This window comes from Procambarus clarkii, chromosome 26 (assembly GCF_040958095.1).
Source record: "Procambarus clarkii isolate CNS0578487 chromosome 26, FALCON_Pclarkii_2.0, whole genome shotgun sequence".
Taxonomy (NCBI): Eukaryota; Metazoa; Arthropoda; class Malacostraca; order Decapoda; family Cambaridae; genus Procambarus; species Procambarus clarkii.
In genome coordinates, this window is record NC_091175.1 from 21,590,010 (window position 1) to 21,662,098 (window position 72,089).

General features: G+C 40.3%; 2 protein-coding genes across 6 annotated transcripts in view; one reads left to right on the forward strand and one right to left on the reverse strand.

Moving 5' to 3' along the window:
- The first annotated feature begins 8,931 nt into the window (after positions 1 to 8,931).
- Positions 8,932 to 54,398, forward strand: LOC123756859 (protein regulator of cytokinesis 1). Of its 3 annotated transcripts, XM_045740243.2 has the most exons (15): positions 8,932 to 9,200; positions 10,938 to 11,080; positions 12,071 to 12,169; positions 12,468 to 12,611; positions 16,137 to 16,250; positions 17,462 to 17,644; positions 18,062 to 18,199; positions 19,506 to 19,653; positions 20,276 to 20,385; positions 25,012 to 25,125; positions 25,449 to 25,607; positions 28,759 to 28,905; positions 30,261 to 30,398; positions 46,087 to 46,204; positions 51,905 to 52,044. In XM_045740243.2, the coding sequence occupies exons 1-14, from the start codon at positions 9,152 to 9,154 to the stop codon at positions 46,177 to 46,179; spliced, it is 1,779 nt and encodes a 592-aa protein (XP_045596199.2). In that variant the 5' UTR covers positions 8,932 to 9,151; the 3' UTR covers positions 46,180 to 46,204; positions 51,905 to 52,044. The 3 variants fall into 3 exon arrangements, with proteins under 3 accessions (XP_045596199.2, XP_045596197.2, XP_069188074.1); XM_045740241.2 differs by lacking the exon at positions 46,087 to 46,204 and having other exon boundaries at positions 51,905 to 54,398; XM_069331973.1 differs by lacking the exons at positions 30,261 to 30,398; positions 46,087 to 46,204 and having other exon boundaries at positions 51,905 to 52,361.
- A 15,555-nt stretch (positions 54,399 to 69,953) lies between these two features.
- LOC123756858 (spectrin alpha chain) overlaps positions 69,954 to 72,089 on the reverse strand; it is a 6,752-nt gene continuing 4,616 nt past the window's right edge. For all 3 annotated transcript variants that reach the window (XM_069331974.1, XM_069331975.1, XM_069331976.1), the window contains exons 3-4: positions 71,315 to 71,546; positions 69,954 to 70,763 (exon numbers count right to left, since the gene is read on the reverse strand). In XM_069331974.1, the coding sequence (XP_069188075.1) occupies positions 70,402 to 70,763; positions 71,315 to 71,546 (594 nt within the window). In that variant the 3' untranslated portion in view covers positions 69,954 to 70,401. The remainder of the gene's footprint in view (positions 70,764 to 71,314; positions 71,547 to 72,089) is intronic.

Sequence of the window (72,089 nt, forward strand, 5' to 3'; positions counted from 1 at the left end):
AAGAGTTTTTCTAGCTCTTCCTCACATGAAAAGAAGAGCACGATATCATCACCTTCCTGACTAATGTCAGTGGGTGTGATGCCAGTCACGTCCTTCAGGACTTTCAGAATATCGCTTTTCCCGAAAGCATGACAGGGGGATGGGGGAAGGGGGGTAGCTCTAACCTTTAGACATTTGGGTTGCACTGTGTCTACACACTAAACGGGTCGCAGTATGTTAATCTGGTAATGATGGTAGATAAATAGGAAGTAGTTTATGATGGTAGGAAGCTGGTAAACTTAGTTCATTGCCGCTATAACATGAAAGTCATTAGATTCTTGGAAAGATCTAAGAAGACTATTTACAGCAGGCAACAGTGGTGATGTCACTTGCTCAGGCATTACCAGAGATGATGACCAGACCACACACTAGAATGTGAAGGGACGACGACGTTTCGGTCCGTCCTGGACCATTCTCAAGTCGACTTGTCGACTTGTCGATTAAAGTTTGGAAATCTACCTGGTTACCTGGTTGATACCTGGTTGATGGGGTTCTGGGAGTTCTTCTACTCCCCAAGCCCGGCCCGAGGCCAGGCTCGACTTGTGAGAGTTTGGTCCACCAGGCTGTTGCTTGGAGCGGCCCGCAGGCCCACATACCCACCACAGCCCTGTTGGTCCGGCACTCCTTGGAGGAATAAATCTAGTTTCCTCTTGAAAATGTCCACGGTTGTTCCGGCAATATTTCTTATGCTTGCTGGGAGGACGTTGAACAACCGCGGACCTCTGATGTTTATACAGTGTTCTCTGATTGTGCCTATGGCACCTCTGCTCTTCATTGGTTCTATTCTACATTACCGCCCCTGGGGAGGATGCAGTAACTTATGAAATACTTAATGAACTTGCCATTATGGAGAAAAACACACTGTTAGACCTCTTTAACATTGTTATAAAGAGGACAAGTATTCCTAGTAAATAGAAAAAAAAATATGATCATCCCCATCCCTAAAGCCAATGGAGACTACAGACCGTGTCTTAACCTCGTGTTTTTGTAAAATGGTGAAAATCGAGAGATTGATAGAGGAAGATTAAGCCACCCAAGAGGTGGCACGGGCATGACTCGCCCATAAATGGTAGATTTTTTGAAGTGAAATGATCACCACTTGGTCCGGGAGACATCTCCCGTCACGCAGGGTGCAGTTGCGCCTCCACAGATCTCCAGTATCATCTTTTGATACTGGTAATGGCTCGAAAGGACCACCACTTATGGGCTATTCATGCCCGTGCCACCTCTTGGGTGGCTTAATCTTCATCAATCAATCAATCGTTAGCAGTCCACCATTTGGTCCGGGAGACATCTCCCGTCACGCAGGGTGCAGTCGCACCTCCACAGATCTCCAGTATCATCTATTGATACTGGTGATGGCTCAAAAGGGCCACCACTTACGAGCTATTCATGCCTGTGCCACCTTTTGGGTGGCTTCATCTTCATCTTAACACATTCACAAGGGAGACCGTCATGCAGGGTGCATTCGCACCTCCACAGATCTCCAGTATCAGCTCCTGATACTGGTAATGGCTTAAAATGGCCACCACTTACGGGCTATTTATGCCCGTGCCACCTTTTGGGTGGCTTCATCTTCATCTTAACACATTCACAAGGGAGACATCTCCCGTCATGCAGGGTGCATTCGCACCTCCACAGATCTCCAGTATCAGCTCTTGATACTGGTAATGGCTTAAAATGGCCACCACTTACGGGTTATTTATGCCCGTGCCACCTTTTGGGTGGCTTCATCTTCATCTTAACACATTCATAAGGGAGACATCTCCCGTCATGCAGGGTGCATTCGCACCTCCACAGATCTCCAGTATCAGCTCTTGATACTGGTAATGGCTTAAAAGGGCCACCACTTACGGGCTATTCATGCCCGTGCCACCTTTTGGGTGGCTTAATCTTCATCAATCAATCAATTAGATTTTCCACCATTTGGTCACCACTTGGTCCGGGAGACATCTCCCGTCACGCAGGGTGCAGTTGCGCCTCCACAGATCTCCAGTATCATCTTTTGATACTGGTAATGGCTCGAATGGGCCACGACTTACGGGCTATTCATGCCCGTGCCACCTCTTGGGTGGCTTAATCTTCATCAATCAATCAAGTGAAATGATCTTTGATCGCGAAACGACGACTGATGATGGAGAGGATAATTTTAAATAGACTTTTATATATGATAGGTGATCAGCTGCCTAGTAATTTGTTCGTGTTCATAGAATTTGAAGAACCTTATAGGTAAAAAGAGAGCTTGGTACAAAAGGATTAAAAATGGGGAGGTCACTTTAGAACAGGAATTCGTACAACTGGTTAGAAATGTTAAAAAAGAGATAAGGAAAGCAAAAAGAAACTATGAAGTTCGCATAGCAGGGCAAGCAAAGACAAATCCTAAAGGGTTTTTTCAGTTATATCGTACTAAGACTAGGGAAAGGATAGGTCCATTAAAAACTGAGACAGGTCAAATAACAGATAGTGATGAAGAGATGAGTAGTATTTTTAATAAATATTTTGTATCTGTATTTACTAAAGAGGAACTTAACAATATGCCTTCAGCCGAACAAGTCTATGTGGGTGGGGACGAGGACAGGTTGACGAGTTTAGCAGTTACCAGGGAGGATGTTCTTAAACAAATAGTAAAACTCAAACCAAACAAATCCCCAGGGCCGGATGAAGTGTTTGCTAGGGTGCTTAAAGAATGCAAAGAGGAGCTTTGTGACCCACTGTCAACCATATTTAATAAATCAATAGAGTCAGGCAGAGTGCCAGAGTTTTGGAAAGTTGCTAATGTGATACCAGTTTTTAAGAAAGGAGATAGATCACTTGCGTCTAACTATCGACCAATTAGCCTAACGTCTATTGTGGGAAAGTTACTCGAATCTATAATAGCAAATAAAATTCGTCTTCATCTTGAAAAACATAAATTAATAATTGAGTCGCAACATGGTTTTATAAATGGCCGTTCATGTTTAACAAATTTGTTATCTTTTTATTCTAGCATTGTTGAGGCAGTTGATAGTGGTAAGAATTGCGATGTTGTATACCTTGACTTTAGCAAAGCTTTTGATACAGTGCCACATGAAAGACTGATTAAAAAAATAGAGTCTCATGGTATTGGGGGTGCTATATTAAGCTGGATTAGGGCATGGCTATACCAAAGGAAACAGAGAGTTAGTATAAATGGAATCAAGTCAGAGTGGGAAAATGTTGTAAGTGGAGTGCCTCAAGGCTCTGTCCTGGGACCTCTGTTGTTTATAATATATATAAATGATTTAGATTCAGGTTTGAGTAGCAACATTTGCAAATTTGCCGATGATACGAAAATCGGTAGGGAAATTAATTCGGAGGAGGACTCACTATCACTTCAAGTTGATCTAGATAGGGTTTTGAAATGGTCAAAGGATTGGCAGATGCAGTTTAATGCTGATAAATGTAAAGTTCTGAGGTTAGGTAATGATGATAGAGTTACAAGATACGAGCTAGATGGTGTTGTGATTGCGAAGTCGGATTGCGAAAGGGATCTGGGAGTTATGATTATAAATTTAGTAAGAATGTTAGATTAGTTTTAGTTAGATTAGTAAGAATTTAAAACAAAAGGATCAATGCATAAATGTTCGTAATAAGGCAAATCGGACACTTGGATTTATTAATCGCAGCGTTAGTAACAAGACACCTGGTGTGGTTCTCAAGCTATATCTTGCTCTAGTTAGGCCCCATTTAGATTATGCAGTTCAGTTTTGGTCGCCATATTATAGAATGGATATAAATTCACTTGAACGTGTCCAGCGTAGGATGACTAAGTTAATTCCCCAAATTAGAAATCTTTCATATGAAGAAAGATTAACAAAGCTTAAGTTGCATTCACTGGAAAGGCGAAGAGTTAGGGGTGACATGATAGAGGTTTACAAGTGGATGAATGGACATAACCGGGGGGATATTAATAGGGTATTAAAAGTATCAACACAGGACAGAACACGAAACAATGGATATAAATTGGATAAGTTTAGATTTAGGAAAGACTTGGGTAAATACTGGTTCAGTAACAGGGTTGTTGATTTGTGGAACCAATTGCCGCGTAACATTGTGGAGGTGGGGTCCCTCGATTGTTTCAAGCACGGGTTGGACAAGTATATGAGTGGGATTGGGTGGTTATAGAATAGGAGCTGCCTCGTATGGGCCAATAGGCCTTCTGCAGTTACCTTTGTTCTTATGTTCTTATGTTCTTATGTTCCTCAGAGGCAAAAGTACCTCTGACTGTATCTCTAAATGTCTGTCTAATGATAATGATTACTATATCATTTGTATTGATTTACAAGGAACCTTTGATAAAGCTAACAAAGAAGTTATCTTTATAAACTAGCTGGTCTTGGAGTTAAAGGTACTATAGATTATTGCGCTGGACAGGGGATTATCTTCACGAAAGGAAGGCTCAGGTGTGGTATTAAGGTTGTATGTCAGGTGTGAGATCTTTTAAACTCGGCACACCTCAGGGAGGACTGTTGAGTCCCACCCTGTTTGATATACTAATGAAATTGAAATTGAAATAAGTTTATTGAGGTAAAATACACACAAAGGGATGAGGTAGCTCAATCTATTCTCACCCCGTTCAGTACATCGTGTTCATACATACATAGACACACATCACAAACAATAAACATATTACCGAACATTCTGAGAGATAAACATATACATTTCCTCCTTTACACTCCTTTTGAGTGTAAAGAGGTAAATTTGAGTGTAAATGTCCTCCTCCTTTTGAACTGTGAACACCTGAGGGAGGAGGGTTGAGTCCCACCCTGTTTAATGTACTAATGAATAAGGTAGCGTCTGAGAGATACTCAAATGAAGTAACTGATCATATATGCCGATGTTATTTTGTTTCAGTGCAAAGATATTTCAAAGGTTGAAAAGGTGTTGGATAATTTCGGAAACCTGTGTCACCATATGAGACTGGTGGTTAATGAAGACAAAATTAAGTTTGAATGTACAAGTCGGAGGCCTATTATATTGAAAATAGACAGTAAAAATATTGAGAGTTAATATATATAAATATTTAGGTACATATGTTGGATATACCCATGAGGGTATACAGGTACTCTGAGAGAGAACTCTGTCAACATCAGAGGCCCGAGACTGTTCAACACGCTTCCACTACACATAAGGGGCATAACTGGCCGACCCCTCACAGTGTTCAAGAGAGAACTAGATAAGCACCTCCAAAGGATACCTGATCAACCAGGTTGTGACTCATACGTCAGGCTGCGAGCAGCCGCGTCTAACAGCCTGGTTGATCAGTCCAGCAACCAGGAGGCCTGGTCGACGACCGGGCCGCGGGGACACTAAGCCCCGGAAGCACCTCAAGGTAACCTCAAGGTAAAGGAGGGTTTGGAAGCCGAGATGAACAGACTGTTGGGTCAATGTGGGAAGAGATTACAACCTCTGAAGGCCTTGGCATGCTGTGGAAAGGGAGTGGGAGTCCCTGTGCTACGAATGATATACTTGAGTACCGTAAGATCCCTCATTGATTATGCTGTACTTGTCATTTCGTGTTTTGGTAAAGGTAGGATGGGCAAGTTGGAGAAAATTTGGTACAAAATGAAGCCATGAGAATGATCTCAGGATGCCCAAGAAATGCTATGATTAAGATGATTGATGAAGATTAAGCCACCCAAAAGGTGGCACGGGCATGAATAGCCCGTAAGTGGTGGCCCTTTGGAGCCATTACCAGTATCATTAGCTGATACTGGAGATCTGTGGAGGTGCGACCGCACCCTGCGGTGAGGTCGTGACCTCTCCTATGATTGAGATAATGAGGATGGAATTGAATCTAAAGTGTATTGGGGGATTGAATTTCAGAGATAAATGTAGCCTCTGCCATTAGATTAATAAAAGGTGGAGGAGATTAAGAATTAATCCTATTAGGTCAAAAATGGGAAGTAATGAACAATGTATGATAAAGTATAATAAGAGAACATGTATGAGTATTGTCTTGTCGTTCTAATGTTATAAAGTATAATGTTATTCCAGAATGTATTCAGTTACAGCCCGCCGTGCTACTTGGAACGTTTTGTTCCCAGTAGCTGAATCTTAACCAACAGAATGTATTACTTTGTTTAAGAAACAGTTCACGCCACCATGGGAAGATTGTAACGTAGATGTAATAATTATTTCCCTGCAAAAGAAAAAAGTATGTATGAGATAACAGAGCTGAGGGCAACATATGATTGTATAATTAGCAAATTACCTACAGAAAATACTCTACATGTAGACACAGAAATCACAATAGCGTGATATATCAAATGAACAAATACACAAGAAAATCCTAGCGAGGGCAGTAGCACTCCAGGTAGTAATTCTTTTAACCATGTCGTGGCTCAGTTGACTAAGGTGCAGCTGGGAACATCCCGTGCGTAGGTTCGAATACTCATCTCGGCCCTTGTGGATTTGTTTACTCTACATGTATATTGTGATGTCGTCAGTAGCTAGGGACGGAAAGGCAGGGTGTGGAGTCTTGATTAGAGAATACACTGACATCGGCACTGTAGATACTGTTATTGGACGCCGCTTAACTGACAATGTCTCTACAACGCAGGCTTCTTCACCCTGTATTAGCAGGATTACAGGACGTAGTCAAATGTGGTAAAAATACCTGTTTCTTTATTGACAGTAGAGGAGCGTTCCAGTCTTTAAAGAGCAGAGCAGACTTAGGATCCCCAAGAAATGCTATGAATGAGGTAATGAGGATGGAATTCAAATTACAGAGAATTGGGGATAGAATACCAGAGATAAATGTAGGTTCGGCGGTTAGACTTAAGAGAGGTGCAGGAGCTAACGAATTAATCCTCATTATCCTCTCAGATCAAAAGGCGGGAAGAAACGAACCATGCAAAAAAAGCACCGCTCCTGTGCCAGGTAAGTCCACCACGGGGTCACCATAGCCCATGCTACTTGCCCCGCTCCTGTGCCAGGTAAGTTACGGGCTCACCACAGCCCGTGCTACTAGGAACTTGTTCCCAGTAGCTGAATCTATAACAACAACAACGAACAATGCAGGGAGAGGTTACGACCTCTCCGTCGGGTGCAATCGCACCTCTACTATTGATACTGGTAATGGCTCTAAAGGGCCACCACTTACGGGCTATTCATGCCCGTGCCACCTTTTGGGTGGCTTAATCTTCATCAATCAGTCAATCGAATAATACAGTTTAAAGTACAAGAGAGGATATATGAGAACCTTATGCTCTAATGATTATTAAAGAACACATTAGAAAATTGGAGAAACGACGACGTTTCAGCCATTTGGTTAATATTACCACACAACTTGATTATGATCCAGGACGGACCGAAACGTCGTCGTTTTTCCAATTTGTGATGTGTGATTTGGTCATCATATACCTTCAGCCACGTTATTGTGACTCATCGTCTGCATCCTCCCATCTTCCACATTCTTCTACCCCCTCTCCCCTCCTTCCCTCTCTCCCTGTCTCCTTCCTTCCCTCTCTCCCTGTCTCCTTCCTTCCCTCTCTCCCTGTCTCCTTCCTTCCTCCCCTCTCTCTCTTTCTCTCTCTCTCTCTCTCTCTCTCTCTCTCTCTCTCTCTCTCTCTCTCTCTCTCTCTCTCTCTCTCTCTCTCTCTCTCTCTCTCTCTCTCTCTCGCTCTCTCTCTCTCTCTCTCTCTCTCTCTCTCTCTCTTTCTCTCTCTCTCTCTCTCTCTCTCTCTCTCTCTCTCTCTCTCTCTCTCTCTCTCTCTCTCTCTCTCTCTCTCTCTCTCTCTCTCTCTCTCTCTCTCTCTCTCTCGCTCTCTCTCTCTCTCTCGCTCTCTCTCTCTCTCTCTCTCTCTCTCTCTCTCTCTCTCTCTCTCTCTCTCTCTCTCTCTCTCTCTCTCTCTCTCTCTCTCTCTCTCTCTCTCTCTCTCTCTCTCCCTCTCTCTCTGGGAAAATTTAATATTATGAAGTGTTAAATCACTGCAACAAAACTCTCCAAATAATAAATCCCTGGCAAATGGGGGGATCTTTGACAAGCCGCCGGCTTCCTGTCCTTTTCCCTTTTTGAGGGCACTAGTATTAGCCCTCAAGTAAATTCAGGTAAATAATTTGACAAACGTCATACACTGGTCGGTTAACGTACCACCCCATATAGGCATACAATTATGACGTCATAGTGACGTCATATACTGGTCGGTTAACGTATAATGAACCCATATTTGTACATAACACAACTATGACGTCTAGTGAAGCCACACATTGGACGTTTACAATATAATTCACAATATAATCAACTAATGTACAATTAAATTAAATGAATTATTATTATTATTAAATATACTTATGACGTCATAGTGACGTCACGTACCTTGTGTTTACCATATATATAAAATAACACATAATCTCTTATTTTGGTTAGGTTAGGACAGGATGGGTTAGATTGGGGATGGTTTTGTTTAGTTTACTTAAATAGCAATGGCGTATATTGGCGAAAATTTGATGAGGTCTTAGAACCGATTCCTTTCCCAAACTTTTTTATTTATTAATTTAAGATTTGGCTGAAATAATGTGTGCAGGCCTAATAGTTTTATAAAAAAAATTATTCACTAAAACCTTTCGGGATGAAGTCGTTAAATTATGAAATATGCGTATGTAATATTATATATAAAATGTAATTGTTCTTGCAGTTCGCTTTTCTATTGTCACTTGACACCATATTTACGCCCTGTTCATACACCTTTTAAAAATATTAATTCTTATTAGTTTAATGTATAAATAATGTAATTGCTTCCAAATTATATAACATAAATGTAATATTAATTAAAATACAGAAATCGTTGTTAAGCATTAGTTTTCGTGAGAAAATAATAGGTTGGGAAAGAGATGTGATAGGTGTAGTGGCGGCGGCTGGACCAATGGGGTGCCGGGAGGCTCTGGGGATTGGTTTTAAAAACAAGAGAAAGAGCGTCAGAGGATTAGCATCTGAGAAGTCTCTGTGTGGCCTCACATGGTCGCCTGTTGTCTTAGTTCTCGTCTGGTAGGCACCAAGGGTCGACCTCCTCCCTGCTCTGGATAAATCATAGGTGTCAAACAGCCAGTTTGATGACAAGGGTAGTGGAAGGCCTATGAGTGCTGGCTACGAATGAGTGAATTATTCTCAAAGGATTGCTTCTCTCCGTCATACACAGAAGGTAAGCTGGCTGGTCCTTACAGCCAAGCTGGCATATGTTCTCTGTTTATAATTACTTTATCAGGATTGTGGGTTTATTATGGTAATCAGCTAACTAGCCTGGGCCTACAAGTCAATATTTCAGTGCAACAATAGCCTGGGCCTGTATCTAGATTCTATAGTGCAATATATAGCAAGTGTTTGAATGATCCCTGAATTTAAATATGTAAAAGCTACACAGCTAGCTCTAGCACTCTTAGGTTGGGTTATCTGGCATTAATGACTATATCATCTTGCACACAAGGTTGTACTGTACGTATAATTATTGATAAATGTGCACAGTATTACTATTTACTATTGTTTACTATTTTGTACTGTACAAAAATGCAGTACAGTGCTATATATATTACTGTACTGTGACATTACCCTTTATAGGGCACATTTATCCCCATAGGGCACACTGCAGTGCCCAGTGGGTTTGTATCAAATGTATTTGTATTGCTTAAAGATTGTTACTTTACCATTATTTGTTTAAATTGGTAGAAATAGAATCTCATGGAGTCATACAAGAAAAATGTAAAAAAAATACCACAGTTTAAATGGTTTTCTTTAATATACAATATTTGGATTTAAAGGCAGTTTTGTTAATGCATGCAGATTAGGTGTTACTGTACTCGTAGTAATGAGGACCATCGTAAGTATATTGATGTAAAAGTCAATTAGAAGTAGAAATTGGTACTATTGAATATGGACAAACTGGAAAAGTTTGTATTAATGCTGAAAAGAAAAATGTTAAATGACACTTTTACATGTCACTAAAAAAAAAAATTGTAAAAGAATACTTTGCAAAAAGTAAGGGGAGGGGGGGAGGGAGGAATGCAAGAACTTGCAAGTATGTCTTTTTGTGTTGTGTTCACATTGGGAGATTACTGGGTGAAGGGGTTGTTGGGTCCATGGAGAGTGGTGAAGTAAATTTGCTAACGAACAAAACTAAGTAACTATTTGCGATCATGTTATTGTGTTAAGAGGGTTTACAGTACAATACTGTATATGGTTTGTTGGTTCACTTTAGTTTACACAATGTGTTGAATAACTATATTTACATAATTTACAAAAAATGGAGTACTGTATAAAGGCATATGATGTAATATGACTGCTATATTGCAAGTAAATTATTCCTGACATAGCTCAAAGAAAGTGCTTTGCAACCCACTCCTTTGTTGCTATTATTTCTGGTAATGTCTAGAAATAAATCAAACACCAGCGCCAAATGCCAAATCATGATTTGACGATACAGTAATTGCCTTGCTGGTGGTACGAGATAACCTCATTTGTAGTAAGCAATTACAAAATGTGGATTTTTTTTCATTGGGGTCCAAGTTAGCTCTATTACCCCCATACTGATGTACAGTATTATAGCAAAATTTACATCATTTGTATAAAAACTGAGTGGTAACTAAAACATATGATACAGAGGACCACTTGGTTTGCATACCCCTCGGGGATGAGACCCGCCGGTTACCGTGTAAGTTCGTAAATGATAACTGCACTTTAGTGGTTGACTGCACATTTGTTGACTAAACCACAAGTTTAAATTTGCTGTTGAAGACATCTTCTGGTGTGTGGTTTAGTCTTCATATCTTCAGCCACGTTATTGTGACTCATCGTCTGTACATGTGCTGTTATTTCATTGTATATTGATTATGCAGTTGATACATATCTTTCATAGACTAATACTTACTGTCTGCTTTTATTATAGGTTCTATAATGGAGGAATTTGAAAATGAAATTATAGATGAGCTGCGGCATATAAGTGCCGAGCTCAAAGAGATATGGAATGAAATTGGATTCGATGCCAAAAATTGCTCGGTGCGGCAGAATCGTACTAGAGAACTTGTTACGGTAAGTAGGGCAAACTATTCCAATGCATTGCAGTGTCCGAGTATATACAATTTCCATTCATCACTAGCCCTAGCCCTGTGTGAGGATTAAAAAAATATACAGTACCATATTCAAATTTTAATGGGGATTTTTGAATATTGATTGCTGGTTAAGAATAGCCTTCACTTTGCTGAGAAATAGACAAATATTAGAAATTAATACATAACATTATATGGAAGATTGATGATGATTTTGGAAAAAAATTGGTGTTAGCAGTAGGGATTTATTGAGCATGCAATGATTGAAATGTGAAAGGTAGTGAGTACGTGAGGATTAGGGGGGAGAGAGAGAGATGTACTGTATATACGAATAGAACGTTCATCGACTTGCTACAGTATATGAGATAATAATTTGTAATGGGTGGAATGAGTAATTTTTTGCAAGTTATAATAAACTGTAGTTGACCCCCAAGACTACATTGTATTTAGCAGTGTGTATCATTTTAGAAATCAATTTGATATAAGGGCTCATTACAGTACCATAAAGGCTTTATTACATGGCAAAGGAATGTAGAAATGAGTGAAGCTGTGGAGATTGGGTGTTAATTTGCCCATGTGCACAGTGTCTACTTGTAATTTGCTTTGATATTACTACAGTACTATACATTTACTTAGTTTTATAGTAGTGTATACTCTTGCAAACTGCAGTTAGACATAAAATTAAAAGAGGAGTTTGTGTGTACATTCACATAAATTAGCAATCCCTCTAAATGTATATGAAGAATAGAATGCAGTGCAGTACTCAAAATCTATCGATTTAATTTGTACGTCTAGACTTGTTTTTGATAAAGATGTATATAATTGACAAAATAAGGAATGGAGGGGCAGGGGCAGAAATGGCAATAGGACTAGGATATGATAGTAATTTGTTAAAGAAATGCAGTATTGATTGATAGTGAATGGTAATGTTGATAATCAATGTCGGAAATAATTCCTGGCTTATGATTTTCAGAATCTTCTGAAGGATGTGTTGGTCGGTGAAACTTCATTAAGGAATCAACTTGCCAAAAGTATTGAAGACAATGGCAAAGAATTCTATCACCTAAACAAGGTAATGTATAAATAATTTATTCTTTAGTTGTGGATTTATGAATGGTTTCCCTACCAAAAATTTACTTTGTATTGTCTTTAGTGATATGTTTGCTTTTTGAATGAGAACTTTAAATTGTTTTATAAAATAGCTTAGTTGACATTAAATTACATTTACCTCTTGTTAATTTTTCATACATGTCACATATTCTGTTTAAACATAATTGTTTGTAAATTACATAATGTAAATTAATACATGTAAATTATGTATGTGTAAATTACAGGCTTAAGATTATTTCTATTTCTTTTCTTATGAACAGGAGTTGGGCATTTGTCTTCCTGACCCAGATGATACATTGAAGCTATATGATCTAGAACGCTGCCTTCGACATAAAGTAGCCGAGCTACGCACAGAAGTCAACAAGCGACGTGACACACTCAGAGACCTACGGGACAAAGAGAAGGTAGGAATAGTTACTTTCTGCACAGACATTCTTTTCAGGCATTTGTACATAGTAATGCAAGAACAAGCACTGATGTGTATTTAAATATTCTTGCCTTGTGTTTACCTTGTATAGGTTCTGAGGATCTGTCTCCTGGTTGGTGGTCTTATCAACCAGGTTGTTAGATGCAGCTGCTTGCAGTCTGACATGCAGAACAAAGCCCAGTTGATCGGGTATCCTTTGGAGATGTCTTGCGTTCTCTTGAGCACCGTGAGAGAGATCGGCTAGTTGTGCCCGTTATGTTTAGAGGAAGTGTTGGAAGTCTTGGTACCTTAATATTGTCAGAATTTTCTGTGTACCTGTACCTGTTACATCCCTGCTTTTCAATGGGGCTATTTTGCACTTTCTGCCAGACCTGGTTTCATAAGGAGTCATTTCAATTTGCAGATTTGAAGTCAGTCCCGTAAAAAACAATTTCCATTTTGGCAATATTAATCTTGTCTGCACTCTTGATAATACAAATGGGAAATTTCTCGAAGGAATAATTTAAAATTTTCACTAAATTGCTTTCCTTTTTACAAAAAGACAGATTTCTGATCCCCAGGCTACATTTTGCCTCTTTAAGAGTGGCAGATTCTGGTCTTGGTCCTTGGCAAATGCTCATGATTTGCAAAGACCTTGTTTGCTTCCAGGGTTGTATTTTAGGGGGCTACGAAGTGACTACCGAATTTCATTTTATTTAATACTTAATTTCCTGCCTTACTTTGAACCTTGTTGTTTTAATCAGTTTGATGTTTTAATGCAAGTTCTGTATTTGTGTGTGCATTTTAAAAACAGGCCAGCTAAATCAGTTAGTGACCTTACTGCTAAGGCCTGTATTTCACTCAGATTAACCGATGCTCTAAATTATTTGTTAGAGGGCCTAATTAGATACACATCCACATTTTGAGTGTACTGTACAGTAAGAACTTGTGCTTAGTTTGCCACGTAACTTATGGGTATAACACAGAAAAGGCTGTCCAGCCTGTGTGTTCCTGAATGTAAACGTTCTGAGCTTCCCCGGGCTCAGCAATGCAAAAAATGTTTACAATCATTTAATGTTTTCCAAGTTATTTGTTAGATTATAACTGGTGTGAAAATATTTGCAAATGAATTCTCTAGAGAATAGATGCAAGAACAAAAGCATATAATATTTATAATTGATTATGCATAAGGAGATGAATATACGTATGTTAATGAAGAGCAATTTGAGGACACATTTTAACCCTTAAACTGCGCAACGCGCCTGCAGGCTCACGTCTGGTTTGCGCAACGCGCCTCCGGGTATTTGTATTTTTCACGTTCCATTCAAAACTCCCGCGGCTACATGGGGTTCACATCAGCTTCCTCAGGGCTCTTGTAAACAGACGCCATCTTAAAAAAAAATCGTGGTCCACATTCCCGGGTGTGGGAGCCTCAGTAGTGTGTGAGCAACCAAGGCTGGCACTCGCAGCATGAGCGCACAGCACTGCTGTTCAGCATGTGACCACAGCATCGCCTAATAATGTCAAAATATATATATAACTTGTATTATTTAGCTATGATAGTGTTATATTAGAGCCTGAGTGTGATAATGACTGGGTACAATGTTCAAATATCAGTGATTCAATGCTGTTCACGATGTTCACAGCGCTAGCCACAGCACCACAGCATTATTTCGTTCATCTAGGAATCTTCAAATGATTTCTTAGGTTCCTTTTCAAAATAAACGTGTGGTCAATTATTCATTTACAGGAATTAGTGACCAGGATTGTGATAATAGCAGGAATGTGGTTATAATTAGCGTTGTGCGTAGTATTGTGGAAGGAGGAATTTTGATGAGGGAGGGAGGGCGAGAATTGAGGAAGCCTCATTGTGTGTGTGGCTGCCACTCTTGTTTTGCTCACCATACTAGCTTAGTGGTTCGCTATGGGCAACACATATGTACATGGGTATATATAGTGTGTGTATATAGTGTAAGAACAGCAACAGGAGAATGTTGAGAGGAGCTATTTTGGTGAGGGAGGTGACGTAATCGTAGCGTCGTCTGCTGTGTGATTTTTCATGCAGTGTATGGTGGCCACTGTACTGTTTGGACACAATACCGGCTTACTTACATAGTTCTGGTAAATAAAACATGTAGATAGGTATATAGAACATGTGTAATAAGAACTATAACAATATGGTGGGAGGAGCAATGTTGGCGAGTAAGATGTTGGAGTGAGGGAGACAGGCTGGGTGTGGCTGCTCTCACTCGAGGTGTTCTGAATGTGTTGATGGCCAAATGCTCTTGTTGGCCCATACGAGGCAGCTGCTATTGGCCCATACGAGGCAGCTGCTGTTGGCCCATACGAGGCAGCTGCTGTTGGCCCATACGAGGCAGCTGCTGTTGGCCCATACGAGGCAGCTGCTGTTGGCCGATACGAGGCAGCTGCTGTTGGCCCATACGCGGCAGCTGCTATTGGCCCATACGCGGCAGCTGCTATTGGCCCATACGCGGCAGCTGCTATTGGCCCATACGCGGCAGCTGCTATTGGCCCATATGCGGCAGCTGCTATTGGCCCATACGGGGCAGCTGCTATTGGCCCATACGGGGCAGCTGCTCTTGGCCCATACGGGGCAGCTGCTCTTGGCCCATACGGGGCAGCTGCTCTTGGCCCATACGGGGCAGCTGCTATTGGCCCATACGGGGCAGCTGCTGTTGGCCCATACGAGGCAGCTGCTGTTGGCCCATACGAGGCAGCTGCTGTTGGCCCATACGAGGCAGCTGCTGTTGGCCCATACGAGGCAGCTGCTGTTGGCCCATACAAGGCAGCTGCTGTTGGCCCATACGAGGCAGCTGCTGTTGGCCCATACGAGGCAGCTGCTGTTGGCCCATACGAGGCAGCTGCTGTTGGCCCATACGAAGCAGCTGCTACGCGGTGTTCTGAATGTGTTGATGGTGAATGTATATAGTGTGTAAGTAGATTGTATATATACACAAATTAGCATGATACATAGTAAATATGTGCTGCATATGTGTACACAAGTTTCATGCACGTAACACAGTGTCTACGGACAGTACGGATGTTGTACTGCGATATTATTGTGTATGTGTTCATTATACATTGGATTGGCACATAAAAACAATGAAAATGTATTTGGAAAGGTGCGCAAAAAATGAACGAAAATATATTCGCGGCAACTCGCGCGCCCCACCGCCCCTGAGAGCTTATGGCACGGGCGCACGGGGAATGATGACGTCACGCCCCAACTTCCGGACCCCATAGCAGCCAAAGTAAGTACAATTTCGCCTTTTTTTTTACATACCCATACTGAGGGAAGGGTTTTTGACACTTTAAAAAGAAAAAAGAATTTTTTCCAGAGAATTTATTTCCTGCGCACTGCGGGGGTGTCACATTTGGAGGCAACGCAGTTAAGGGGTTAATGTCATCAGAATGTGAAAGTGTTTATTAATAAACTGTGTTGTTCTGCAGATATCACTTGTGGTAGGAGTGAACTTGGTTTAATTTTATACTTTTGTTTTAGGAACTGTGTGACCGTCTCTCAGAAGAACCTTGCATTATTCCCAAGAAACCCATACCATCCAAGGAGGATATGGAGGAAGTGGAAAGGAGAATTCGTACTCTAGAGCAGGAGAAGGTATGTTTTCAACTTTGATGAAGTTAATATGTGCATTATTATGAGGCTATAATTGTAAACACTATTGCAATAAAAGGTGGTTTGATACTTGGTATCTAGCAGCCCTTTTGGCAATATCCCCAGCTTTGGGCAAAATAATGGCAATCAGTTTTGGGATAGTCTTATGAAGAAGCAATGAGAATTCATTTATTTAGTAGGGTTCTTCCAGTTAAACCAGCTATTAGCCTTTACCATCTCCTTCAGGGTGTTTTTGGGGAGAATTTGATATTGGAGAAAAGTAGGTTTTTAAATTAATAATTTATAACTTTCAAACAAATTTTGAATCTGTTGCTACTTTCTTATGCCAACGTTTTCTCATAATTTAATTATTCAAATCTGATATTTTTTGCTGGCAACTACAGTAGTGTATTGTAAGGATCTTTTGGCAACCAGGGACATTTGATTCCTGGAATTGCTAAAAGGTAGGGTGTTGTAATTTTTTTTCCAAAACTTCACTTAAAACAAATTGGGTTTGATGTGATATTCCAGTTTGTGATATTTATTTTTATTAATGGTTTTAACGAGTACATATTTGCTCTTTAACAGTATTTGTTAAACAGAGCACAAAGACTGATAGCAAAGTAGAGAAGCGCCAAGAGGAGACTTTGACCAAATAAAGCCTACAGGACTCGTCTTGGTGTTTCCCTACGTAGTATATTTGTGATGGATGTGGTAAATGCTCATTTCTAAACACTTTCATTGTTTAATTTATAAAGTATAAATGTGCCTGGAAAGTGGCTGAAGAAATAATTAGAAAGCATTTTATTGAGTGAATTAAATGGGTGGGACTTTGGCAGGTCTCCCTTTTTTCTATTACATTTTATTTGACATTAATGTATGCATGTGCCAAAATTTTCCTCTTCACGTATATTTATTACATAAAACCTTAAATGGCTCCAGTTGCTATTTGATATTACTTCTGTGCTTGAATCGGCATTGGTTTTTTTAATTTTTATGTAGTGTTTGTCAGGTGTAGCTTGATGTAGGACTTTCAATTAAGAGCTTTTTTAAAGGTTAACAATGCTGTATACAGTCTGAAATATGAGCATCACGCATGAGTGATGCTCATTTACGTGTTGTATACATAATGCACAGGATACATAGTGATATCTTGGCCTTCATGTTTCATGCATCATTTACAAAGACTAGTTATTTTATTTTAAATTTTTCAGACTAATCGGGAAAAGACCTTTAAACGTCTTAAGCGCAACTTGTCGAGTCTTTTGGAACAGCTTGAACTAAAACCCAGTTATCCTTTTGAGCACAGCATCCTCTCTGACATAGAAGGTTTATTCATTCTTTCTTGTGAAAATCTTCAAAAGCTGAAACAACTGAATGAAGATTATGACCAAAAGGTGAGATAAATGTTAACTATAATATACAGTACATCTTGATGTATAGTTTGATAGTGCAAGAATCTCTCGTGCTAGATGTAAGATCTGTCACTTGGTTCTACAAATGCCCAACAATGAGTATGCAGACACCTTTCAAGCTGAAGTTTTTGTTCATATGCTTCATATTTAGGTATTCTCAGTATATATAACTTAGAGGGTATATCACATTTATTTTAATTCCTTTACTTTGTGTGATTAGTTGCAATAATAAAATGGCACACTTTTTGCTATTCATTAATTGTATAGACTATATAATTATATATATAGTAGTAATAGTTGGTGATAACTACCCAACAGAAATTAGCTAGTTTGTTTAAATGATTATAAGTTTTTCTTAGTCTGATTATTTTAAGATTATAATGACTGATATTTTATTAGGTGAAGGAAAATGAGTGTGCGTGTCTGCAGCTTCATGAACAGATAAGACTCCTATATGACCGCCTAGAAGTTGACCCGGTTGAGCGAGATAACTTCTTTGCTTCCATAAACAGCCCCACTCCTTCAGTATTGACAACGGTAATTGATGCTTAGTAAAGTCTTTGGAAATGGTATATGGAATAGTTGGGTATTTTTCAATCATTATACAGTATAATTTACAAATCTAAAAATGTTTTATGTGGGTATTCAATACATATATGTTGGGTTTTGTGTAAATTTTATAATGTTCTCTCCCTCAATAGTGCCTTTTCACTGCCATTTCATACTTGGTGGTGAATTTAAATGTTTGATAAAAATTGCACTGAAATACTGCATAGAGATATCAGAAAGGGACCTATAAATGGCTTTGATAATTTTGATAGGGCGAAAGTATGATGTTAAATATAGGATCGAGCTTTTATAAAAGTAGAAGAGCGTGTGCAAGAATTGGGAACTAGTAGCCTAGTTTGAGGCAAATGAGTTGTTGTAAATTTAGCACATAATGGTAAATAGTAATAAAATAAGTGCAATACAGTATATCAAACTTGGTGCAAGTAGATGATGGTCCTTTTGGCAGAGTAGCAAGAAATTTGTTTAGAATTGATGAAACATTGTTGTGTGTAGAGTTGAATGCAAATGTTTGAAAAGTGACTTACTAATCGTAGAGGAGGGAGAAATTTGTGTGAAATCTGCTTCTATGGAAAAGTGTTGGTATCTGTCTAGTTGTAATAACCTTGATTTATGAAGGAAGAATTTGTACATATGAAAGAGCTGAAAGAGTCTGATGATAGTCTTGAAGGGGGAAAATAAGATATGGCTCCAGGAATCTAGTGTTTATAACTATGGGGGCTGTCCAGAAGTGGACAAGACGTGTTATCCCACAGCCACCAAAAACGCATTATGCAGTACAATACTGTATTTAAAATACACTAACTTCTTGGATATTTTTTTTTTTTTTCTGTAGTACATTACAATTCGGGTTAAAAATAATTTAAACCATAGACAACATTATAGTAAAGCACAGTACAGAATGACTATTTTATAAAGGGTAATTACCACGGGTTCAGGTGGTCACCCTCGTACAATCTTGGAATGATTAGGCGAGTGATGGTTTTAATTCAGTAAAGTTGGGGCTTCAGCAGCCGAGTAATATTGAGACACTGGGGCTCCAGGATTTACTAGGCTTATGCTTCTTTCGCCCATCACTATTTTGTTGGGTAGCTGCTGACCTTGTCATTGCGTACCTGTTGGGACGCCTCGTCGTCTGCTCGGTTATCACTTGTACTGATTTGGGTTGATCTTGCTTGTACTGCATTCGTTACTCTCAAATGATATACTTGATATATATTGCCCTAGGGATTCATTTCTTGATGGCCCTATGTTTACTAAACTTTTTTCTTTGCAGCTTCAGCGAGAACTGGAGCGTCTGGAGGAGCTTAAACGCCAAAATATGTCTAGATTCATTAACCAATTAAGACGTGAATTGGAAATTTTGTGGGAGAAATGCCACATTTGTGAAAGGGAGAGAAATTCATTTCTACCATACTTTACAGGTAAATTTGTATTGTACTGTACTATCTTTTATAAAGGAAAAAAAAAGGACAGAAATTTATGAAAATATTGCACAATAATAGAAAGCATCTAGTATGTCAAATACCCTGCTGCTATGTTAGTCCAGTGAAACTGCATTTGTAGACCTCTCTGTGCATAGATGTTCCAGGTCATATTGCTTAGATAAGTAATGGCATTCTGAGCATTAGGCATTTGACTGAAGAAGATGGGTATAATAAAGGCCCCAGTAATTGACATCTTTTTCACATTAATGCAAAGTTTGTTTATATGAATGTTACACTATCATAATAGTTGTAAATGCATAATTTTTTAGCAGACATTACTGTAGTCAAATTAAAAAAAAATGAAATTAAACTGAATGTAGTGTAGGTGATGTTATTAGTTTTACAATGACACTATATGTTGGATGATTGGACAACTTTTGTTTTTTTCTATATTACAATACAGTAATTTGACAATGCTTAACCCTTGAAATGTGCAGAAGGATAAATCAGCATTATCTATGGGAAACCCCCCCCCCCCCCTTCCCCCAAGAAAGTTTAAAAAGTAAAAAAAATATTTAGGTATTTGTTTATATGTACAATAATCATTATTTTTCAACAGAGGGATACACGGAGGAAATTCTTGAGGCTCATGACAATGAGGTTATGAGGCTTAATGCATATTTCAATGACCACAAGCAAATCTTTATGAAAATAAAACAGAGACATGAGGTATGTATGCTATAAAGTGGATACATTTCTATTAGTATTTTATCAGGTATACGTATTGTATCGATATATTGTATCGCTCATCTCTGACTCTGAACTTATGGGGATTGATTTTCAGGTCTTTGGCCCTGCCTCTTGACACATGTTTTATGTATGTAGGATACCTTAAATGTGTATAAATAACACCTTAAATAACACTTTGAATTCAATAACAGTTTGCATTTTGTTACCAAAGGATTTGTTAGATGCATGGGGTGGAAGACAGCCTTCCTGTCTCCCTACTCCACACAGCCTTCCCCATCTGCCCACCTTTCCCTTGCCGCACATGTAGGTTTTCCCATCTTCCCCCCCCCCCTCCATTCCCCCCATCATAAAAGATTTTCAGTACACTACAGTGGAACCTCGGCATTCAGATTTAATTGGTTCCTGACTGGGATGAATGCTGAAAAGATTCAAATGCCTAACAATGTTTTCCTGTAATGAATAATGTAACTTGGATTAATCCATTCCAGGTCACAAAGATAAATATATTTATACAGTAATTAAATAAAATTACTGTAAATGCCAACAATATGTACTTTACCTGCACTTAGGAGAGTTCATAGCATATGTGGAAGGTGGCGAGGCAGAGGAAGAGATGTTATTCTTTGACAGGGGGAGGAGGGTGTCTCCCCACTTAACTTCTGGTAGTTGTGCTTCTGGGGTTTTTCTTTTGTCTTATTGTTTCCCCTCATTAGACACGCTGGATGCTTTTCTTAAAAGAAACTTGTCCAAGGACGATTGCTTTTGCCTGTACTTTAAAAGTTTCTAAAGTGAGACATAGCATTGTCATTCAACAGGTTTATAACACTCGGTTTTGTTAGAGGTGATATTTTTCAAGAAAACTTTACCCTCCTTTCCCCCCCCCCCTATTTTGCACACATTTAGTTTATTAGAGAACCAAATTTAGACATACAATCTCTGTAACGAGCAGACACACGAACACCACATTCATATTTAGCCATTTCTTTTTAGTGTGTAGTCTGGTCAACATCTTTGAGTTAGCCTTCAGTATTCCTACAAACTGCTGTGAAAAATATACGCTCCTGTGAATTTACTTTTTTTGGGGGGGGGGGAAGGTTTAAACACCCTTTAAGCTTTCCTGCTAGGGTTAAACCTAGGGTTAAGGACATGAATTGAAATTAGAATACCAAGTTATCACTTAACACTTTCGCGCTAACCGGACGCACCGCTGCGTCCTGTTTCGTCTAGCGCCACCGCATAGTGGACATAGTTATGTCCTCTTTTTAAAATATTTGTATAAAATTCAATTTTAATCCGATTTCATTGGGGTTTGTTTCAAACGACGCGCCATGAAGTTCTTTCTCGCCACTAGGCCGCCCGGTGCGTCGGCCTACCCGGTCACGTGACTGGCCCATTGTTTTCGTGTCACGTGTCGTGAGTCGATCACGCTCCCCTCGTGCGCCAAACTCGAGCATTTTTACCCGTTTCTGTGTGGATTATACCCAATTACTTCATCAAAAATGGATAGAGGTCAAGGCCCAAGCACTTCTACGCCCAAGGAAGCCTCCAGGTCATCGAGAGTGGACAAAATAACTCAGATTTTTAAGAAGTGGAGCGGAGTGAAGCTCACACCAACGAAAATTCCGGGCCTTGTGGAGGATTTATCAGAAGCTGAAGGTGATGTAGAGGTATTGGAGGAAGATTTTGGAACCCACAACGATTATAGTGGACCTAGACCTAGAGGGAATGATACGGCAACGAGTGATGAGGAGACAGAGGCCCTCACCGAGGAAGAGGAGGCACCGCGACCCCCTCCTCCTCCTCCATCTCTGCGCACACGTGGTGCATCTAGGCTACCTAGAAAAGTAGCCACCAGAAATGTTGCTCGTCGTAGGAATACACGACAAATTGCGCCAAGTGATTCTGAAAGTATAAGTGATGAGGAAAGTGATGAGGATTCTTTCGAGCCTCCTGAAAGGCGTACACGTACAGTACGTACTCTGCAGGCTGGGGCTGGTGAGGGCTGGAGTCGTAGCAATACTCCTCCAGTTGTTGATGATTTTACTGGAAATCCTGGACTGAAAATTCCCAAGCCTACTAGTGCACTGGCTTATATTCAATTGTTCATCACGCGTGCCCTCCTTGAGTTCTTGACCGTTGAAACAAATTTGTACGCCTCGCAGTTATTCCGGATGGCCAATGAAAATGGATCAGATATTTGGAACCCAGTGAAGGCGAGTGAAATGGCGCGATTCCTAGGACTGTTCATATTGATGGGCATAATTAGGCTCCCAACTATGAGGATGTATTGGCAAACAGCAAAGCCATGGCATGCTCGTTTCTTCAGCTTGTTCATGACGTCCAGACGATTCCAGCATATAAACCAGTTTTTCCACACATTCAATACCAATGCAGTGCCCGTGAACAATCGTGATAAGTTGATAAAAGTGAGACCAGTGATGGATTACTTGAAAGACAGGTTTGCTGAAGTTTACATCCCCAAGAAAGAGTTGTGTTTGGATGAGGGTACAATGCCATGGCGAGGCCGACTATCCTTCAAAGTGTACAATCCAAACAAACCAGACAAGTATGGTGTGAAACTTTATATGCTTGCTGAATCTGTCTCTAGGTACATATGACTTTGACGTATACTCGGGTATTGGTAAGACGATAGTGGATACAGTAACGGGGTTGATGCAGCCTTTAGTGAACCAGGGTTACCATTTGTACATGGATAATTACTACAACTCGGTTACCCTGACAGAAACATTGAGAGAACTTGGGGTGTACACATGTGGCACAATTAGAATGCTACGTGGCGCCCCAAAGGGCGCCACGTAAACTTCCACTGGATACACCGTATACCGCCGCAAAAATAACACCTTCATTCTCCTGTGGAGAGACAAGCGAGTAGTCTCAATAATTACCAACATCCACAATGCAGACACTCGGCGAGTTCAGTGAAGGAAACGAATTCGCAAACGAGACGGAACAAGTGGAATACAACAGTGAACAAACTGACTGCAATTTGCGAGTACAATAAGTTCATGAAAGGTGTGGACCACTTCGATCAAATGGTTAAATATTACCATTTTACCAGGAAAACTCACAAGTGGACCAAAAAGATTACCTTTTATTTCCTGCAAATGGCATTGCATAATGCCTTTGTTTTGTACAAATACAACACAACTGATCGAAAAAAGCTAACATTGCTACAGTTCCACGCGGTGGCAATCTGGGCCCTATTGAACTGGGACACAGAGGAGTGGCCTAAAACATCATCTCAACACTTGCGGCACGCTCCAGACATAAATGATGACACAGCTTCTGCCAATGCTGACGCCATGCCAACTCCCGGACCATCTGGTGTGAGGCAGCCTTTGTTCACTACACCACCTCAAGATGAAGCAGACACCGAATCTGAACCCGACATGTCTGCCACACTGCCAGTTGACGAAACTGTTTTGTCAGATGAATCCGACTCTCCTGCAAATGTTACACCTCCAGCGAGAAGACCTGGCCCTATTGTTGATTCAGAAAATCGCATGAACACAAAACTGAAACATGAAATTTACAGACTGCCCAAACGTCTCGAGTGTCATGTATGCGCACGGTCCGGTAAAAGGAAGGACACGAACATAGGATGCAGGACCTGTGGTGTTGCACTCTGTGTTATTCCCTGCTACACCAATTACCACCGGAAAACGGTGTATTGGGTGGTGAAGAAGTAACCACCCGCAACAGCTTCACTCCACCTACAAACCATCTGTTGAGCAACTTCAGGAATGAAGAACCTGAAGGTGGAGTGAAGAACAAATGCTCAACTTACTGTTCCACAACCAGCCTTCCCTTGGTAAGTACACCTATTTGGTCCAAGTTTGTGTAGTATAATTTAGCTCATAGAACATTCTATTGTGAAAACATTGCCACAAAAATGAATGACATACATACAATAATAATATCAGAACAGTGAAATAAGTATAAACTTAAAAAGCAACGTTTCGCGCATGTGTCGTCCGGTCACCGTTACCGGGTAACAGTGCGCCCACTTCCCACACTCTTGCGGGTGGGCCGCGACCATTATTCTACGATTATATTCATATCACCGTGTTGGGAATTTTATTGGGAGTCCATTGATACCAAAATTAAGGCTGTAGGACAATTGTAGAGGTGATAATAATCCCAAGAGTAAAAACATTTTGTTGCTGTTGGGCGCTCACGGCGACTCGTCTTCGTAGTTATTTATTTCGTGCTGGTATCTCTATAGCTTTCGTGACTTCTTTTTACTGATGTTCTTCTAGAGAATTTTATTGCGAACACGTTGGTACCAAAATGAAATACGTAGCATGAGAACTAAGGTCAGAAGAGTAAAAAGAGTATACACATTTTTGTTTTTACGCTTAAGCGATAAAAACGCCGCGCGCACATACGATTGGCTCCCTGACCTTCGCCGAGAGCGCAAAAGTGTTAATTTTATAATTCTTTATAAAAAAAAATTAATTTAAATATGTACATACAGTATTGTATGATAATAATTATCTATGATTTAGTACATTATAACTTGGCTCTAAAGAAATCAGTTGTGGGAAAAGAGTAAGTTTATTTATTTTACATATTCTCTTTCAGGTGTGGAATAAATTAGTACAACTGGAAGAAAAGGCTAATGATCCTAACAGGTTGTTTGGTAACCGGGGATGCTCTTTGCTGCAAGAAGAAAAAGAAAGAAAGCGTGTGAAAAATGTGAGTAGTTTTTAAATGTAATAATTTTATTCATAGAATGTGATAACATTTATGGAATAAACTAACATTTATGGAATAAACTGAAACTAGTTGCATTCGGTACTTTAAAGATTGTTTTTCCTATCTTATTCTGTTTTGTATCGCCAACATTTGTTATATTGGCCGCTATTGAAAGTAAGCAGTGTAATCCCATTGATAATATTTTATGATTCTTATGTTCTTTTAAAAAATTATCATTTAGGATGGGAAGTCAAACTGATAACTGTAGGCCATTGCTTTAAATTGTGTAATACTGTAATGAAAATGTTAATTATGCATTGCAGGAACTGCCTCGTGTAGAAAAGGAGCTGGAAGAGCTGGTCCTTGCTTCCGAGGCAAAACATGGGAAGCCATTCCTTATAGACGACAAGACCATATCGGACTACATTACTGATCAGTGGCACAAGTACAATGAACAGAAGGCACAGGAAAAGAAAGTGAGAGTAAGTACTGATACTAGTTATACTCTGAGGTTAGTTATATGCTGGCTATATGAGGATAATTCTGAAAGTTTTTAATATTTAGTAAAGGACAGTTTGAGTATTATGATAGACTTGTATGAACTCCAATTCCTCTGGGGATACTGTTGTGCTTGGTTTGCATTTAATGTACCTGGGATGAATGGTATGTGGAGAGAAATATTTCCCTGAGGGTCGTCGTCTAGTGGCCTTGACGGGGATAGAAAACCAGTGGGTGTTAGATACCCCCCCCCCCCACTGAACATAAATATAAATGTTATAAATGATGATGTGGTGCGAGTGACATCCTAATATTCAGGGTAAATGTGGGTGGTGGTGGGACTAGTATAAATTGAAGTGGGACAGTTTGAGGGGGCTATTTGTGTGGTCAAGAATTAAAAGTAAATTAAGAGTAACAAGATAGGGGATGGAGACGAGTATTTGGAGCGTTTGTATTTGTAATGTGTAAGGATAATGCTAATGATGAGTAGTGGAAGAAGGCACTGACTGGCCATTTTGGTCGGCCTGGCATGCTTTCGATTTTCCCCCAAGCTGGGCATAGGGTCTGTGGTGTCTTCAGTTCTTTCCTGACAGCTGGCTGTAGCCCAAGGGGGGGGGATTCAAATTTTTTTTATCATTTTTCAACTGCTTCCTTCCATTATGTATAATTCTATACAATGGGAAATATACAGGGTCCCCTCATAGTTCCTGTCATTTTGCTCAAGGGGATTAAAAGGCCGCCTTTTGTTCGGGTCCATTTTCATTACCCCAGCGAGTGATTGCTAGCCTTCTAGTCCCTGAAAATTTTATTTAAGAGGATTAAAAGCCCGGCTCCTGTCTGGGCTGTTTTGCTTTACCCCAGCAAATGATTGTTCGTCTTCTAATTCCCTTTTAAATTTTGCTCGCCATCCCCTTGCCCTGTTAGGTCACCAAAAGACCGCTTCCCATTGCACTTAAATTTCATGACCTCGGTGACCCTGCACAGACATCTCTAATGGTCAATGACGTTGGTTAATCTTCATTTTCTCTGAATTAGTCTGACTTCTGTTATGGTGTATTTATTCCCATTTTCAATATTTATGGCAAAGGGGCTTAAAAGGCCGCCTTCAATCGAGCCTAATGTACAATGACGTCATCCTGTGATTGAATGAATGGATGACTGGAGAAACTACAAGATGGTAAGAAAGTTATACTGGGGGATATGAATGCTAGTGTGAGGAATGAATACAGAAAAGTTGTTTGAAAGTAGTGTGAGGCAGGTGTAGCTGGGAATGAGGATTTTTCATTGGACGTTTTTCAAATACCTTTAGGCATGGGTTCATAAGTGTAAATGGAGATAAAGGTAAAGGGATGAAATAGAAAAAGATTGTGTTGATAGATGTTATGTGAAAGGGTTAATAGAACTTGTGAAGCAAGGGACCAGCTAGATGGTGGTGATAACGTGTTGCATGAACGTGCCATGTCGTACAGTAATCTTTGTGAGCCTTTGATAAACAATAGTTAATTTTTGGCAAATTCACTGGTAGAATAATATATAAATTTCCGTGATACTCATATACCAGGATGATGTAATTATATTTTGGCATAAATAATGTTAACCTACTAAAGTATCGTGTTTATCATTAAATAGTATCATTGGAAATGTCTCGGAAAGTAATGTCGCTTAAAAGATGATTATCATTTGATTGCATGTTATCCTGAGTAGGCAAAGTAGTACTGTACTGTAGTGAACAAAACATACCGATTAAATAACAATGAAATGTAAATGTGCAACCCATCCTCCCACTTAATGCATGTCACTATGAACACTAAATACAGTAGTCCAAATTGATGTACATTGGTGGAATGACAACACTTAAATTTGATGTTTTAACACTTAAGTCTTTTAATGAGAAAGAGGGAATGTTAATTATGATGCACATTGAAATCACACGAACATGATGTATTGGTGAGAAAATATGAGTCAATTGGTAATGTGTGTGTGCGCAAGCCAGAAGAGATCAAGGATGTGGGTTTGATCCTGTTATATGAATATCTTCTTAACACTTTCGCGCTCCCGGCATGCATGCCGCAAACTTAAGAGGTCATGCGCCCTGCGTGCGAGCGTGCTGGCGAGAGCGCGGCAACACCGAATGTGTATACTCGTTTAAGTTTTCTCACCTTAATTCTCGTGCCATGTCGTTCGTTTTGGTATTGTTTGCAATAGAATTCCCTACCCTATGCATATAATGTCCTAAAGCCTGGTGTGACTCCCACAGCAAAGCATAAACTCTGCAAAAGTTACCCGTGAGCACACACAATTGGTAAAATGTGTATACAGTACTTGTTTTTCTCACCTTAATTCTCGTGCTATGTCATCCGTTTTGGTATCATTGTGTTCGCAATAAAATTCCCTGTAGGTGTGTGTGCATATAATGTCCAAAAGCCCGGCGTGACTCCCCCACAGCAAAGCTCGTTTACCCGTGAACGAGCACCAATTTGCACTCCGCTGCCTAATGTGTATACTCGTTCAGTTTAAAAACATCAATTTTTGTCTTAAGACTTTCATTTTGGTATCAAATTGTTCGCAATGTAAAGGCACATGTTTCAAAACTAGTCTCATAATAATAGAGCAATAAATAGAATTTTAACAAATATTTTAATTTTGGACGCTCGTTGCAATTATTTATCTTTCCAGTGTTCTGACATAAATTTTTCATGTTACATCTCTCATTTTGGTATAAAATTGTTTGCAATATAAAGGCGCGCATTTTAAAACTAGTCCCATAATAATAGCACAATAAATAGAACTTTAACATTTTAACCAAAAACGTATTTATAATCTTTCAAGTGTTCTGACATCAAATTTCGTGTTACATCTTTCATTTTGGTATCAAATTGTGTGCAATTTAAAGGCGCTTATTTTGAAACTATCCCAAAGTTGATCGGATAAAAAATGAATTTTATAGAAATATTTTATGGTTGGACTTGCAATAGTCTAACCCTCTGATTCAAGAGAAAAATTGGTAACTGTCATGTGCGCGGAAGTGTTAAGAGCCGTCCTCAAAGGGCAAAAAAATATCGTGCAGATAGTTCTGGGGCTCTTCCCAGACAATGGCATTTCATTACATTCAGCGCTGATTTTTTTTTATTTCAGCAAAATAATAGAGTAAAGCAGTTGAACTCGGAGAGTCGTTTAGGACCCAACTCGACAAAAAGGCGTTTGGCTCGTAATGATTCGATGAGGAATTCAAAACTCAGGCGAATTGGAGAGGAGCACTCAATGGCACATTCATCTATTGCTGTAAGTTTGCATATACAGTATATATATATATATGAATATATACTGCATATATATATAACTGATGGTCGTGATGGTCAAGTGGATTAAGGCGTCTTGTACATACCAGTTGCGTTGCTTCTGGGAGTATGGGTTCGAGTCACTTCTGGGGTGTGAGTTTTCAGTTGCATATTGTCCTGGGGACCATTCAAGCTTGTTCGCACATGTATATATATATATATATATTCATTCATCAAACACTTTAAACATTACATTGTTATATAACCCTACAGTAGTAGCTAAGATGGAAAAATGTTGTCTCCTGGGTCATCTGTCTAAAAATGTTGGTCTGGTTGAGCAATGACCAATCAGGAGGCCTGATCAAAGACCGGGTTGTGGGCACATTGGTCCTCGGAACCATCTCGTGGTAAGGTAGCTGGGTGTTCTGGTCTCTCTTTCCCTCTCCCCCATCCCTGGGGTAGTTTCTTTTAAATATCTTTGTAAAATCTTTGAAAAATGTCCAGTATTTTCTTCCCGAGCTGTGCATGCAACGTGCACGTGAATCCATCATATTTTAGGAGCATTCCTCCTTTTGCCGTATCCCTCCTCACCTGGTTGATCTTTCTCGGTTCCTCTTGCAGTTACAGGACTTTGCTGCTCTTGTGGGTTTCAATTCACTTTTGGGTTTGGGTTGGATTAGGCCTTATGGTTGTGTTGAAGGGTTCCTGTTTTTCCTAGCTTCCAAATAACCCTGTTTTCTTTGAGGATTTAGCGTAGTTTTTGCCATACCTTGGATATTTGTAAAGTAAATGGTGGGCTCTGTCCCACTGGTAGTTGCCTTGACTTTCTAAAGTTTAGACTGGTGTGTTGAATGCAATAAAATGCCTCTGACTCCCCTCCCCTCTTACCAGGCATACCAGTTTGTGCTCTGTCGGCTAAAGACTAACCCATGACTGACTGGGAGTTGGGACACCCCTTTTTGGTGTTTTTATGCACTTGGAGGTTGCCGTTTTGAGGAACCCATTTGTGAAGTCTGTTGGCTAGAGTAGTGCTTCAGTTAGGCAAACCCTGCAGTTGCTTGTATTGTTTCACTTGCTTTTAGGATGCTTAGTGTGGGTTATCAATGAATCCCCAGCTCTGTTCCTGTGGGTAGACCAGGTTCTGGCTGCAGTTTCCACTAGGCAAACAGGACTGATGTGAAGCATTATGAAGCCATCCTAGTGAGAGCTTCAGGGAGCTACTGAGACTGCCAGAAAGAGGCATTTCATTACATTCAAGTTTTGTGATAACATTAATTATTGCTATTATATAACAATAATAATTATTGTTAATATAATTTTGTATGCAACTCATATACGCGCATTTCTCAATTAAATCAGACTCCCGTACGAGGACCCAAGTCAGTGCTGCGAGAGCATGATCAGAATACCATGAAGAACGTAACGACACGTCTCTTCACAAAAAAGGAAGGGTCAAACCTCTCATCTGTTGAAGTGTCATCGTATTCAAATTTTTCTGTGAGTTGAAGTTATCATCAATTTCTTTTCTAGGAAATGACATCTTTTCCTAGACTGTGTACTTTAGTCTGAAATGAATTACAGTACCAGTATATTTAGCTGGCATTATAATCATTCATTTTGAGTGGATTTACACTAAACCTAAATGAAAGAAACAAGATGAGAAATCAATTTGGGTAAATAGCATGCTTGTTACTTGTCTTTATAGTAGTAAAAAATAGTTAATATTTTTAAATATTTATTGCCATTTTAAAGCTTGAATATCTGATACATTTTGAGCTTTATTTGAAACAAAATGGCCAGCTCTTAACCACTGTGCTGCGCTGGCCGAGAAAACTCGTTTGCCTACAACTGCACCGCAGAGAAAACACCAATTTAAGATTTCGTACACATTCAAAACACGAGTGCGGTTGGTTGGGTATGAAATATACTCCTGAGACCTCCAGTGAGAGGTATCCATCTTTGAAAAAACAAATTCCCAGAATGCCTTAGGGTTGCTGTCTGGATCAGTGCCAAGTGAGCAACCATGGGTGGCGCTTGCACCTCTGGCTTCCAACCCCTGTTCGACGCAGTGTTGAAAGATCGTCGTTCTCTGTTGGTGAAATTCAAACCTTATTGTCTGAAGAACATAATGGTCATCAGGGAACCATGTTTTTTTTTTGGGGGGGGGAAGGATGTTTTCAGGAAGAGAATTTAACATTTTACAATGGAAAAATTGTTTGCGAACACTTGATTTTTGGCACACAGAAGGAATTTTACAAGACACGCAGTGTATCACAGTGGTTAAGTATGTGTTTTAGTTTGTTTCCAACTTTAAAAAAAAAAAAAAGCACATTGGCAACTAGTGCTTTTTTCCATGAAAACATAACAATTAGATTGTCATTGGAAAGTATATACAAAGCAAGTTATGTACGTGATGTTGACCAAACCACACACTAGAAAGTGAAGGGACGATGATGTTTCCATCCGTCCTGGACCATTCTAGAGTCGATTGCGATAATGGTCCAGGACGGACCAAAACGTCGTCGTCCCTTCACTTGTTAGTGTGTGGTTTGGTCAACATATTTCGGCCACATTATTGTGACTCCTCGTCCGTATATAATTGATTTTGTTGAGGATTTATGATGATGCATTTTTGGCAAGATTAGAAAACAAAAAATTGTATTTGGAATTTTCATTAAAATTTATATTAATTTCATTTGATTTTATTAATCTTCACACTTCAAATCAGTAGGCTTTACAAATTGTATAGAAAATATTTTTAAATATTTAAAAGGCAATTTTTTTTTTAAATGCCACAAGATTCATAACTTTTCTAATAAAAAACTTAAAATTAAATTTCTCTTTAAAGGGTTAGCAAACCATCATTTGTTTGGGATCATTGGGAAAGTTTAGATTTTTTATATAAATGTAAATGTTGAAATGTTTACATTGTTTCTATATTAAAAATATATGCCCACAAAATTAAAGAGCCTTTGTAAAACCTGTTGTGAAGCTTTCATTATAATTGAATGGAAAAACACTGGAGATTTGATTAAAAAAAAAAAAAAATTTGTTTTGAGATTTAAGTTTTCCTGCCAAAAATGCATCATCACAAATCCTCAACATTATCCATTTTAATTATATAAACCTCTAATTTCCAATCACCTGTAATTAATCTTATTGGTTTTATTTTCATAGAAAAAAAGATTCGGAGCAATATGCTATTAAATTGCAAACCATACCTTGCGATGTTTTCGTGGCTCAATGTTCGCGTGGACCAGTCCTCGAGTAACCATAGTAACATGGGTGATAGCATTCCATTCACTTAGTCAGAGCCTCGAACACAGGACCACAAACACTACCAACCATGCTTTGAGCAGCCCACAATGGAGGAGGATCCCAGAGACACTTGACCAATTTCCAACTGGGCAGCTCATAGTATGGTCGGTAGGACTTTAGGGTTTCCATTGTTTGTGAAGGTTCTGATGGTCCACTTGAATGAAAAATACGGGTTGGGGTGATTTTCTTGACGAAACAATTTTTTTTCTCCAAATAAAGCTCAAATTGTAGGTGATATTACAGTATAGGCTTTAAAAATAAATACATTTATATATGTAGAGATACATATATATATATAGATATATAGATATATATAGATATAGAAAAGGCTAAATATCAAAGCAATATTTTCAAGGGTAAAGTCAGTGTGCTGGCAGAGGTGGTTGGTGTTACTCTTGTGTATAACTTCAATTTTTGTACAGTGAAAATAAATTTGCAATTTTTATTGCCACCAGTAAAATAATTGCTCGTATAACGCATCTTATTAATAAAAATGGCAAATTCATTGGAAATACTGTACTGTACTGTAATATGATATAACAAGAACATTGGAAACCAAACAGCTCAGACATTCTGAAGCCTGGAATGGCTTTAGCTTGGGCAAATTAACACGTGTTTTTGGCAATCTAATGTGTAGGTTTCTGCTATTGTCATAAATATTTGTAACGTTTGGTGGAACCTCTGTACAGCATTTGGATTTAATCGATTCCTGAATGCATGACGAATACCAAAAAGTATGAATACTAAACTTTTTCCCGTAAGGAATGATGTAAACTGATTTAATCTGTTCCAGGCCACAAAATATATTTATGCAATAATTAAATTAAATAAATGCTAACACTACCTGGTTGATACCTGGTTGATTACCTGGTTGATGGGGTTCTGGGAGTTGTTCTACTCCCCTAGCCCAGCCCGAGGCCAGGCTTGACATGAGAGTTTGGTCCACTAGGCTGTTGCTTGGAGCGGCCCGCAGGCCCACGTACCCACCACAGCCTGGTTGGTCCGGCACTCCTTGGAGGAATAAATCTACTTTCCTCTTGAAGATGTCCACGGTTGTTCCGGCAATATTTGTTATGCTCGCTGGGAGGGTGTTGAACAACCGCGGACCTCTGATGTTTATACAGTGTTCTCTGATTGTGCCTATGGGACCTCTGCTCTTCACTGGTTCTATTCTGCATTTTCTTCCATATCGTTCACTCCAGTACATTATTTTACTGTGCAGATTTGGTACTTGGCCCTCCAGTATCTTCCAGGTGTATATTATTTGATATCTCTCGTCTTCTTTCTAGTGAGTACATTTGGAGAGCTTTGAGACGATCCCAATAATTTAGGTGCTTTATTGTGTCTATGCATGCCGTATATGTTCTCTGTATTCCCTCTATTTCAGCAATCTCTCCTGCTCTGAAGGGGGAAGTGAGTACTGAGCAGTACTCAGGACGGGCCAACACAAGTGACTTGAAGAGTACAACCATTGTGATGGGATCCCTGGATTTGAAAGTTCTCATAATCCATCCTATCGTTTTTCTGGCTGTCGCAATATTTGCTTGGTTATGCTCCCTAAATGTTAGGTCGTCAGACATCATTATTCCCAAATCCTTTACATGTTGTTTTCCTATTATGGGCACATTTGATTGTGTTTTGTACCCTGTATTATGTTTAAGGTACTCATTTTTATTGTACCTGAGTATCTGGAATTTATCACTGTTAAACATCATGTTATTTTCTGATGCCCAGTCGAAAACTTTATTAATATCAGCTTGAAGTTTTTCAGTGTCATCAGCCGAGGTAATTTTCATACTGATTTTTGTGTCATCTGCTGTGGGGGTTTTCTTTTTTGCTTTCACGACTGCAATGCGTACGTCGCTAATGTACATGTGGCAGACGCTGCACGAAGCTGTCGGAATTTGCAGAATAGAAAATAAGAGAGCAACCGTACAGAGCCTGGGAGCAAGGTCGAGTTAGTCCTCGAGGGTCTCTTCTCAGACTAGCCTCACCTGGTCCTGGTCCTGAGGAATAGACGGTGTTCAGTCTATTGGCCGGTAGACAGAACAGAACACGTCCACTTTGCAAGAGATCCCTCACAAGAATGATTTTTGCCTGAAGCTCAGGGTGTCTTGTGGCACACACAAGGGGATTACAATTTGACCAAGAGCATTGCTGCAATTGGGCGGGAACCAATCATACTAGCTCGTTCGATGAGCAGGAGGAGGAGCGACGTCATGAACACGTTACGACCACGTCGTAGCTGTTATTGTCCATCGCGCCGGTTGACCCCAGAGGTCAGACGGTCTGGCATCTACCCTCTGTGTCTCACGCGGGCAACAGCACATGTACTCACTGACCCTTTGGTGGCAAGTATGCTTAATTCCCTGTATCTACTTCCTGCCTGAACATACGGCGGCCTCTGTATTATAAAAGTGTTCCTGGTTAAGTGGGCATTCTGGAGATACCCAACATGCCAGGTCACTATCCAGGGTTAACAGAAATAGGACCTTGTGCACAAGATCAGTGCACTGTGCACTGCAATGAGCCATTCAAGTCAGCTGTGGGAGAATCTTGAGACACTCTCTCACATCTGCAAAGGATGATACGAAGCTGTGACTTGTATTTTTGTCTATATCTGATATGAGAATAAGGAAAAGCAGCGGTGCAAGGACTGTACCCTGAGGTACAGAGCTTTTAACTGCGCTCGGACTAGATTTTATATGGTTGACTATTACTCGCCGAGTCCTGTTTGACAGAAAACTGAGTATCCAGCGTCCTACTTTACCGGTTATTCCCATTGACTTCATTTTGTGTGCTATCACGCCATGGTCATCAGCATTCTGTTTTTCAAATGCCTCGGTGACTTTGTGACTCACAGCTCAAGTAGCTGTGAGAGGCATGATCTTCCAGCTCGAAATCTATGTTGGCCTGGGTTATGAAGGTCATTGGTCTCCATGAAATTGGTGACCTGACTCCTAATCACTCTCTCAAATACTTTTATTATGTGCGATGTTAGTGCAACTGGTCTATAATTTTGCCAATGCTTTGCTCCCTCCCTTGTGTAGAGGGGTTATGTCTGCTACTTTAAGTGCATCTGATATCTCCCCTGTGTCCAAGCTCTTCCTCCACACTATACTGAGTGCCTGTGCTACCGGCACTTTGCATTTCTTTATAAATATTGAATTCCATGAATCTGGACCTGGGACCGAGTGCATGGGCATGTTTTCAATTTCTCTTTTAAAAGTCTAGTGCGCTCGTGTTGATATCGGTTATATTTACAGGGGTTTGAATATCCCGCATAAAGAAATTGTCTGGATCTTCCACTTTCATGTTGTTTATTGGAGTGCTAAACATGTCCTCGTACTGCTTTTTTAGGATTTCACTAATTTCTTTGTCATCCTCCGTGTATGAACCTTCACTTGTACGAATAGGTTTAATACTGGCAGTGGTTTTTGCTTTTGATTTGGCATATGTGAAGAAGTATTTTGGATTTTTCTTTATTTCCTGAATTGCTTTCTGTTCCAACTGCCTTTCTTCAGTTTCATATGAGTGTTTCAATTTCTGCTTGATTTCTTCAATCTCCCTATTTAAATTATTCCTTTTTTGACGGGAAATTCGTGTCTGCATAAGCATTTCCGTTATTGTTTCCTTCGTTTATAGTGTCGTCTGCGTTCTCTTTCTACGTTGGATCTCTTTCTGGCTTTCCTCAAAGGAACATGTTTCAGACAGACTTGATATGCTTCCGAAGTAAGTTTTTCTATTCCTTCTGTAGGACTTGTATTACTTAGAACAGTTTACCATGGAATGTTTGTAAGTTCCCTGTTTATTATCTCCCAGTCTATCCTTTTATTATTAAAATTGAATTTACTGAATAGCCCCTCTCGCTTTATCAATGTTTTAGGTCTATTCTGAGTATTGATGGTCGTTTGCACTTCAATGAGGTTGTAATCTGAGTATATGGTATCTGATATCGTAATGTCTCTGATAATGTCTTCATTGTTCGTAAAGACCAGATCTAGAATATTTTAATTTCTCGTTGGCTCCGATATCTGCTGGTTGAGTGAAAATTTGTCACAGAATCTAAGTAGTTCTCTAATCTGTGGTTGGTTAGGTCCTGATAGATTTCCTGGTATAATATTATCGTTTGCTATTCTCCACCTGAGATTAGTTAAGTTGAAATCACTTAGGAAGATATCAGGTATCGGGTTCTCCAAATTATCAAGGCTATTCTCTGTTTTATCTGTTCTGTGAATTCCTCGGCCGTTGCATCTGGCGGTTTGTATATTAGAATAATCACTAAATTTATTTTCTCTAATTTTAATCCCAGTACCTCTACCACCACATTTGTAACGTTAAGGAGCTCCGAGCATACAAGGTCTTCCCTAATATACAGACCCACTCCTCCATATGACCTAATTTTCCCATCACACCTGTATAGGTTATACTACTACACTACACTTACCTACACATAGTTGATTATATATGTGGAAGGTGGTGAGGCAGACGAAGAGAGATGTTATTCTTTTGCAGGGAAGTCTCATACTGTTATAACGTCTGGTAGTTGTGCTTCTGGAGTTCTCGCTCTTTTGTCTTCTTCCGTTTCCCTCGTTAGACTTGCTGGATGCTTTTCTTACAAGAAAATTGTCTAAGAATGATTGCTTATGCCTGCACTTTAAAATGTTTCCAAAGTGAGACATAGCATTGTCATTCAACAGATTGATTGATTGATGAAGATTAAGCCACCCAAAAGGTGGCACGGGCATGAATAGCCCGTAAGTGGTGGCCTTTTTGAGCCATTACCAAGAGCTGATACTGGAGATCTGTGGAGGTGCAGCTGCACCCTGCGTGACGGGAGATGTCTCCCGTCCCATTCAACAGGTTTATAACTCGGTTCGTCACAGTTTTGTCTGGAAAATATTTTTAAAGAAATCTTTGCACTTCCTCCCATTTTGCACACCTTTCTTTAATTAGAGAACTAGGGACATCCTCCCTGTCCTCCTCCTCACCTCAGCTGCCGTGTGTTTCTGCTCCCGCTGAAGTGCCTGCAGTTCTTCCCTTTTGAGCTCTGTGCTCCTCCAGTAACTTCTCCCACATCATCAGCACTAATCTTTAAGCCCAATGACCTGGCCAGAGACAATATCCTCCACAACAGTGTCAAAGCCTTCAAAGTTCCTTTCTGTTAGAGCAGCTGGCCACAGTTTCCTCCAGGCAGAGTTCATGGTCCTCTAAGAAACTTTTTCCCAGGCTTTGTCTATGAGGCTTAGACAATGTAGGAGGTTGAAGTGGTTCTTTCAGAATTCATGTAATGTCTGTTAATGATGACCTGATAGGGAGGGAATATTTTCATGAAATTTTGAGGGAATTACCAGGAGGGGGGGAAGCACCAAACCATTATTACTATATAGCGCTAGGAAGGGATCAGGATAAGGATTTGGGATGGGACGGAATGGAAGGAATGGTGCTCAACCACATGGATGGTCAGGGATTGAACACTGACCTGCATGAAGCGAGATAGTCACTCTACCATCCACCCCAAGTGGAATGCTCAGAATTCATTGAGGATTAACTGGGTATCGAAGATAATTTCAAAGCACCTTTGGAATAGTGCTTTTGTGTACAGTTTCTTCTGTAAACTGTACACAAGTTAGAAATTACCTGCTGGTTCATGTGCTGGATGGGAGGCAAGTTCATTGTAATGATGTTAATTAATTCTGGTGCTACATCGTTCGTTTTGGTATCATTGTGTTCGCAATTAAATTCCCTACAGGTGTGTATAAATATAATGTCCAAAAGCCTGGTGTGACTCCCAACAGCAAAGCCTAAAGTCGGCAAAAGTTACCTGTGAGTGCACAAAATTAGTAAAATGTGCATACTCGTTCCATTTTTCTCACCATAATTCTCGTGCTACGTCGCTTGGTTTGGTATCAATGTGTTCGCAATTAAACTCCCTACAGATGTGTATGAATATAATGTACAAAAGCCTGGAGTGCCTCCCCGCAGAAAAGCCTAAAGTTACCCGTGAACGAGCATCAATTTGTATACTGCAACCTAATGTGTATACTCGTTCAGTTTGATTACATCACTTTTCGTGTTACATCTTTCATTTTGGTATCAAATTGTTCGTGACGTAAAGGCGCTCATTTTAAAACTAGTCCCAACATAATAGCACAAATAGAATTTTAACAAATATTTAAAATTTTGACCAAAAACCTATTTATAATTATACAAGTGTTCGGACATCAAGTTTCATGTTACGTCTTTCATTTTGGTATCAAATTGTGCGCATTCTAAAGGTGCTTATTTTGATACTATCCCGAGGTCGATTGGATAAAAAATGAATTTTATACAAATATTTTTGTAGTGGACACAAGTGCGGTCCAAAGTTAGGACTCGGGAGAAAAATAATGGACGCGAGTCCGGTCCAGAGTGACTGATAGTGTTAAGCTCTGGCAGCAGCTCGGCCTCCATGCCAAGCAAATGGACAAATACCGAACATTACACACAGCATTCGAATGCTGAAAAGGATGGATTGGGAATGTTATGAATTCCGAGGCTCTACTTTATACACATTTTTTGTACAGTATTTGAATTTTAAGTTTTTATGTTTTTTATCAGTTGTGTACTGTATTTTGTTAAATAAAATTTCATAATTTGTCAAATGTATTTGAGTGAATTTGAGATTTAATACACAATTGTGCTGCTAACATGGCCACGCTGTGATGGCCAGGCTTGTCGGTGATTTAGGTGAACAATCATCGCAGAAATATCACGTTTATGGAGCAATCTGCATTGAACTCTGGACTGTCCATGAATTTGTTACTGTGGTTCTTTAAACCAAGTACCCACTGTATTGGTGTAAAATAATAAACCACTTTATCATATTGTATTTACAACGTTGATCATTGTAAATATAACAAGATATAATTGAAGAATGAAGGCTTGTAAGGAGGGGTCATGATTCAAATTCTACATATGGTTTTATATTTCCTAAACCCCCTTCCCTTCATCCTTTTGCACTGCCTATTCTTTATTTACCCAGCTCCTTAAAAGTACTTCTTGCAGATGAATACTAAATCAACACATTAATTAGAAGTGGCGTGGTCAGGTGTGGCGAGGGTTGCATGCAGACAAGTCAGGTAGGCTAATTTTGTTAAGCTCTTGATGTAGGATTACGGCATGCCTCCTTAAATAAGGTAGTTTATATGTAACTACGTAAGTGGAGTTACAGGACGAGTCTTCTCATGTGTGGGACTTGGAAACTACTGATGGTCTTGGCATTCACCACCACCTCCCATAATTTCTTCCAACCATCTATAACTCGGTTTGCAAAAATAACTTTTGTATATTTTTGGGGACCTTTTGTCTTTACTTTGAAACTATGGACTTGTTCTTGAATTTGCGAGTTTAAAAAATGTAATCGCCTATTAACTGTTGATACCTGTCAGTGTAGTTTTTTGTTTGTCATTGTTTGTCTTTTGCCTTTTCTCTCTTCCCTTGTACTAGCTTTTGCATTTTTAACGTCTAGCCCTTCCTCGTAGCTCTTGCTTTTTTGTTCTGGAAACAGTATAGTAGGCATGCATTTGCATCCTTTCTCATATGGACGTGCTTCTTGAGATAAGGACATCATACCACTGCTGCATTTTCTAATTTCAGTCTCGTGAATATTGCAAACGGTTTTTCTTTTTTTTTTTTTAGTATCTTTATTTGCATATTTAAACATTATTCTGAAAGTTGCTAGTGTAGTGTAGTCTCCTCTTTGCAACATCTTAAATATGATCATCTAGGTATACTTTCCTACCCAGCAACACCCTTAGATCTGTTAGTTCTTTAGCATCACATTATTTATAAGTCGAATGTGACCTGTTTTTTCCCTATTTGCACATTCTCTCAACATGACATTTATTCACATTGAATTCCATCTGTCATGTGTTCCATTCATATTTTGCCTAGGTTATTTTGAAGGGCATGGCAGTTATCAAAGTCTTCTATTTTCTCTATAACCTTGCATCATATGCAGACATGTTTATCAAACTTTGATTACTCTGTGGTAGATCGTTTATATAGATAATAAACATAACTGGTGCAAGAACTGAACCGGTATGCAGAATTTGACACTACCTTTCGATTACTGCTCTCATTCATCTTAATTTTTTTTATCAGAGTGATTAGTCCGTCACCCCTCCTATGTATTTATCTCCTAGTACAAGGGTTCTTAACTGAGGGTTCAACAGATTTCTTAGGGTACAAGTATGCTGTGATCGAACATGGCTCATCTTGGGGAAGTGTTGTAAGCCTCATTAAGATCTGATTACTGTACATGTTTTTTGCCCAATTTTGGGAAAAGTGTGTAAGAAGAGCTTGGCAGTTAACAAGGGGTACTAACAGGACAAATGTGTGAGAATCACTGAAGTAGTTCAATGTGATCTTCAGAAGACTATTTACATTTTGTTAATGCTTGAATACTAAGGTTGCCTATATAGCTTCACCATATAGCTTCCTCCCAGCATTTATAAGGAACTGCATAATTATTTGAAGTCAATTGAACTTCAGGTCCTGGTCTCCTGTCAAATGTTCTTAATTTTTACCATTAATTATTACAGCAGTCATAATGGTGACAATTTTTATCAAGAGAGAATTAATTTTTTATGGATTTAGATACACAACATTTGCTGGTATTGCTTGCCAACTATTGTAACCAAATTTGAACTTTATTGTCGTGCAAACGAAGTGCATTTCTGTGGAGAGCCCCTTCGGCTTCCCAGAGCTATACCAGGCTTATGTGTATATATTAGATAATGGCAACAGTCAATCGATGGAGTTCTAGGCCTAGCTGGGACCAGTGCTGGAACCTCTCTCCTTCAGAGAGAATCGAGGAGTAATGGCTTATAGACACCCCCATGTAATTGGAAGCAGTCTGTCTGCCATTTACCAGGTCAGGCACCCAGAAAGGTAGGAATTCCAAAACTACGGCTGGTTAAAAAATTGCAAACCGAAAGCTGAACGAGCAAGCAGAACTCCCCAATTGCAAACAAGCATGACATCACCACAGCCACTGTGCTGCTGTCTGCATAACTCCCACCTTTCCAGGAAGGAGGAAGGGGGAAGGGGGAGCCCCCTTGTGCCAGCTACCCAACCTCAGTTCTGTGGTTGTTGTATTTGGTGGCGGTCGATCGATGCTGGCTCCATCCTTTTGAGCAGTGCTGTCCATAGTGTTGTTGTTCTTGTGATGTGGTGGTGGTGTGCGAGCCAGGAGTAACACAAGAGTACTAGGGCTGCATGCGACTAGGGCCACCTTCCCTAGGTGCCCTGTAAGTACTGCCTTTACAGTTTAGGGTTATCTTCCATAGGCCGTTCGGGAGACTACTACTGTGCGGTTCTTTTACTGCTTGGTGATTGCCTGCCCTTGGACAGCTGGGGTTGTTGTTTCACCTGTTTGACCCTTGGTTGGAGGTAGGCGGTGTAGTTTTTGCTTCGGAGGGTTCGTGTCGCTTGCAGAGTGACAATTAGGTTCTATTCGAACTGCTACCTGGTGGTTCTATGCCTGAACTGAGGGGGTTCGATGCGGTCCTTTGCTCTTTGGGGGTTTTTGCTTCGGAGGGTTCGTGTCGCTTGCAGAGTGACAATTAGGTTCTATTCGAACTGCTACCTGGTGGTTCTATGCCTGAACTGAGGGGGTTCGATGCGGTCCTTTGCTCTTTGGGGGTGGTTGCTTTGGGCAATTCATTTATTGAGTTCTTGGGATTGGGACACTAGGGGGTGTCCAGCGTCCTGGCAGACGGCCTGTCCCGGTTCAATCCCCTGTCCGTGGAATGGGCGGTCGATGCCGACTCGTCCGTTGGCTCTGCCAAACGTTAGGGCGCCCAGAGGTGGACCTCTTCACTTTGGCTTGGTCGAAGCGTCTCTCAGTATATGCGGCACCATTTCCCGACTGCGAGGCCATCATAGTCGAATCCTTTCGACTGGACTGGTCGAGGTGGGGTTTCCTGTACCTCTCCCACCCTGGTTCAGTTGTTGTTCCTGGCTCGCTTGGAGACTTACCAGGGGAGAGTAGTTCTGTTGACCCCCTTGGTGGCCGGTCAAGCCTTGGCTTCAGGTGCTGCTTGCTTGGTGTCCAGACAAGAGGGTCTTCCAGCGGCTCGGCCTCTTTCAGCAGATCGGTCCGATTCGCTACGTGGGTGGTTTGATCTTTTCCGTTCTTCGCGTCTGGCCTTTTTGACGCGGGTTTATCACCACTTGTATGGTGATCAGGTGGTTTCGTTGGTGTCCCACCTGCAAGTCTCGTCTCGGCGGCAGTATGAAGTTTCCTGGTGGTCCTTTCGGCACTTATTGACTTTGTAGGTTGTCTTCGATTGCTGATCGGGTTGTTTTGCCTTTTCTCTTGGTTGTTTCGGGACTGTCATCTTGTGCCAAATACTATCGCCTCGTATCGTGTGGCGCTGACGGAGTGGCTTCAGCTGGCGTTCTGGGCAGATGTTGCTTCTGCTCCATTCCAAAAGTTTTCTCGGGCGTTGTTTCACCCCCGGCCCGCTCATGCGTTGCCCGAGCTATCCTGGTCATTGGACCGGGTGCTGTTTTCTCCCTCTCCTCCTCCTCGGTTTGTGGTGGACATTTTTTTTTTTCCCCCCCTTCTCCTTGTTGCATTGACCTCTGGGGGTCTGGTCGGGGAGCTTCATGCTCGTCTCCGGCACGGGTTTCTGCTCTTTCGGTCCTGGTGGTGGTGGTAGTGGTTGTTGTTTGTTTGCAGCAATCTACTTCTTTTCTGGCAAAGAATGAGACTGCTGCATCATGTTTTGTGTTCGGTTGCGGCTCTTTGCCGTTATTTGGAGGGGCTCTACACAGAAAACCAGCGTTGAGTGTAATGAAATGTCATATTCTGGGCGAGACCCAGAGACTCCCCAGTATCCCTTACTCCCCTCCTGTTGGCTTTTTTTAGCATTTTGATATTCGGCTTCTGAACTGGGGTAAGGTAGCTGTCGTGAGAGGTCTGAGGCCCCTCCTTCCCTCTCCCAGGGAGGGGGGTAGCTGCACAGACAGTACTCGCCTATTTGTGCTTGCGGGGGTTGAGCTCGTGCTCTTTGGTCCCACCTCTGAACTGTCGATCAACTGGAGGAATTCAGAGTCTACTGGGCTCTTATCATATCTACACTTGAAACTGTGTATGGAGTCTGCCTCCACCACATCACTTCCTAATGCATTCCATTTGTTAACCACTCTGGCACTAAAAAAGTTCTTTATAATATCTCTGTGGTTCGTTTGGACACTCAATTTCCGTTTGTCCCCTAGTGCGTGTCCCCCTTGTATTAAATAGCATGTCCTTATCTACCCTATCATGTCCCCCCCCCCCCCCAACTCTGTCTTCCAGCGACGTGAGGTTTAACTCCTGTAGTCTCTCCTCGTAGCTCATACCTCTCGGCTCAAGTACTAGTCTGGTGGCAAACCTTTGAACCTTCTCAAGTTTAGTCTTATGTTTGACTAGATATGGACTCCACGCTAGAGCTGCATACTCCAGGATTGGTCTGACATATGTGGTATACAATGTTCTGAATGATTCCTTACACAAGTTTCTAAATGCCGTTCTTATGTTTGCCAGCCACTGATGTTATCCTCTTGATATGGGCTTTAGGGGACAGGTCTGACGTGATATCAACCCCAAAGTCTTTCTCTCTCCGACTCTTGAAGAATTTCATCTCCCAAATGATACCTTGTATCTGGTCGCCTGCTTCCTACACCTATCTTCACTACGTTATATTTGCTTGGGTTAAACTCTTAACAACACTTGTTCAACCATTCCTTCAATTTGTCTAGGTCTTCTTGAAGCCTCAAGCAGTCCTCCTCCGTCTTAATCCTTCTCATAATTTTGGCATTGTCAGCAAACATTGAGAGGAATGAGTCTATACCCTCTGGGAGATCATTTACGTATATCAGAAACAGGACAGGACTGAGTACAAAGCCCTGTGCGACTCCACTGGTGACTTCACGCTAATCTGAGGTCTCGCCCCTCACTATAACTCTGCTTCCTATTGCTTAGGTACTCCTTTATCCACTAGAACGCCTTACCAGTCATTCCTGCCTGTCTCCAGCTTCTGTACCAGCCTCTTATGGGGTACTGTGTCAAAGGCTTTCCGACAGTCCACGAAAATGCAGTCCGCCCAGCCTTCTCTTTCTTGCTTAATCTTTGTCATTGATCATAGAACACTATTAAGCCTGTAAGGTAAGATTTACCCTCCCTGAACCCATGTTGGCGATTTGTCACGAAGTCCCTTCTCTCCAGTTGTGTTACTAGATTTTTTCTCGCCATCTTCTCCATCACCTTGCATGGTATACAAGTCAAGGACACTGGCCTGTAGTTCAGTGGCTCTGATCTGTCGCCCCTTTTGTATATTGGGACCGCATTAGCCGTCTTCCATATTTCTGGCGGGTCTCCCGTTTCCAGTGACCTACTACCCGCCAAACACACACTGAAACTACGACGTTGGTACAACGTTCAAACAAGTTTTAACCTCTCCTAACCAGTTATAACAACCAATATAGCAAGTTGCAACAATGTTCTAATACGTCATAAACACGTTAAGCCAAGATGTAACAACTTTATTACAAGTTGTAACAAGCGGAAAAGAGACAGTTTTGGTTTGTGTTTCCAGGGTATACACTATGGAGAGTGGCAAGCAAAGTGCCTCTGCACACTTTCAATACCCATGGTGAGATCCCGTCTGGACCAACAGGTGTCTCTTGACCTCATCTCTCGTAATTTTGAACCCTTCCAAGGCCACCTGGTTTACTGCCCCCTCTCCTAGTGCAGTGACCTTGCCTTGTTCTATTGTGAAGACCTCCTGGAACCTCTTGAGTTCTTCACACACCTTTGTCATTCTCTGTATACCTGTCTTTGCCTGTTCTAAGTGCCATTACCTGTTCTTTCACTTGTTTTCCCCCTGATGTGACTGTGGAGTAGCTTTGGTTCAGTCTTGGCTTTGCTTGCTATATCATTTTCATAATTTTTCTCTGCTTCTTTTCTCACACTAACATACTCATTCCTGGTTCTCTGGTACCTCTCTGCTTTCTGGTGTTCAGTTATTTCAGAAGTTCCTCCATGCCCTTTTGTTCAGTTCTTTTGCTTCCTTACATGCCATATTAAACCATGGATTCTTCTTTTGCTTCTCGGATTTTTCCTTTTGGGCCGAGATGAACCTGTTTACTGCCTCCTAACACTTTTGGGTGACAGTCCGTCATGTCTTGTACAGACTTGGCTCTGAGGTCTGTGTCCCATGGTATATTCCTTAGGAAACTTCTCATTTCCTCATAATTTCCCTTTCGGTATGCAAGCCTTTTGTTTCCTAGTTCTGTTTGTGGGGAGAAATCCTAGCTCTACCAGGTACCCGGATCAATACACTGTGATCACTCCTTCCCAAGGGTGCTTCCACCCTTGTGGAACAGTGGCATGGCAGCTGTGGTGACGTCATGCTTGTTTGCTTGTTTTTTGATTGGATAGTTCTGCTTGCTCGTTAAGCTTTCGGTTTGCAATTTTTAATCGGCTGTAGTTTTTGAGATTCCTACCTTTTTTGGGTGCCTGACCTGGTAGATGCCAGACATAGACTGCATCCAACTACACGGTGTCTCTAGGCCATTGCTCCTCATGCATCTGAGGAAGGGGGGGGGCTAGGTTCTGGCTCGAGATCCCCGATAGACTAAGAACTCCATTGATTGACTATACTGTATGTATGTGACTGTCTAATATATACACATCAGCCGGGTATTAGCTCTGGGGAACCTCTTGGTCTCGCCCAGAAATTAGCTTTTCGTTACATTGAACGCTTTTTTTTTTCCATATATTTTTCTTTTTAATTTTTGAATTGACTAGTTTATATTATTACTGCTTTGCTTCCAGCGTGATTTGAGTGCTATGCCAAGCTTGAGCAGTACCAATACAAAAATAGACGTTGCTCCAAAGATAACATGTCGACCTTTGAATCTGCGGTAGCATGTCAGATGTACGATGAGAGCCTGTAAGCATACCTGTTGTTGAACAACTGTGTATGAAGAGCTCTGCCTTGTAATTGTTCTCTTGAGAAAATAGTCCAAATTCATTAGAATAAATTTGTAAAAGTAAATGCATGGGTATAATAATTTTTTTCTTAAATGTTGGGTAGTACTTTTGGGCCTTCCTTTGGTACTCCTATCACAGTATATCTTGCGTATTATTTGTTGAGTTGAAAGTGGTAGTATATAAAGAAATGTTTTGCCAAAGAATTAACTATCACAACTCTACTGCAGTTGTTGTCCATCCATAGTGTTTCACTATAAAGACACAAACATTTCAAATTACAAGTAATAAATGGAAGCCCTGTGGCTCCACTGGATCACTTGAGAAAACATAGTAGCTTAGAAATTAAGATTGAAAACACGTTTCTCCACATTCTTGTGCATTTACTGTGGATATTTGTGTAAAATATTTTGGGAAAAGTATAGTGATTTAGTAGTGTCTGAGGCACCAACTTAACTGGCTGTCTTATCTGCTGCACAGTTAATTGATACAAATTTTCCTTTGCTAATGGTGCTTTACTTGGGGGATATTCACACCAAATTTCACGCTGATGTACGATATAATATACCCCCATAGGGCATATTGTTAAACATTTTGATGTTAAACAAATATTATTTGTATTTCAATATTTTATCCTTGGCTTCTTTTTCTTAATTGTCTTCAACGTCTGCTCCTGTTATCTCTTGTTTATATTTTAGTTTTCCTTATTGCAAGTGCATGTTGTGTGCATAACTTACTGAAACTAAATATCACATGCACGTTTCCAGTACATGTTGAACATGGCTCTTCATTTCTATATTGTACTAGAAATACTCTAAGGAGATTATACAGTCTTTGTTTACATGTTGAAGGTTGCATGATACGTTAATATTTTTCATAAATATTATTTAGCAATATGTTCGTTGTGGAAAATAGTGTATTGACTGTAGTGAGATTTATTGAGGCTATTGTATGCAGAAAATCTTTTGGAGCAATATGATGGTATCGAACGTATGTCTAGGGTGATCCAGTATGAGAGTTTGGTGAATCGTATTGCTTTAAAAGATTTTATCATAGGTCTATTATAAGTGAAATCACACTATTGTGATTTCACTGTGTTGTGAACATTATTTTATAATAAGAGTGGACTCTACAATACCCATAAGATCTGTAGTCCTTTTTGGACTTGAAGGAAAGTAACAGTAAATTATCATTAATATCTCTTGGGAACAATGGCCTTTAACCCTTTAACATTTTTGTGACGCCTACATTCGTCATTTGCTCAATGCCAGAACGTTCCGATGACGGCTCTAGTTGTCATTTTCAACATTACCTTGGATAAATTTAACTCTCCTTAGTTATTTTATTTTGCTTTTGCTGCATTTTTTGAAGATACCATTATAAAGTACAACTCTTTAGCTTAAAAATGACACCAAATGCACACATAACCTTGCAGTATGCATTGGAAATAAAATATCGCAACGCCATTTGTGCTTTCCCCAAGATGCTGGTAGCACCCAAAATTTGTAGGGGGGGGGGGGGGAAATGTGATAGGATAATCTAATGTAATTAAACCCATGTTCAATTTGGAAACGTTCTGTACATTTTGAAGTATTACATGACAGTAAAGCCAGAGCCAGAGCAGTAAGGACACTTGTATTGTGAGCCACTCTAGCACCAGATTATTAGCTGGGAAATCATTAATACATTTTATTTGGCATTAGTATTTACACATGAACGTACCAATATGTTTGTAATACTAATGAAATATGGGTCTTTTCAGGTGTAGTTAAAGATCTTAGCTCACTGCAAATAAAGCACAGTATTGATCTCAAGTTGCAGCAGAATGTCACTTGTTCAGTATTTAGAATTAGATGATTTCAGCACATTTTGGTGAATAGTTCATTCAGTACATATTTAACTATTTTTATACATTAACATTAGTAAATACTTTACTCAAAAATATTCCTTATATTTTCCGGTTTTCACTTGCAAAAAATTTGTCGTGCCAAAAATTTCCACAAAATCTTGTAACGTAACAAGTATATTGTTTTAACTCTATAATGGTTTTGAGAATTTAATATTCCAACCAAAAATGCAGTGCCAGAAATTTCTAACAGTATTACTTGTCATAAACACATTATGTGCTTTCCAATGACTTAAAGTACAGTGCAACCTGGATTCAGCATCTCTATGGTTACAGTGCACATTTTCCAGGCAGGTTTACTTAACATTCTTGGCTCTTATGTTAACACTTTCGAGAAACGGCGTTTGAAAAAAAAAACTTTCCCCAACTGAAATGAGCTTTTCAGCGATCGAGCGGCAACATTTAAAAGTGTATACTCTTTTGACTGTCCTGACGTTAATTTTCGATGTACGTATTTCGTTTTTGTACCGATGTGCTCGCAATAGAATGTTCTAGAAGAACATAAGTATAAAATGTCACCAAAACATAAGTTAGATCAGCACCAAATAAAAAACTACGTCGATCACTAGCCGTGAGCGCCAGACAGCAATGAAATGTTTCTATCTTCAGGGTTGTCAACTCCACACTTGTCCTACAGGGTTAATTTTGGCATCACTGAAATTGCAATAAAATTGTCTACACGGACATATGCATATAAATATAGAATCAATGTCGCGACCGACCCACGAGTGTGGGAAGTGGCCGAAGTGTTACCCGCGGCGGTATATTGGCAAAACCCGCATTGAAAATTGTATATTAAAGTCACTGTCCTGACATTATTTTTTGATGTACGTATTTCATTTTTGTATCAATGTTTTTGCAATAGAATGTTCTAGAAGAACATAAGTATAAAATGTCTCGCATGGATGCGTTCGACCAGCAACAAATATAAAAACTGTCGATCATACTCGTCGTGTTAACAGTTTCGCGCTATCTGGACGCGCCGGCGCGTTCGGTTTCGTCTAACGTAAACGCATAGTGGACATAAAGTTATGTCTACTTTTAAAATATTTGTATAAAATTCAATTTTTATCCGATTTACTTTGGGTTTGTTTCAAACTGCGCGCTATGAGGCTCTCTTTCTCACCACTAGGCTGCATGGTACAATTAGTTCATGAAAGGTATGGATAACTTCGATCAAATGATATTTTGTCCCAAACGGGTTGCAGGTGGGTAACTTTAGCCGTTTATACTGGTAATTCTTCCCCCATATCATGTATTATATGCATATGTCTGTTTAGGGAATTTTATTCCGATCAATATACAACCAAAAATAACTGTGTGCAACAAGTATAATCTTGACAAACATAACAAAAGTAAAAATATTTCGTGTGTGTTTGACGCTCACTGATATGTTCCAGCGTTGTTTTATATTTGTCGCTATTCTAACTTACGCTTTGTTGATATTTTTTACCTATGGGCAGATAGAACATTCTATTGCGAACACATCGACATAAAAATGAATGACGTACATAGAAAATTAATGTCATGAGAGTGAAATAAGTATAAACTTTCAAAGCGCCGTGTGTCGTCCCGTCACCGATACCGGGTAACAATTTCACCACTTCCCACACTCTTGCGGGCGGGCTGCATCATTATTCTACGCTTATATTCATATCACCGTGTTGGGAATTTCATTGCGAGTCCATTGATACCAAAATTAACGCTGTAGAACAAGTGTGGAGGTGATTACAATCCCAAGAGTAAAAACATTTTGTTGCTGATGGGCGCTCACGGCGAGTCATCTACGTAGTTATTTATTTGGTGCTGGTATCCCTATATGTTTCGTGACTTATTTTACTAATGTTCTTCTAGAGAATTTTATTGCGAACACGTTGGTACCAAAATGAAATACGTAGCATGAGAACTAAGGTCAGAAGAGTAAAAAGAGTATACACATTTTTGTTTTTACGCTTAAGCGATAAAAACGCAGCGCGCACATTCGGTTGGCTGAGTGACCTTTGCGGAGAGCGCGAAAGTGTTAATAATACAATTGTTTTACCACGATGATTCACTGCCATGCCGTTCTCCCAAATAAGCTCTTCGGCTATTAGAGAAAACGTAAATTTCATGGCGAACATTTCTAAACTATCCCCAAGTAGATTGGATCGAAATTGGAATTTATACAAATATTTATTCTCGTGACTCCCGCCAGTCACCCTTACGGAACCCGCACAAAACTTAGTGACGCGCTCGTGCGCCACCGAGTGGCGAAAGTGTTAAATTAACATAAGGCTGTTATGCAGAGCTTGTGTTTACAGACCTGTGGGGAAAGTTGATGGGTCTTCCTATCTTGAGGTTATCTTGAGATGATTTTGAGGCATTAGTGTCCCCACGGTCCGGTCCTCGACCAGGCCTCCACCCCCAGGAAGCAGCCCGTGACAGCTGACTAAATCCCAGGTACCTATTTACTGCTAGGTAACAGGGGCATCGGGATGAAAGAAACTCTGCCCATCGTTTCTCGCCGGCACCCGGGATTGAACCCGGGACCACAGGATCACGTGTCCAGTGTTCTGTCCGCTCAGCCACCGGCTGCCTTGTTGATTCAAATTCAAGCATTGGCAGGAAATGCCAAATTGTGCATTGACAATAATTGCCTAGCTTGAGGGACAAGATTTATTGATAGTAAGCAATTAAAAATAACAGCAGAATTATTTTTTGTAAGTATAGGTTAACTTCATTACATACACACAAATTTTAACCAAACAGTATTTACATCATTTGTATAAAAAATTGTGATAACTAAAATATCTGCATACGTATGTGCACTTAAGGGTTATGCCTCCAAGCAGGTTTTTAATTATTTTCGTAGATGGACACAATACTAGTTGGTGCTATTGGATAGCCATTCAGTATATTAAAAAAAAAAAGTATCGTTTTCATCTTTAGCTGGTGCTGTTTTTATTTAACTAGGTATGGGTTTGCTACCTTCGAAAATAAAGTGTTAAGGCTGAGGCATAAGAAATAAGTTTGATATGGTGAAATCTTTACAGACAGGTTCTCCTGATAGTTGACTTATGTGATAAGTTAAAATTACTGTAACATTTGCTTAGTGAAATTAGCTTCTAGCATGGGAAAAATTTTGGTACAAATGGTACAGTACTGGCTTTACTGTGGCTCCATAATAAAAATTTTTTTAGAACATAGTAAAAACAGTTTTGTAGATGATTGGGAGAAACGGGCATAGCACTGTACTTTGGTGAATAGTTCATTCAGTACATATTATTAAACTATTTTTATACATTAGCATTAGTAAATACTTTATACTAAAAAAAATTGTTTATGTATTTTGGTTTGTCACTTGCAAACAATTGCTATAGAAAGAAAAACTGAAGGCATCTTCTGATGCAATGAATAGAGGTTGGGCCAAATAATTCACCGAATCTAGGTTGCACTGTAATCTGATTTTTACATCAATATTGTTTTCACATAACAAAGTTGAAACCCAAAAATATTAGGGGGGGAAAAGGGTAGATTCCTGAATTTGTAGAAATTATAATTCAAATGTAATCATAATGAAATCTAATTCATGTGGAAACATTCAAGGAATCTGGTAATATATTAGGTACAGTATCTAGTGATTTGAAAATATTTCATTACTAATATTAAGACATTGGATCTAATTAGTTTATTCTGACATGCATAGCTTGCAGTCATGTGCTCAAGCTTTGACCTTTCCTGTTTAAATGTGTGTTTAATAAGTTACTGTTTTAATAGGATGGGATTCAGCGTCGCAGCGAAAGGGAGAATATCCGTAGCTCGGTAGTCCATGGACACAAAAAAACTCCATTAGTAAAGCGTCGTGTTTCTCCACGCTACCCTCCCCCAGGCCTGCCTAAGACTCCTATGACTTTACCACGGATATCCACACGTCGTTCTCCGAGAGTTCACGGAAATCGTCGCTCGCCAAGAAATTCCACAGTAACACGCACGATAACGACTCCTTCCTCATCCAGAGCTCTAAGATCACCATATGCAGGACCATCTCGTCTGGGGACTCCAAGCAGGTGGAGCAAACTTAGTTTTCTTATCTGATATGATTCTGCATTTGTATATACTTAGCATTAAATGCAGTCTTGTAGTAGGGGAAGTGTGATGTGTATGAAAGATTATCAGAGAATAAAATGATTTTTATAACGCTTAATGGTCATAGAACCATAATATACATACAATATTCAGATTTTAGTGTAGGGTTTACTTAATTATACTGGTATTCATGAGTTACAGGACCCAGTTGTCACATTCATATGCTATAACTCTTCACTTGCAAGTAGAAGTAGCTGTTGCTTTTGGAGTATATTAATGAATGTACTTTATAAAATATAACAAATGTCATACTGTAATATGACAGTATGACATTTTAATTATATTGTATGCTTACATGTTTCTAGCTACCATTTGAGTTTTAATTTATATATATGCATAATGTATCCTTTGTGTAGTTCCTGATACATTGATATGGTTCCTGTTAACTCTTTACCGAAGTTTATTTGGAGGTTAATTCAAAATGCTGCAGCATCTTTACTAAATAACCTCTATATTTCTTATTAGTTTGTAGTAACTTCTCTCAAGTTTGGTAGTACAGTACTGTACATAATTTATTGTGCACCTAGGGGTTTTGTATGCTCTTATTGTTTTGCCACTACAACCAACTTTTCAGACGACTCAATAACAGTTGGTGATCACACTATTTTTTTCATAAAAATATTAAATTTACCATAGATAATTATTGAGGCTGTACCTATTATGATATTTTAGGCTGGTAAGCTCCAAAGAACAAATAATTTTGGTGTAGTCATTATTGTTGTAATAATAATTACAACAATGTGTGCTCACAACTCCTTGTGTTTGGGTTCCCATTGTTCTACTGGTACAATCTTGGAGCTATTGTATCTGTTCATTGTATGCTTGGTTGAACACGAACTTGGCATTACTATCTTTTATTTAATGATCATCTGTTCCTTTATTTTGATGATCATTTAATGATATCACAAAATTATAATTTCAATCTAAATACTTATTACCAGTCATCATAGATACCTATTATTCATCTTAAGGTTAAATGTTTTGCTGCTGCAAATTATCCAAACTGCTTTTTTTTTCTTGTAGATATTGTACTGTGGTTGTCTTTCTGTGTATTTTCTAAGTGCGTACATCCTTATAGTAAATTATCTGATATTTTCTGTGACCTTTAAAGAAAAACAACTTTTATTATTTTAAGTAGTGCAATTCGCTGGTTTATTTATGATTTTAAAATGCTGAGAGTAAGGATTCTTATAGTGACAGGTTACAGGTTTGTCCAGATGATTACCTTGAGATGGTTTTGGGGCGGAGTGTCCCCGCGGCCCGGTCCTCGACCAGACCTCCATGGTCAAGTTATTGGTAGTGTTAAAAAAAAAAATACTTTGGTATGGCGTACAAGTTGTCAGTCGACTTAATTGATGTTGCCAAACAATTTTTTTTTTTTTTTTAGGGCAGGATATTTTTTTAATTTAGAAAAGTGCGAACAGTTAGTATTGTGTATGGTACATTAATTTTATGCAAGCATAGATACATTATATTACATTGAATAACAAAAAATGGAAAGGTGCAAATATTATAGCAGGGCTGTTATGCATAATAAATGTAAAGCATATTCTCATGTGCATAATATAGAATGTAAGTAAATAACTTGTTCTAAACCTGAAGGTACTTAAGCTTATAGCCAAATGTAGTCTAGAAACACTGTAACACAAATTACCAATATTTCTGCTTTAATTATTTTATTAGTGCATGGACTTGTTGTATTTTCATGTAATGCAGTTTGTATGCGTGTGTGTATATATGTAGACAATAATGGTTATGCAAGTCTCATTATGTACACTGAGAAGCCCTCAAGTGAAGTATAGTGTTAATTTTGTCATTATTAATTTCCATATTGTTAAACTTCCTTTAATAAAATGTTAGAATAGTCAATAGGTTTTATTTGGTTTTATGTATTTTGTACATGTTTCAGCTTTAACACATGTATATATTTCTGTAAGCTTGTAAACTGCTTCTTTTATACAAGTAGACGAAGTATCTGGAGAGAGAATTGCATAACTCCAAAATTGTTCACACTATGTTAAGTGCCTGAAGTATGCCATGCTGGGGCATAACATTTGTTTCTTGAATATTTATTGGACTCAAATATGGCATTTTTCTTTTTTTTTTAATAAATAATATCTATTAATGAATGGTTTTACCTAAACTTACCCAAGGACCACCATATTAAGAATACTTGAGGACAGGAAGCCAGCAACTTGTCAAAGGTTACCTCATTCTCCAAGATATTTTCCAGCTGATTTTAAAGAGTATTGCCTTAGTATTGATGGATAAACTATTCCATGGGTTTATTGCACTGGATGATAAAAGTATTTCCTTTTGTCTCCTAGTGACATTTTGCTCTTTATATGAGCTACATTAAACTTTTTATAGTAACCTGGATTAATAATTTTCAATTAATATAGTACAATATTTTAAAGGCTAATGAGATTAGCCCTATCATGTTCTGAGGCCCTTGACTGTTCCTGGTATGAGTGTGGGCTTTATAGGATGACATTGTTAATCTGTATTGTACTTTCTCCAAAGCAGATGTGTCCTTTTGAAAGTGGGGGTCGCCGATTGTGCTCCTCCATCTGGATTACTATATCCAGAGACTAGTTCAGTTGAATAACCACTTCTAATTTCAAACAATCTTTGCTTATTCCTAATCGAACAGTGGTGCCATTAGCCTGTGAATACAGAAAGAATGGCCACCTTTACTAATAAGAAAATTAGTAAAGGTGGCTGTTAGCACAAGTTTCCAAAAAAGCCAGACACAATATCAGCCCGTGGAGCATTGTACTCCAACAGCCACCCACTAAGCAAACCATGAGCTGGACAGGGAAAGGGGGGGGGGGGGTGAACCTTGTAAAAATGGGTGGTTAGTTGTAAGCATTGCAAGGATTTTGGTATAAGCATTAGTACCATCTGATATAGAGAAACAAAGATGACTACACAAATAGGTGTAACAATAAAAAAAAAAAAACTTTGAAGCTGGAACAATGTACAGTTGGATGAGGCTGTGTAAGTAGTTTGCACAGCATGGCACAATGGGGTGTCTCAATTTGAGGTGAAGTAAATATCAAAAGGCACCAAGCCGGGAATACTTGGGTAGCACCATCAAGGTTGCAGGATATTAAAAAGGCACAGAATATCAGAAAGGATTACAATACGAGAACAAAAGCACACAAGGTGAACGATAAAGAGTATGTCGCAAAGGATTCTATCGAGGTACAAATGACCACGAGGGACAGTCTGGGAAGCAATATGCATGCACATCCTGAAACTCGGGACATTCAACAAGGATCTGCATGACCATAAAAGGGGTAATAATGAGCAGAGTGGTGCTCCAGCGAGTTAATAACCTCGTCAAAGCCGTTTCCCCATCGCTGATTACGGTGGTAGGAGGGCCAAGGGGATAGGCTACCTTTAACAGCACAGTTTGTTACCAGGAACAAAAGGCCAACACCCATACTAATGGACAAGGATTGAGGAATGAATGACCGGGTAGAAGTCGGAATAAGGAACACCTTTGCAGGAAATAGGATAAGTGCTGATAGCCTCCTTAGCGGCAGCGTCCGCACGCTCATTTAAGGAAGCACCACTATGGCTGGGAACTCGGCAAAACTAGACTCTTAAATCTGCTGGAAATAAGAAATGGCCAATATTGTTCAACTAAGTTCGAGGTGAAGAAATAAATGCTGCAGCCAGTTTGCAGCCAGCCTTCAAATACAGTACCAGATTTCAAAAAGTAATGGTTGGATTTCCAGATTTAGTGAGGCACAATATTATGAAAAGGAAAATTGAGTGTAGAGCATTCAACCAGTGATCCTCCAGCAGCTGGCAGTCAAAATTAACCTTGCCAAGTTTATGTACAATAATTTTTAGTTAGGTTAGATTACATAAATGAAGTAAAGATGTTCATCGATCAAGCAGATGAACTCCAACAAGGTAAGCTGTAGTTTGTCATTCTTTCTTCTTTTGATAATTACTTGTCATTCTTTCAATCCTCCCCTAATCATGTACAGTGTACAGAATTATGTTGCTTGCGAGAAAAAATTGTGAATGTGCTCAGTTTTGGACTTCATGGTAAAATTTCTGCTTATCCATTGAGAGGTTGTTCCCATATCCAGGTAAATGAGAGCAGTCGGTACATCGACATACACCCCTTCTTACCCTGCTCTGCTGCAATTTTAAGTTCTTGGATGTTCTTCCAGTGCCACTGACCAGTTTCCATATTATCTAATTAGTTTTCCCCTGTCGTTTTCTGTTGCCATTCTCCCTCTTAAATCTTCTTTACCCAATGTAGGTCCCTCTAAATCTCAGTCCTGTCTTTCTTCTCAGTCCTCTCCTATGTCTTCTAGCCCTCCTTAGCATGTGGCCGTTCAGTCCAATATCCAACCTCCACCCGTTTGTCCTTGTCACTCACTCTCGTTCTCTTTTGTCACCCGAGATGATTGCGGTTATCTGAGAGTATCTTGCGCCATTGTATCTGTTAGAAATGCAAACTGGCTTCCTCCCACCTTTACTTTCCTGGTGAGTAAGAAGACTCACCAGGAAGTCCTTCCCTCTCCTTGCACCTCTTTTACTCATCTTTTCTCTATAGGGAACCATCTGACCCCCACTATATAGTCATGTTTCTCTTATTCCTTCTGATGCTGTCCTATCTCTAGGAGTGCACCATTGTTTCCATCCCTCCTCGGCATACCCCACTACCTTCATCCTCGCCAGACCCTGTTGACTTGCTTGTGCACCTTTCCATGCCTTCCCTGTCATCTCTGCTGAGTCTGCCGATGCCCCCCAACCTTGATTTCTCTGATCCTGATCTCGATCCTGATTCTGACCCTACCTAGTTTTGTGCTTTTTACTCAATCCATTTTCTTTCCTTTTGCCTTGTCATAGCTGTTCTTTCCAATGTCTTATCTATCCATGGTTTTTATGCCAATTTTGACGAGCTGTGTGTTTGTCTTCAGAACCTGATGCTTGGCATTAGTCCTGGTCAGTTCCATGGTTATTTCTTTCTCTCGCCACCATCCCCTTAACTACTGAACTTTTGGTCCGGAACGATGTTCCTTCTATCTTTTAGTTGAATGTTACCTGTACTGTACTGCTGCTCATATTTGGAGTAAATGGTATGTTTTGTGTAATTACCTAAGTGTAGTTACAGGATGAGAGCTACGCTTGTGGTGTCCCATCTACCCAGCACTCTTTGTCATATAACGCTTTGAAACTACTGACGGTCTTGGCCTCCACCATCTTCTCACCTAACTTGTTCCAACCGCCTACCACTCTTGTTTACAAAAGTGAATTTTCTTATATTTCTCCGGCAGCTTTGTTTCGTTAGTTTAAATCTATGACCTCTTATTCTTGAAGTTCCGGGTCTCAGGAATTCTTCCCTATCAATTTTATCGATTCCTGTTACTATTTTGTACGTAGTGATCATATCGCCTCTTTTTCTTCTATCTTCTAGTTTTGGCATATTTAATGCCTCTAACCTCTCCTCATAGCTCTTGTCCTTCAGTTCTGGGAGCCACTTAGTGGCATGTTGTTGCACCTTTTCCAGTTTGTTGATGTGCTTCTTAAGATATGGGCACCATACAACCTCTGCATATTCCAGCTTTGGTCTAACAAAAGTCGTGAACAATTTCTTTAGTATTTCTCCATCCATGTATTTAAAAGCAATTCTGAAGTTAGAAAGTGTAGCATAGGCTCCTTGCACAATGTTCTTAATGTGGTCCTCGGGTGACAGTTTTCTATCTAGAACCACCCCTAGATCCCTTTCGTTGTCAGAATTCTTTAAAGATTTCTCACATAATTTATAGGTTGTGGGGGGTCTATGTTCTCCAATTCCACATTCCATAACATGGCATTTATTCACATTAAATTCCATTTGCCAAGTGGTGCTCCATATACTTATGTTGTCCAGGTTTTCTTGAAGAGCATGACAATCATCTAGGTTTCTTATCTTCCCTATTATCTTAGCATCACCAGCAAACATGTTCATATAATTTTGTATTCCCACTGGTAGATCGTTTATGTAGACAACGAACATTACCAGTGCAAGAACTGAATCCTGTGGTACTCCACTCAAGACATTCCTCCAATCCGATACCTTGCCTCTGATTACAGCCCTCATTTTTCTGTCAGTTAGGAAATTTTTCATCCATAACCAGTGCCTAAGCTTACCAGTCACCCCTCCAATATGTTCGTTTCCAGAACAACCTCTTATAAGGAACTCAGTCGAGAGCCTTTTTTAGGTCCAGATAGATGCAGTCAACCCAACCATCTCTTTCCTGTAAAATCTCTGTGGCTCGATCATAAAAACTGAATAAGGTCATTACACAGGATCTTCCAGATCGAAAACCATACTGTCTGATATTATATCGTTTTTCTCCAGGTATTTACCCATTTAGTTTTAATTATTTTTTCCAATATTTTGACTATTACACTTGTCAATGATACAGGTCTATAATTATTTTTTTATTTATTTATTTATTTATATATATACAAGAAGGTACATTGGGTATGTGAGAATACATTGGATAGTACAGTATTTACATTCTTGTAAAGCCACTAGTACGCGCAGCGTTTCGGGCAGTGAGGGGCAATTAAGGGGGGGGGGGGTGTCTTCCCTGCTTCCACTTTTGTAGATTGGAACTATGTTAGCCTTTTTCCACACATCAGCTACAACTCCTGTAAACAGGGATGCCTGAAAAATCAGTTGAAGTGGAATGCTGAGCTCAGGTGCACATTCTCTCAGAACCTATGGTGAAATTCCATCTGGACCAACTGCTTTGTTCTTACTTAGCTTCTTGAGCATTTTTTCCACTTCGTCTCTAGACACCTCTATGTGCTCTATGATGTTCTCTGGAATTCTTATTGTGTCTGGTTCCCCGAAGATTTCATTTTGTACAAACATACTTTGGAACTTTTTGTTTAGTGTTTCACACATTTCCTTTTCATTTTCTGTGAATCTATTTCCCATTTTCAACCTCTGAATATTATCCTTTACCTGCAATTTGTTGTTTATGAATTTATAGAATAGACCTGGTTCTGTTTTACATTTGTCTGCAATTCCTTTTTCAAAATTTCTTTCTGCCTATCTCCTCACTGCCGTGTAGTTGTTTCTCGCATCTTTGTATCGCTGGTATGGTATGTGTATCTCCCTCCTTGTGTTCCAATTTCTCTTCCTGACCTTGAGCACATTTTAGACTCGCTACCAGAGCCTGTGCTCTTCTTTGGTGATTTTAACTGTCATAATGCTCTCTGGGTTGATATCCTTACAAATTCCCAAGGCATTGTTCTGGAACGTCTTGTCCTCTCTTCTCCTTCACCTCTCAATAACAGTGAGCCGACTCATGTCAACTCTCGCACTTGCACTCTCTCTTGCATTGACCTTTCTCTCTGCTGCTGTTGCTCCATCTATTTGGACCTGGCATGGAGAGTCCTTGATCACCTCCATAACAGTGACCATTTTCCCATCCTTATATCCTTTTTCTTCTACCCTTCTCTCTTCCCTTTGATGGCAGTTTGATAAGGTGGTCCGAAATCTCTGCAGTCCATGCTGCTCTTCGCTGCCCATCTGGAGTGTCTCCTCTGCCATAACACCATAATAGATGCTGCTCTCAGCTGTGTCCTTCACTATGTCTCCTGGGGTACATGGAGATGTCCCTTGGTGGAATGCGAACTGTGCTCGGGCTGTGCACTGTACGCCAGCAGTGTAGAAGAGGTAACATCCCTGAAATATGCCAGAATTATTTCTTTTGTTTATGAATGCTTAAGAATGCAGCGGCATGTAGAGCTATCTGTACAGCTAAGCGTGAATATAGGTCTTATGTCATCACACTCACAGTTGATACTCTTCTCCCTCGCATCTGGAAGATGGTCCATAAGATTGCAGGGAAATTTGTTCTGGACTTGTTACCCATCCTTCACCTCTGATTTGGTTATGGCAGTCCCTTACCTGGAGAGGGTCTCAGGTCTCCTCAAGTCCAGCCTGAGGCCAGGCTTAACTTAGTCCAACAGGATGTTGCTTGCAGCTGCCTTTGTTCTGGCAATATTTCTAATGCTTGCTGGGAGAGTATTTAACAGCTGTGGATCTCTGATGTTCACAACACACTCACACAGCACCGCTCCTGTGCCAGGTAAGTCCACTACGGGCTCACCATAGCCCGTGCTACTTGCCCCGCTCCTGTCCCAGGTAAGTTACGGGCTCATCATAGCCCGTGCTACTTGGAACTTGTTCCGAGTAGCTGAATCTATAACAACAACACAATCTGATGTTCAGACAGTGTTCTCTGATTGTGCCTATGGACCTATACTCCTTACTGGTTCTATTCTACATTTCCTTCCGTACCTTTTGCTCCAGTAATTTGTCATTCTACTGTGCAAATTTACGACTTGGCGAAATTGGTAATTGGTACTGGTGAAATTGATACTTGGTACAGTATCTTCCATCCCGGATGCTGATTGCAAACAAACTTGGCTCGCATTTTTCATCCATTAGCTCCAGTGCTCTTCTTCCTTCTTCTTTCGTTACCCCTAAACCCATTCTTGAGTCTCGCCCCTTAAATTTCAATACTTGCCTCCATCTATAGGATGCTCTGTCATCTTCCTTTGTGCTCTTTGCAATATCTGCCATGAATCTTTAATGATATCTGGGCATCATCTTCTGTCATTGATGACTTGCTCGAGGCTGCTGTTCTTCCTATTAAGAAGCCATGTACTTGGGGATCTTCCCTAAGGAGTTTCATCCCATTGCCTGAAGTTTCATTTGCAAACTCTCGAGTGCATGGTTAGCCTTTGGAGGGCATAAATGCTGTGTATGACTTTGGTCTACTGGCTGGAGGGTGCATATCATATATACAGTATATAATTTAGAATTTTTTTGTCCCCTAACTCCCCTTGCCACTTCGGGGGGGTATAGGGTTTTTATGTAGCTTCGGAGCCCGATCCCCCCAGCCACAGGGCATGGCGAGACGGACCCCTAAGCATACCTAATACCCTAACACACACAAACTAAAATAAACATATATGGCAGATCTCATCACACCCACAAGAGTTAAGATGATACTAATAATACATAATAATAACCTGAAAATAAACAAAAACATTAATGGAAAATTCTTTTGTAGTTGGTTTTTTCTATATGGGACACAGCACACATAGGTAGGGGTGCACAGTATAACATTTAAAAAAAGAACAAACAAACGCTGAAGGCCAAAGCAGCAGGCTGCCCAATCGGCAGGGATGATGATTTGACGTCGGCATACATGGAAAACTAGACACAGTGGATGCTCCTAACTTAGGCCCCGGAGCGGGAGGGTTATCATGTATGCGCATGGGGTCCCTCCGGTCGCCGCCTTATCTACTCGCGGGCTCTGCCAGGTCATCCACCCTCTTGTGAGACGCCATTAGGAGAAGTGGTACTCCAGATGACGAAACTGCTTAGATAGTTGGCTACCAGCTGACTTGGCTGCGGTTCACCTAAGCGTGACTATAGTTACCCTTATGCACCCTGTGCACAGTGATCCCGGGGCTAGGGAGGCCTGCCCCTTGACGTGGCCTTGGACCATATTCTGTATATAGAATATGTCCAGGTCAGGGCCTTCACGGAGCAAATCTCGAGGTCGCTCTTGGTGAGACCCATACCTTGTAGACCACGCGCACTCTCCTTGCACCATCCACCTCTCCAATTAAGGGTTATTGAGGAGGCGGATACTGTAGGCTTACCGGTATACTCCCGGACCTTCTGCAGGATCTCGGGGGTGCCGTATTTGTCGCACTTGCTCTGATGTGGACGGGAGAGTGGGAAGTTATCAGCTGAGACCTGGGTGTCTAATATGAAGGCCTCATCACCTTTGCAAGCTATAATATCTGGCTTGCAGAAGGTCCCTCCGTCTGGTATACGGACCTCGCGCTCCACCTCAAAGCCTCTTTGCCGCAATCGGCCAGCTACGAACCGGGTGATGTCGTCGTGACGCTTCACCCGAGCCCCGTGTGTCTTATGGCAGGCCTGGGATATGTGGCCCAGGGTTCCTGGTTTCCGACAAGCGTCACAGAGACCAGAAGCCTCGGGTCTACCCCTAGCCGCCCTAGACGGCGTGGCTACAGCGTTTGCCCTAATTTGGACGGCGTGGGCAAAATCTCCTCCGCTTAGCAAACGGGTACCGGACGCAACCCACTTGTGACAGGATGGGACCTCACAAGAGGAAGCGAGGCCGGCGCCGTCGACCATGCTGTACAGTTTTGCCTTCCATCTTCTAGCGCACTCGGTCGTCCTGCTGGATGGCGTTCCAGCGGCCGTGGTCGGGTCTACCCACCGGCGCATTCTCGCTTGGAATGCGGGTAGGAGAGCCGCTGCCACCACCACTGGGTCCGCTGATCCAGTCAGCGCCCCGAGCCGCTTGTATTAAAAATATAAGGTATTAAAAAATAGTCCTGCATATACACAGGGCTCACAGTTGCTTCTTCAGGCCTCCAGTAACCATCCCCCATCTTGAACAAAATCCAGTCCATCGCTTTCCTTTTAGGACCCTAAAAACAAAAAATTACCTTTTTTGGCCACATCACCATCCAGGGCACCTTAAGGCAGCCATAGAGGAGACACTAAACTTTTAACAGCAGCAAATGAGTGATTACCAAGTATATATTTCAGGCAAAATGTGTGCTATGTGCAATTTCAAGATTTAGGCTTAATATTTAACTATTTATTTATTAGCATGAATGAATACATGGTGTCCTATATTTATACATGTACAGTACTGCATCTAAACATACTTATATTTTCAAAGTTATACATAATGAAGACTACCTTTGACACATTAATGCAACCTATTAGCACAAAAGACTAAATAGAGAACGTGAGACAATTAAAATAAATTGACAGTTTTTCTCGTGCGGCACCTCGCCTCATTTCTTAAAAAAAAAAAAAATTACCTTGTGGTTTATCTGTAGTGGTCTGGATGAGTCTTTTTACTTTTTTTTGTGCTTCCTGGAGGCTAATTAACGTAAAGAAAAAAAATATTTTTCCAGAAATTTTGTTTTTCTTGCACATGGGGATGTCAGCATTTAACAGTTGTGCTATTTATGGGTTAATTTCCATCACGTGTGGTTTCTGGAACATCATGGCAGCCTTTCTCGCTCCCACTATCTTCGCTATCTTGCACGGTCCTTACAACATCCTTCCTCTCGCCTCTGTTGTGCTTTAACTTTTGCTCCTGTAGCTCCTGTTCCTCTTCATCGTCTCCCTCTTTCTGTCCGGTTATCTCGCTTACAAGATTCTCTTTCTGTTCATATTTCTAATGTTTCTCCTCATATTGTTCCTTCCTTCCTTGCCTCCATGGAGAGTCCTCCTTCCCAAGTTTTGTACGTCCTTGACTTGTATTACTAAAGCCTTTACCCCTCCTACGATTCTGAAAAGCAGCTTTTTTTTTCATCCTTGAGCACTTTTCTTCGCACTCACACTCTATTTCCATCTTCACCGATGGGTCTAAGTCTGCGGACGGTGTGGGCTACTCTGTTGTTTTTCCTGACCGCACTTATATGTGTCGCCTCCCTTCGGAGGCTAGCGTCTTTACAGCAGAACTTTTTGCTATTCTCTATGCTCTCCTGCTTTCTCATTGTCATTCCTCCTTTGTGGTTGTAGTTGACTCTCGTAGTGCCCTCATGGCTCTAGGGTCCTTTAATCCTGTCCATCCGGTGGTCATCGAGATTCAACATTGGTAGTTTCTTATTTCCAGTAAATTTAAATCAGTAGAGCTTTGCTGGGTTTCCAGCCATATTGGTGTTTCTTTCAATGAGCGTGCGGATGCTGCCGCTAAGGAAGCTATCCGTTCTTGTCCCATCTCCCATAAAGGTATTCCTTATTCCGACTTTTATCCTGTTATTCATTCCTCCATCCTTGCCCGTTGGCAGGGTCGTTGGTCTTCTGTAGTCAGTAACAAGCTGCGTACTCTCAAACGTAGTGTGTCTCCATGGCCTTCCTCCTACGACCGTAACCGGCGGTGGGAAACTGCTTAGGCAACGGCTGCGGGTTGGCCATACTCGCTTAACTCACGGTCACTTAATGGAGCGCCGCCCTGCTCCTTATTGTCTGAATTGCGTTGTACCTCTTACAGTTGTGCATAATCTTGTTGAATGTCCTGACTTCCAGGACGAGCGTGTGTCTTGCTTTCCGACCGTCCCTCGCGGTCACTTGTCCCTCGATAGAATTCTAGGTGAATCGAATACTTTTGATAACGTTCGCCTTATGCGTTTTTGTTCTCGTATTGGCATTCTTGGTGATATTTAGCGCCCTCTGATTATTTCGCACTTTGATGGTGCTACATAGCCTTCCCGGTCTGGTGTCTTCTTTTGATAATTACCTTACCTTACATTTCTCGCTCCCACTTTATTTTTCACAAAGGTCACTGCACAACGAATATTTTGGCAGACTTGGAGGGGCTACATCCATATTGCCTTTGTTGTGAATTTTTATGGTGGCAGTTCCTTTTGCCCTGGAAAAAGCTTAAGATACCACCTTGAGGTACAATTTCTTGCCCAACTACATTCCTGTTCTTCAAAGCTTTCTCTCCCATCACTTATTCACACAAGGGTTGGTATGGCTTATTCTAACTTCTTTCAACAGTTTGAAGGTGTCCCCCCCCCCAAGGTAGACTTCTGAGCACTATATTTTTGGTTGCCCTGAATGGTCTTTGTTATGATCTCAGCCTACAGGAGAAACGAGTCTCCCTCCTTGAGAGTTATTCATCAAGCCTGACCTGATTAGAAGGTCTAGCGAATATTGAGGTGATAACGCATATGTAAAATAGTTGCTTGGATATGTGTAACAGTTTGAGATTATGGGCAATGAAGAAGAAAACAGATAAATGACTGGCGAGGAGATGTGGACATTTTGCTGGAGGCGTGAGGCTCGCTTCCGGAGGACCTTGACCTCACTTGAGTGCCAGACATCGCAGGGGGAAGCCGCGCTTCGTTTGAGCTTCCGTCAGAAGGGAACCCCTAGTGATATATCTCTAAGAGAAGAGAAGTGTGCAGACGTACCAGCTGTGGAATCGAGCTGGGGACGTGTGGTCTCAAGTCGTGGGCGATAATTAGTGAATATTAAGCCGCCCGGAGGCATTTTCGTGGGCTGTGTGGAGCGCCCTGACCAGACGCCGTCAGAGGGAAAGCGCCCTCGATCAGTTAACCTGTGGTAAGCACGATATACGCCAGTTCATAGTGATTGCTTGTAGTTGGTCGTGTGCCCAGCGACAGTAGCCATGTTTATTTATAAGTTAGACATGTTTTAATAAGGCAGAAGGCCTGAAATAAGAGAGTGGAGAGGGAGGAACACGGAGCGACGTCCATCCTCTCTGAGCGCTGGCGGGCAACTGAGGGAGCCTGGCTCCTGACGGAGGAAGACCCTCCCAGTGAGTGAGGACCGCCGCCAGGCGAGGTGGAGTATGGACCCGCCCAAAACGGGGGAGTCCACTCTCACTGTATGTAGAGGACAGATAGAGGTTGGAGACAAACATATTGTGTGATTATTTTTGTTTATGTGTTAAAGGGGAAACAATTTTATTGGAGTGTCGATGGGTTGCAGGTTTGTCTTTGGGGAAGAAGTTGCTGAGAACTTCGAAGCCAGCAGATGAAGTAGCTGATGAGACTCCAAGATAGTGGAGCAGAGGACCTCGAGCTGTGAGGAGAAGAAGCAGTGAAGAGGAGTGTCACGTGCTTCTGTAGAGGTGGAGAAGCACCATAGTTGCTCGAGGAAACTTCATGGTGTAGCAGCCAAGAGAGCTGTGGAGGAACCTAGCAGAAGGGTGAAGCACCGTAGTTACTCAAGGAAACTTCATGATAGCAGCCTGGAGAAGCTGCAGAGGATCCTGGTAGTGAAGCCCGGAAGAACCTGAAGATATCAGGGTAGTGAACTTCCAGAGGTGGAAGGGGAAGTTCTGGTGGATTACTAGTAGGGGGTTGATAGTGTTTGGTTGTCATTAGCGTGCAAGACGCAGTGAGAGGTGAGTGACTGTTGCATTCTTATGTCAAGGAGTGTTTTACACTGAAGTTTAGAGTTACAGTCATAGGCTGGATTACCTACAGATGTATGCGTTCCAGGACTGACAGTGATCGATTGATCATTGTTGTGTATCAATGAACATTTATACTGATATATGTGATTGCATTCAAATGCTGATTTTCTATATATATATATATTATCTTGCTGATGGTGCAACAGTGTATGTAGACTTGATCAACTTGAGGAGGTTGATAGTATCAGGTGGTGAACCAGGAGATAGGATACCACTTGATAAGCTGATGATAGAGTTCTGATGGTGTTGGAGTGCAACCTGATTGTAATACTATAGAGTATAGGATTCATTATTATTATATGTGTGTATGTATTGTGTATGTGCTTTGTCCAGTAAATGTATCACAATTTGCTGGTGTTTGCCCTTGTCCTAGTGAGGCTTCCCAGGAGGTAGTAAAGAAGGAGAGAGAGAAAGAACCAAGAACCACTGCTGTGGACAGGGTAGGAGGTAATACTAGTAAGTCATAGGGGATTGAGGAGATCATATCTCATAAGGAGAGAGTGGGGAGTCACAGCGGCTCGAGTGGGTGTGTGCACGTGACAACGAGGCTAAGTGTTGGAGCCGCATCCCCTAAACGTGTGACGTTGAGCCCCTCTCCAAGAGCCAGAAGCGCCAAGGGTGATCTCCTAGTATAAGCACTCTACCGAGTTGTGGGTTGGGTTGTCCATAGAGAAGGATCAACGACGACAACACCAACCAACCCACAGTCTATAATATCTTCCATCCTCCTAGCATTTTCTCGGCCATTTATGTTGATGCTCTCATGGTGATGACCCCTCTTCCCTCCAGTGTCAGCTTCAATTCGCAAATGATAACATGTTGTCTTGGGTCACCAATCATGGCTTCAAGTTTTCTACATCTAAGACATGTGCTATGACATTTACCTGGTGGCATGTCATTCGTTATCCCCAGTTGTTGCTCTATGGTTGTCCCCTTGTGTATAAGGTCACTGCAAAACTCTTAGGGTTGATCTTTGACACTTGTATGTCTTGGACGCCCCCATGCTGCTCACCTCCGTGTCACCTGTTTTATGGTCCTTATTAAAGGTCTTGTCCCATAAATTCTTGGGGGTGACAATTACAGGATAATTTATTTGCACTCCTCCTCTTGTCCTGTCTAAACTCTCTTATGCTCCCACTGTCTATTCCTCAATCTCTCCCTCAACCTTTCATTATCTTGAAGCTCATGCTGGGCTCCGCCTCAGCTCTGGTGCCTTTTGTTCATCCCCGGCCCATAGCTCGTATGTTGACATTATCATCATGATTGTTTCAAACCCCTGACTAACGTTGATCTTCAACTTAGTAAATTTATGCAAAACCTCACACCATTCCTCCTAAGCCAGTTAGCTAGCCCTCACATCAGAGGTTTAACTTGAAAAGAATCTACTAAATCTTACTTTTTGAAAAGAAAAACAAATACATTTTACTTAACCTTCCAGGTGTCAAGTTATGAATCCTGCACTGCTCATAAAATATACAATGCACTCATAAATTAGACAATACATTTCCCATTTCCATCTTCCTGTACTGATGTTAAGGACTATCTTACAGGTAACTATCCACAGTCTCTGTACCTAAAGCCTACTAGTTCCACTGATGTCAATGAAATAATCCTTTCCCTTAAAACCAAGTCTAGTGCCCTCGAGGAGATACCAACTTTAATTTACAAAAAAGCCTCCAGATCTCTAGCCCCTACTATTGCATTGCACTTCAACAAGTCACTTGAACTCCAAACCTTTCCTGACATTCTAAAAAAAGCAAGAGTAACCCCTGTCTACAAATGTGGTGATCTCACTGATGTTAACAACTATAGACCTATATCAATCCTGCCTAACTTGTCAAAAATATTCGAAAAGCTAATCTACAAGCAGCTTTACTCTTTTCTAGCCAAACACAATATACTTAGCTCTTGTCAATATGGCTTCAGACCCAAAAAAAGCACTAACGATGCACTTATTAGTATGATTAACGTAATTCACGCAGCTCTTGATAAAAAGGAGTTTCCTGTTGGGTTATTTGTGGACCTGCGTAAGGCTTTTGACACTGTCAACCATCAAAACCTTCTTCTTAAATTACATCATTATGGAGTCAGAGGACACTCCCTGCAATACCTCAAATCTTATCTTACTGACAGGCTCCAGTATGTTTCTGTGAATAATACAATTTCTCCCACCCTACCCATCAACATTGGTGTTCCTCAGGGCAGCATACTTGGCCCTCTCCTCTTTCTCATCTACATTAATGACCTTCCAAATGCCTCCCAACACCTCGAACCAATTCTATTTGCTGACGACACAACCTTCATTTACTCCAGTCCTGACCCCCTTGCTCTAAATGCCACAGTAAATACTGAGCTAGAGAAAGTCCATCTTTGGCTAACTGCCAACAAACTCACCCTTAACATTGACAAAACGTTTTATATTCTGTTTGGCAATAAATCCTCTAATCAGATAAATCTCAAAATAAACAATACCCAAATTTGTAACAAATTAGATGGCAAATTCCTTGGCGTTCTCATCGACCACAAGCTGAATTTCCAGGGTCACATTCTAAATATATCAAAAAAAGTTTCAAAAACTGTTGGCATTCTTTCTAAGATCAGATATTATGTACCCCGCCCTGCCCTGGTTACTCTCTATTACTCCCTCATCTATCCATACCTCAACTATGGTATTTGTGCTTGGGGTTCTACTACCCAAAATCATTTACGTCCTCTCATTACCCAACACAAAGCTGCTATTAGGACAATAACCAACTCTGGCCCCAGACATCACTCGGTACCCTTACTCAAATCTCTGAATATGTTAGATATTAAGTCACTGCACATTCTCTCTTGTGTATTATACATATATAAAACGCTGAACTGTAATGCCAATCCTGACCTCAAAAGCTTCATTGAAGGTTGTAACAGAACCCATGAGCACCACACCAGGAATAAATACAGTTTTTGATATTCCTAGAGTACGACTTAATCAAACTAGAAATGCTCTACAAATCAAGGGACCCAGAATGTGGAATGACCTTCCCAACCATGTTAAAGACTGTACCTCTCTCAACCAGTTTAAGATAAAAACTAAACAATACCTAATAAATTCCCTGTAACCCACCTCACTCCTTTATTGTCAACCCATGTCTGTTATTTTATTTTATTATTATTATTTTTTTTTTTTAATCAACACTGTTTGTCAACCTATTGTATTTGTGCTGCTTTTTCAGTCATGTTCCCCCTTTTTTTTTATCTTTATTTGAATTTGTTTTCAACACTTTTTATTCTTTATGCTCAATTAGTATTAAGTTCTAGATATTAATGTTTTTCTTGCCCGAAACGCATTGCGTAATAGTGGCTTTAGGCATTGTATGTACTAGCTCTATCTATATATCAATCCATTAATGTAACATCACTTGTATGTATGTACCTTACCTGAATAAACATATTTATTTATATTTATTTTATTTATAAATCCAGCAAAAAAACTACAAATGGTTGAGGGTGCCAAACTTTTTCACTGGATCAGAAGTACACCATATCTTCTTTTCATATGCTTCATGGGGTAGCCTTACAGCCATTTTACATGCATTAATTGCCCCCCTTGTGCTGCTGGTTATATTTAAATAAAGCTTCAGCTCTGGTCATGTTCTTAATGAGTTTAATAGTCAAGATAATAGCACACACATTACCCATAAGACAAGCATGGAACCCAGAAAGGGATTTGTTGTGACCAGAAAAGGAAATGATACAATACGATCATTTAGATGATAGCATTCCCGAGTCTTTGCTGCAAAATTCTCAATGTGCTAATTTTGGATGCATCTGTACAGCCTTAGATGATTGCAACAAGCAAGTGATTTGTTTTTCAAAGGTGACACTTTATGCTGAGGTGTTTGTACTGAGGTCATGTCAATGCCAGCAATGATAATCTTGTGGTCATGTTTGGCTCCTGCCTGCTTACTGCGGGGCGATGTTCGTTTTTTATATCAAATTCATCCTGAAGTCTATTTTTATCTGCATATAAAGATGCACCTCCATGAAAGTACATCTTTTGCTGCAATCCAAGCAATGATCTCATCTGTATCACCCTTAAATCACAAGTTGGTGCAGGTTTTGCCAAGCTTCATTCAGGTCTTCCTTGTGCTTTATGATAATTTCCATCTCTGGGTGTCCGTCTGCCATCAACTTCTCAGCAAGCGTGTTGATTTCTGTGACACGGTATTCTTGTGCAGCAATATCTTTTGAGAATTCTTCACACTTAAGGTAGAAGTCTTCCTCGTGTTCTAGATCACCAAATTCTTCCGAGGTAACTTGTGTTTCCTTCTCAATGATCCAGTTCATTACTTCATCACACTGGGACTTGAACTGCACCAACACTAGAGTGTGTTGGAGATGCATGCTTTTGTCTGCTAGGTTACTTAGCAGTAACTTCCACAGGCGATTCAGTTCATCTGAGGAAATAAAAATTAAATAAGATCATTTGTTTTAGAAAGAGTAAGTCTTACAACAAAAGTAAATCTTTACTGAACCTAAAACTTCCTCTCCTCCGTGTACAATATTTGTATAACATTCAGTGAATCACTTTTGTCCTCGCCAATCTTTTCTCAGCCCAATAAATGTCATTTTTAACTTTTTTTTTTATGTTTTCTTATAACCTTCCATATAATAATTCTGATAATACCTTTATTTTAGATCAACTGCTTTGTGTAACTTATAATCAGCTATTTCCCCTCTTTCAATAATATTCACCACACATCCCTAGGATATTTAACAAGCATCATCTTGTATCTATCCCATTTTTGTCATCTTTTAAAACCTTTCTCCACTTCCTTCTGAATTTTAATGTTCCTTCCACAACTTATTGTAGTACAAAATATCATTAAGGAGATGACTAAAAGATTTAGTTTCAAGCTACATATACCTGCACAACTACATCCAAGGAATAGTGCATGAAAGTATATTGAAAGAAAATTGGGTCAGACTTAAACTGAAATTACTATACCTAATTTAGGCCTGATGATATCTGAAGCAAAATGCTGTTGGTCAATCATTTTAGTGCCAGTCTTATCCAGAATGACAATGGTACTTGAACGGGCTGTCACGTTTACTTCCATAGCTTTGAGTATCTTAATCTTTGCTTGGAGACTGGTGGGATCTTCGGAACTCTCATCTGAGACAACCTGCAGTTTCTCACGGATCCATGACTCAAGTTCATCAGCATCACGTTTGAAATACTAATAAAGGAGACAAAAGTAAAAATAAATATTTCCTTAATAATATAGCAGTCTTCATCATATAGGGATTTTAAAATATACTGTATACTGTAAATCACTCAATTAAAAATAATATTACTTTATACAGTAGTATAGTACTGCAGTATATTGCATTTTAACTTAACTACCCTGACTTTCAAATTCTTGTTCGAATTAGGCCTTAAAGTTATAAGAGAGAGAGGTGGCTTCCACAACTTCCCATTTTAGAGCATTCCACTTGTTGGTTATCCATACAAGGTACGAGTACTTCTTTATGTCACTTCAGCTCAATTGCATTTCCAGCTTCCACCTGTGTTCTTGTCCTTTCTCTCAATCTGAAGAGACTATCCTTGTCCAACTTATTGCACTGCTTTCTCTCACATCCTAGGATTTATGATGAAAAATACAAAACATCCTTTCAATATGTCGCCTCAAGATACAAAAAGGAAGTATTGTTGTGCTAATTACTCATCAGAAATGAGAGTTCATTAAGTAGGTTGAATGTGGTATCTCTAGGAGGCCCGC

Coding starts and splice junctions, on each gene's coding strand:
- LOC123756859 (XM_045740241.2), top strand. CDS start 9,152: ATGAGTGAATTATTCTCAAAGGATTGCTTCTCTCCGTCATACACAGAA. Junction 11,081..12,070: donor GTACTAGAGAACTTGTTACG/GTAAGTAGGGCA, acceptor TATGATTTTCAG/AATCTTCTGAAGGATGTGTT. Junction 25,126..25,448: donor AAAGAAAGCGTGTGAAAAAT/GTGAGTAGTTTT, acceptor TATGCATTGCAG/GAACTGCCTCGTGTAGAAAA.